General features: G+C 36.8%; 2 protein-coding genes across 2 annotated transcripts; both read left to right on the forward strand.

The window, feature by feature from the left end:
* The first annotated feature begins 10995 nt into the window (after positions 1–10995).
* LOC133819643 (protein NRT1/ PTR FAMILY 5.2-like) lies at positions 10996–18166 on the forward strand. The gene is made up of 4 exons (XM_062252942.1): positions 10996–11240; positions 12726–12943; positions 15141–15706; positions 17146–18166. The coding sequence occupies exons 1-4, from the start codon at positions 11117–11119 to the stop codon at positions 18011–18013; spliced, it is 1776 nt and encodes a 591-aa protein (XP_062108926.1). The 5' UTR covers positions 10996–11116; the 3' UTR covers positions 18014–18166.
* A 12347-nt stretch (positions 18167–30513) lies between these two features.
* On the forward strand, positions 30514–51900 carry LOC133815630 (protein NRT1/ PTR FAMILY 5.2-like). The gene is made up of 6 exons (XM_062248447.1): positions 30514–30637; positions 30920–31137; positions 33075–33640; positions 38167–38980; positions 39388–39440; positions 51558–51900. The coding sequence occupies exons 1-6, from the start codon at positions 30514–30516 to the stop codon at positions 51898–51900; spliced, it is 2118 nt and encodes a 705-aa protein (XP_062104431.1).
* The last annotated feature ends 12834 nt before the right edge of the window (positions 51901–64734 follow it).

Consider the following 64734-nt stretch of genomic DNA (forward strand, 5'->3'; position numbering starts at 1 on the left):
TTATTTTTTTTTTATGTATTTTTAGAGGAAAAATTTGGGGGTTTCTCCTCCAAATTTTACTATTTATATTTATAATTTTTAGTGTGTATTTGCTATTCTAGTTATGAGTTTCTAATCTTTTTAAGATTATTAAGGTGATGATGAAACATTATGTAACTAGATAGTATTTATTTTGTATGTTAATTTCCCATTTTGTGCAATAAAGTTTATGGAATTTTCTTCTTCAAATATCTTCTTTCATCTTAAATATCATGTATTTTGGATTGTTAGCACATATTTAAACTTTGTTCTTCATTAGTGCAAATACATAATATTCTTTGTGTAAGATGTGTCATTAAATTGTACACATCCATGCTTAGAACAAAAATATTATGTTTTGCCTTATAAATAATGTTCATTGATTTATTTGTTATTTCATTAGATTGATTTACACTAAATGCTTTGAAATTATAACTTTGAAAAGTGAAGAAAAATCCTATCTTTTTATAAATAATTTGTGCTTAAAATTATAAATTTATTTAGAAAATGATAGTTTGATTTATTTTAACTATCACTAAAACTTGGGAATCAATGTACTTATAAATATTATTGAACTTATATTTTGTGGATTCTAATCCTTAATAATCTTATTTTACTATCTTCATTTCTATTATTAATCTATGTTATATATATTGTCTTTAATATATTTATTATTGTCTTTTATTTTATTTTTATTATACAAAAATCTCATCAATCTTTGGAACTAGGTTAGAATTTATTATTTTTGATTTAAAATAGTTTCATTTTCGATTTTAGACAACTCCCTTGGGTTCGACATCCTTGCTTACACGATCACTATTCTATATGGACGATTCGTGCGCTTGCGATATATAAATTTTTAAACATACCTGTTTTGGGTCCATCAATAAGGTGTTGCCCAAAGTGAGGATAGAGATTTAGATCCTCGCTTTGGGGATTTTGAAGAAAATGTTGGACCCATCGAGGACCTAGAAGAGGTTCAACTTGACGAGAAAGACCCGACCAGAGTCGTGAAGGTTGGGAAAAACTTAGAACCAATCACGAAGCAGGCACTGGTGGAGTTTTTGCGGAAAAACCAGGAAGTCTTTGCCTGGTCGCACAAAGACATGGCTGGGATATATCCTGCAGTGATCAACCATGTCCTGAACATAAACAAGAGTTTTCCACCCGTGCAACAGAAGAGAAGGCTGCTCGATTAGGATCGATCCAGAGCTTTAAAAGAAGAAGTTGAAAGATTAAAGGAGAATGGGTTCATCAGGGTGGTGTTTTATCCATCGTGGATCTCTAATCCAGTACTGGTTCCCAAGCCTAACGGCAAATGGTGAACCTGTGTGGATTTTACAGACCTCAATAAAGCCTGCCCAAAGGATTGCTTCCCACTCCCAAGGATTGACCAGTTGGTCGATGCTACTGCAGGACACGAGATCCTCTCCTTCATGGATGTGTATTCAGGCTACAATAAGATCTGCATGCATCCCCCTGATGAAGATCACACCAGCTTTTGGACCGATACGGGATTATACTGTTATAAGGTAATGCCCTTCGGACTGAAAAACACAGGTGCAACTTACTAGTGATTGGTTAACCACATGTTTAAAGAATTGATCGGCGTAAACATGGAAGTGTACGTGGACGACATGCTGGTAAAGTCGAAAAATGCAGAAGGACATGTGAAGGATTTACGAGAGTGCTTCGATGTATTGAACAAATACCAAATGAAATTAAATCCTCTCAAATGTTCCTTCGGAGTCGGATCAGGGAAGTTCTTGGGGTTTATTGTCAATTCAAGAGGAATCGAGGTCAACCCCGACAAGATAAAAGCCCTGATCGACATGAAATCGCCAGAGAAGATCAAGGATGTACAAAGTTTAACTGGGAGAATTGCCGCCCTAAGTAGATTCATTTCCAAATCAACGGACAAATGCGTCCCTTTCTTCAATCTACTCAGGGGCAACAAGAAGTTCGAATGGACAGGAGACTGCGAGCAAGCTTTTCAGGCCTTAAAAGCCCATATGGCACAACCTCCTATCTTATCAAAGCCTATCGAAGGAGAAACTTTGTTCATTTACCTGGCGATCACTGAAGTTGCTGTTAGTGCGGTACTAGTACGAGAGGAAGAAGGCGTACAAAAAGCGGTTTACTATGTAAGCAAGAGGCTAATCAGAGCAGAACTGAGGTATCCTCCCATCGAGAGGTTAGCGTATTGTTTAATCTTAGCCTCAAGGAAGCTACGTCCTTACTTTCAAGCCCATCCCATCACAATCTTAACTGACCAGCCCCTTCGGCAAGTCCTCCAAAAACCAGAGGCGGCTGGGCGTTTATTAAAATGGGTAGTTGAACTGGGACAGTTCGATATTACATATTCGCCGCGAGCAGCAGTAAAGGGACAAGTCTTGGCTGATCTTATTGCAGAGTTCACCGAACTCCCAGACAACGAGCAGTGCGAAAAGCCTAATGCGCCTGAGCCCCAAGATGAAGCTCCTTCGTGGAAGTTATTCACAGATGGGTCGTCCAACGAATCTCACGCGGGAGCAGAAGTGATCTTGATAACGCCAGAAGGGCATCGATTTCACTACGCCATTAGGTTCGACTTCACAGCGTCAAATAATGAAGCTGAATACGAAGCACTCCTCGCTGGATTAAGAATGGCAAAAGACATGAGTATAAAGGTGCTCGATATTTACAGTGATTCACAGCTGGTAGTGAATCAAGTTCTAGAGGAATATCAAGCACGAGGCCTAAAAATGGTGGCCTACTTGAACAAAACAAAAGATCTGTTGGCCCAGTTCGAGAAGTATTCCCTCCAGCAAATACCTCGAGATCAGAATTCGAACGCAGATGCCTTAGCCAAACTCGCGAGCGCGAAAGATGCTGACACTTTGAATATTGTGCCAGTGGAAAGATTGAGCGAGCCAAGCATACGAGCAAGTGAAACCAGTATGGAAATCTTAATATAAGATACATGGATGGCGCCTTACTTGGAGTATCTGACCAATGGTGTACTACCAGCAGATAGAAACAAGGCCAGAACTCTTCAAAGGCAGGCTGCAAGGTATATACTGGTCGATGGCGTTCTATACCGAAAGGCGGAGTGAAGTACGCAGTTGTAGCAGTCGACTACTTCACCAAATGGGATGAAGCTGAACCACTCGCTACCATAACGACCAAGAAAGTTCTTGACTTTGTCATCAAGAACATTGTTTGCTGATATGGTTTGCCTCGAAAGATTGTCTCAGACAACGGAACCCAATTTGACAGTGACTTATTCACAGACTTTTGCGAAAGGCACGGGATTATTAAAAGCTTTTCTTTAGTCGCGCATCCACAAGCAAACAGGCAGGTCAAAGCAGTCAATAAAATGCTTAAGGACACCCTGAAGAAAAGGCTTGAAGACGCTAAAGGAGCATGGCCAGAACAGCTGCCTGAAGTCCTCTGGTCTTATAGAACTTCTCATCGGACAGCGACATGTCATACCCCATTTTCCTTAGCATACGAATATGAAGCTATGTTACCTATCGAGTTAGATCCCCCCTCACATCGACGTATTACATACGACCAGGGCCAGAATAGCCAACTAATGATGGAGTCCCTAGACTCAATTGATGAAATGCGAGAACGAGCCCAACTCCGAGTTGCTGCGTACCAGCAAAAGGTCGCTCGGTATTTTAACTCAAAAGTAAAAAAAAAGGAAATTCAACGTCGGTGACCTAGTGCTACGACGAGTTTTCTTGAATACCCGCGACCCCACTGCTGGAGTGCTCGGACCAAACTGGGAAGGACCTTACCAGATTGAAGAAGTCCTTTATCCAGACACCTACAACTTGCACGCTTAAATGGAGATCTCGTTCCACGCTATTGGAATGGAGAACACCTGCGCAAGTATTATCAGTGAGCAGTCCTTCTTAAAGGACTGGCTTGTATTAATTTTTACTTTTTACAAGTTTTGAAAAAGGGTTAGCCACGTTGCATGGCTAATCGCTTATAAGTGTAAGATCTTTTTAAGATCACTCGTAAAGACATGTTTAGTCCATTTTTAATACGAGATTATAAGGGACTGTGCCCAGCCAGTCATTCTTTCCAACCTTTGTAAATTTATTTTTACAAGTATTTGTTCATTACGTGTGTTGTTTTGCTGTATTATAAGTGTTATGTTTACTACCGAGCAGCAATGTTCGCACAGGTCGTGGTCAAGGCAAGTGACCAAGGACCTAAAGCTCCTCGATCACTTAGGGGGCACATAAGGTACATCGATAGCAAAGCATACCAAAGGGTATGTAAACACATGAACAAAATAAGTGAAAGCATGTTACGGTACTTAGAGTATTTTTCAAAATTTATGTTTTGTTAAATCAAACCAAAGTACTATGCTAAGTTCGGTCATGCGAACATATATTATAATAAAAGAAACATTATAATATCAACGAGACAATCTTTTATACCGCAAGCAGTATTGCTCGGATGTAATTGTTCAATTAAAAGTAAAAATCTTTTTACATCGCGAGCAGTATTGCTCGGATGTAATTGTTCTGTTATAAGTAAAAAAGCTGCCCTTGCAGCAATAAAAATAAATTGTCTTTACAAATAGACCCGTGGGCCATCAAAACAAAATAAAAGAAATTTTTTTACTGAGCAGGAGGGTTTTGAGGATTAGGGGGAGTGCCCTGGTCGGCAGGAGGACCAGCTTCAGCATCAGCAGCAGGAGCCTTAGCCTTAGCCTTCTCCTCTGCCTCCAACCGGGTGGCGCACTGCGCCATCAGAGTTCTCTTCAACCGCTCGGAAAGATAGTTGAAGTTGGCCTCCCTGTTGTGCTTCCAGAAGTCGTAAAAGCAGAGGAGGGTGGCCTCCTTATACTTCTTCAAGTTCATGGCCCCTTCCTCCTCAACCTCCTGCACTCGCCCCTCGAGTTCCCGCACTCGCTCCTCGAGCTTCTTCACCTCATCCGTGCTGGCGGTCAAATCGAGTTTAAGCTGCTTGCACTATTGGGTAACAAGTACAGAACTTTCCCTCCATTTCTGCCGGTCCTCGTTGGCTTTCTTCAAGGCCCCTTGGCTATCCTGAAGCTCATTGGTGAGAGTGGCTTGGTCCTCGCACAGCTGCTCGTTCAGCTTGGACAGCTCCTTGTTCTCCTCGAGCAGCTTGTTGTTCTCATCCTCAAGAGCTTGCTTAGCCTGGGCAAGCCTGGAGTCGAAGTTCTGTCCTCGAGAAACCAACGCCCCAGCACGGCGCCAGCTAGCAGTTAAAGACAACAGCCCCTGAAGACAAAGAATGAGATAAAGTAAGGAAAAGAAGTCAGACATAAATGATGAAGTAGCAGAAGATGACTTACGCTGACTATCTCATTCAACCCTTTGTTGATGATTTGGTCGACCTCCATTGAGGCAGTTTCATGGATGGCGCCCTGGATGCGTCTGTGCTTCGAGAGCTTGTAAATCCTCTCCCTGGCCGACCCGACCACGAGGCTGGACAGGGAGCCTTCGGGCAAGTTGTCCAGTGCCTCCTTGTCAGCGGCCCTAGAGGAGGGCTGTGGATTAGCAGTTGAGGGGGTCGACTGCTCAGTGGGGGGTGGAGGTGTTGTGTTCTCCTTGGAAGGTGCAGCGGCAGGAGCATCTTCTGCTCGAGCCTTCTTCGAGGGGGTCTTGCTGCTTTCCCCTCGAGCCCTCTTGCCATCCTTCTTCGGGACAGAAGAGGCTGCGGCAGCCTGGTAATGAGCGAAGACGTCCTCGGAGTCCATACTTGCACCAAAGGAAACAACTCGAGCAGTAAGATTAAATGGTCATTGGGGGGAACAGAGATAAAAGTAAAAGGATTACAAGTAAAGTACCCAGGCTACAACTACTGGTCGTAGCATTATTTACTGAACTACCTAGTTCCTGGAAGAAATCTGAGTTTAAAGAGGGAGCATTCCTAAAGTTGCCGTCCCCATCAAATAGATGAGAGGGAATTGGCAAATTATTTAAAAGCGAGATTATTGCACCGTTTATATCCGACGAATCGTCAGAAAGTTCGGTAGGCTCGACAGCCTTTTGTTTTCCCGTGCCCTTGGGGACTGAAGGTTTCTCTGCTCGGGGGGGGGACGGCAGGTTCCCTGATCGTAACCCTAGTTGGCCGCCTCTGAGGAGGCGGCGCCTGAGGTTGCTGCTCGGGTTCCTGCTCAGGCTCCGCGTCGGCTTGGACACCGCCCGCCGATGGTTCATTCGTCGCAGATTGGGAGCCCCAAAGGCCGACTAGCCTAAGGTTAGCCCGTTGACTAATTTTTTTACACCTTTATCAACATTCGGCATGCTGGCTAAGAGTGTTGCTCTTGACTCCATCCCTGGAGTAGGGACTGGAAGTAACCAGGGGCCTGGAACACAATGGATGTCAAGATATAATGACAGAAAAGCACTAAGTAAAGAAACTGCTCGCGTAAGAATTCTTTAACTCCTCGGGTGAAAGCCAGGTTGTCCGCAGCAAGGTTAGGAGTGAGGAAGTATTCATGATGATACTTCCCCACATTAGAGATATGTGTGGTGCCGGATAAAAAAGTACGTCCGAATTCCTGATGGTAGAAGTGAAAAAACCCCGTACCATCTTGGTTGGGGTTGGACTTAAGGTCAAAAATAAAATTGACCTCGTGGGGGGAAGGTACTGGCCATTTTTTGAGCTTATAAAGGATATAGAGTACGACCAGCATCCTATATCCGTTCGGGGTGATTTGAAAGGGGGCTACTCCGAAGTAATTAGCCACCCCCTGAAAAAACGAGTGAAAAGGCAGGGTGGCACCTGCTTCAATGTGGAACCTCGACCAGGCGCTGTAAGCCCCGCCTGGCAAGTTGGCGCGCTGGTCGATAGATGGTTTGACTAAGGTCACACCCGTCAGATTGTATCTGTTTAAATAGTTGGCAATCATCCGTAGTGTCACCGTACTTTGAGGGGCGATGTGCCACGCAACAGCTGGCTGGTCAACATGGCGAGGGCGGGCACGCCTTTGGACATTGGTCTCTGGAGCGAATTCGCCTCGACCACTGGTCGAGGGGGCATCAGCAGAAGGCTGGCCTGAGGAGTTAGGGTCTTTCCTTTTTCGAGCCTTTGTTTTTGTTCAGGCCATTCTCTGATTGGGGATTGGAGGACGGTTTGAGCTAGGGTGAGAGAAGGGGATTTTTGGTATCAAAGTAGATGGGTTCTCTTCTCCTTCAAGTAGTTGGGCCAAGAGGTCGTCTTCAATAGGTCTTTCTCCCCCCCAAGGGTCTTGCATATGAACTGCAAACAGACAATGGAGGAGATAAGACACAGTCCGCGGAGTAGTGTGGAAGAATGGGATAACGTTGCTCGTGTCTAAATAACCAGCAGCATCCTACTCCTATGCTAAGTTCGGCATTAACAGTTTGAAAAACGGATCAGAAAGGAAGTAAACTGTTTTATGAAAAAGTACTGTTTCGACTCCTAAAGGGCGGGAAAAAACCCAGTTTTTTCACCTAGCTTAAAGATTGAATTTTTACGTCGATCTTACGCCCTAAGCCTATGATCCTTACTATCAAACTAAGTCCTAACCTATACAAAGCATAAAGACGCCCTCTTACCAAGCAGTGGAAGGTTTATAAAAAAAAATCCTCATAAAACCCTATTCAAGAACACGGAAATTACAGAACCTACAAACGACATGCATGGTAGAATGAAAAGTTTAAAAAGACAAGGTGATTACCTGGGCGAAGATGGAGGTTTGGAAGAGAATGAAAAGGTTCGAGTCGGGAAGATCCTCGGCTAGACGACTGACTGGTTTCGAAGCTCTGAAGGCAGGGTTCTTGAAGTTCTTAACAAAGACGGTAAGAAAAACTTTTTTGAGAAGGAAAATGAAGGTATATATGGGGACCGAGGTATAGCCAAAAAGTAGCAATCATTATTTTTAATTCTTGAAACGTGGGGAAGTGTATAAGCCGTCAATTTGTTTCTTGAAAACTGAAAAGGCTTGATTAGACATTGTTGATGCGGTTCTTCGCCAACAGGTAATTAAGAAAAGAAGAGAAAGAGATTAGTGCTTAGGTTGAACCGAGATAGATAAATGATCTTAGAAATGAAATGGTGACTCAAAATACGTTTTTTAAGTGGTTCAAACGTTAAAATTCTTCTACTCCACTAGTCAGTATTATTGCTATATACTGGGTATTTGATTACAGGGTGTTTCTTACAATATAGAATCCAACCTCTATTAACTCCCAAGGTCTCCATATTTATAGGAGAGGGCACCTGGGAGTTGGTAAAAAGGTCATCCCGTGACCTTCTTACCTATCATGTCAACTCTGTGACGTTCATGATTAATTCCTAAACCTGACACATTAGTGTGGTCAAATCAATAGGTAAGGGGATAATGGGCCGCACGGCCCAGCCCAATCGTGGGTGTCTGAACACGCACATTCCTGCTGCGTATCCCAGAAGTCAGGGGTATATCAGACACGTGATGTCTGATATATGCACGTTTATCTTGCGTGATTGAATTTATAAAAGGTCACAGCCTCCAACTCCAGCTCGTACCACGAGCTGGATGCTTCCCTCGACCTGTGGTCCTCAGAGCCTAGGCCCAGTCCTTAAGGAATCTTGGCGAACCCTTAGGTTACCTCGAGCTAAGGAGGTAGGATCTTATGACGGCAGCTCCGGTCTTGGGGATGTTCACGTGGTAGTCCTGATTAGGCCGTATCCCATCTCGCTAATCAGCCCGTGGGAAAATCAGGGCGTACAGACATAATCATGTCATGGTTTTCAAAAACGCACGGGGATTCTGACAGACATCGTGGGGATATGAACGGTTGTTTCCTTAAAGTTTCTTTATTGCTGGTCGTACTAAAAAAACTTGGGGGGGCAAATGTTATCCAAAAAACAAGCATGGTTGACATGGCAAACATTTAGTACACGTGGCTACCATCTGGCAGAATTCGTGCTCGACCATTGACCAGGAATACATCTACTGTCACGACGTTCGGTCTCTTCATACGACCAGCCTGGTCGTATGCATGCTATATGCGGAAAAGATCCCATGCAGTTATGATAGTATCCGAAATTATCTCCCATGATTTTCTGAGTATCTGATTATTTAGGAAATCATATCTGTAACAAATTAATGTAAATCCTCCTTGAGCCTATAAATAGAGAAGGAGGGCTCACGGGAAAGGGATCTTCTTCTTCTTTTTTGCTTCTTGATCATTTGATATATTGTCTTGTTCTTCAGAGGTGGGTGAAACTCATTGAACCCTAGTTCTTTGATCACTCATTTGAATCCTATATCAATAACAATTTAAGTGGACGTAGGTTATTACCAGATTTTGGGGCCGAACCACTATAAATTCTTGTGTCCTTTATTATTTCGTCATCACATTATTTCCAACGTGTTTGTCCACATCAAGCAAATTTGACTCCGTGTCAGTTGGCTAAAATCAGGGTCAACACAAGGAGTGCACTGGTGGTGGTCGTTTGGATCGAGTTGGCTCGAGGCGGTCAGAAAACACTCGGAAGTGTTTGGAAAACATAGCACCACCGCGGCTTCGAACGACTCTAGGCAGCAGAGGGCGGTGCGTGAGGGGCTGGGCTCGCGGGGGTCGAAGGTCGGCGACCTTCTGCGTCCAATGAGGCGGCGCGTAGGCGGTGGTCAGGGCCCCGTACTGACGCAGGTGAGAGAGAGTTCTAGAGGGAGAGGCGACTAATTTTTTTCTTCTTCCTTTGTGTGTGCTGATGATAAATGATGCCCTAATATAGCCCAATTCGAAAATGATAGAAATTTTTGTCATTTTTTACTTAAAAGTTTTTAGGACACGCTTTGGGAGCTTTTAATACTCTTTTAGGACACCCAAAGCGATCCCTTAAAAGTTACTACTCATATTAAATTTAAATTTTCTATTCAGGTTTTTTAGGACTCATATATGTTTTTAGGACACTCACTGGGAGTCCTAAAATATGTTTTTAAGGACTCTCAATGAGTGTCCTAAAAAGTTCAGGAATTTTTGTTAAAAAAAAATTCAAACTTTTAGGACACACATAAATTTTTAGGGCTCGTACTATGTGTCCTAAATTTTTTTTTTTAAAGACTCTCAATGAGTGTCCTAAAAAATTTCAGGAGCTGTTTTTATGACTTGTATATAGGTGAGTGCCCTAAAATAATGTAAAAAAAAAGCTGCTTTTGTAATAGTAATTATAATTAACAAGATTAGTATTATAAAATCACAAGAGACACGGTTATATTTCCTAGTTCCTTAATAAAGTGATAGTTAATCATGTCCCACCTCCTCTTGTTCTCTTGATTCTTGAAATGCCAATCATGCTTTAAGATGTGTTAACTATGTTTATTAGGAAACAAACAAGATATATTCAACCTTTATTTTGGTCTTTTCTGGTGCCATTGATTATTATTATTATTATTATTATTATTATCAAATGAGGATAATATCTTTTAAAATCAAGAGACATATAATTTCCGATAATTATTGGGTTGGATTTATAAAATTAACTCCTTATTATATATATTATTTATTCATTAATTAATGAATGAAGATAATGATAAATTGCTCTTCCGCACACTTTCCATTTTCTTCTCTGTCTGAAGAAGAGGCGCTGACAAGTTCCTGCTCCACACAATCCCATCTAAATTTCTTAATTTATTTATTAAGAAATTATAGAAGAAAAAATATATAAAGTTAGGGACTTTAAAGTAATTTCAGCTGCTCTATCTGATTAATAACCTTATCACCCTGATATTTCAATAAATGAAATAATTTTTTATATTCTGCATACATGTCATTTGGTCGCATTACCTGCTAGCTAACAAACAATATTGTGTTGAATTTTTTTGGTGTGTTACAATACATAATTAGTTGAAATATGCAATTAATCAGTTATTAGTTGGTAAATAATAATTATTAGTTGAGTGGTAGTGTATATATTCTTTTTTTTTTTTAAATATGCCAAACTTAATGCGAGGTTTTTGTCTATAAAAGGTACCCTTGGGGGGCTCCTCTTAATTACGAAATTCATCTCTATAGTGAAGCTTAGCCTATTCTCAAACTTAAAAATAAAAGAGAGAGAAAAAAAGAAAAAGAAAAGACCTCTCATCTGAATAGTAATACATATATATATAATGTCTATGGCTGATCAAGAAGATGGTATTGATGATTATACAGAAGATGGAACTGTGGATCTTAAGGGAAACCCTATTCTTAGATCCAAACGAGGTGGATGGAGAGCTTGTTCCTTTGTTGTTGGTAATCTCTCTTCCTCTCTAACGACGTCGTTTTGATTTATACATACATACATGGTCGATTAATTAATTAATTAGTTGTTGTTGAAATGAGAGGATGAACTTGGTGTCTGTTGATTTGTGTTCTGAGTTATCTGAAACAAAATTAAAAAAGATGAGGAATAATATCTATTAAGTAATTAACATGTGAAAGTAATAGCAAATTTTGTAAATAGCGATAATAATGATTGATTAGTTTGTAAGAGCAATCTTTCCTTAAATAATTAGTTTTGTTAGTTTTGGTTCAGAGAGTTGATTTCGTTCCCAGCTTCCCCTTGCTCGGTCGGTTCTGTTCTTCAACATGTGAACACAAATAATTGGCTAATCCCTTCTCTCTCTCTCTCTCTCTCTCTCTCTCTCTCTCTCTCTCTTTCCAATATTTTTCATATTTGGATATTACATTTTTGCCACATATTTTAAATCAACTTCTTTGTGGAGACTTATAGCAAAATTAACCCAATTTTGGTATCTATATCTATATCAAGTTGTTATACTGATCACGACAAATATATATACGAGTATATTTGAAAATGTATTGGTTCATTGTGATTTTGTTTTTTGTTTTTTGAAAGGGAGTTTATTATGAATTTACCAAATGTATAAATAACATAATTAATTTGTATTACTTTTTGTTGTTCTAGTACAAGTGATCACGAGAAATTTTTAGCTACGCGTATAAAGCTACCCTATTTATAAACATCATTAATATTAATATAGCCATTTGTAGGTGTATATATATATATATTGATTTATATGATATAGACAACTCAGTAGTATATAATGAGTAATACAATAGCTCGAGTACGATTTTGACTCTTGTAGATGTAAATTTCATTATTTTTTGTAGACTTTGAATTGGTTTGGTCTCTTAACTGGTAAATGCATTTATTCAATAGTCAGCTTTTTCATTAATTGTACATCAACCATTTTTGTATATTTATTATCAGTTTTAATTGGTAGATTTTTATTAAAAGATTATTAAATTTAATAATTCATTCAAAATATTTAATAAATTATGACAATTCAGTGTTGAAATTAACAACAATATAATCTATTTTTTTTTCGTTTTAGAAATATAACTACCACAGACTTAGCTATTGACAACGAAAACATATTAATTAATAATATGTCATGGTAGCCATGTTTACTCTATATATTCTCTTAGATACCTTTAAGATAACCAACATCAATCCAGCTAAATGTATGATTTAAAATGTCCTAACTATAATTATTAAATTATTGAAAAAAAAACTATTCATTAAATTATGAGAAGTGAGATTCTATTTTAAATTCAAACACTACCCTCATGTGATATTGGACATTAAAAATATCTTTTCCTTACTAAGATAATTTCTATATACAATTTGACCAAAATTTAATAAAGCATGTGCTATATAAATATATATATGTGTGTTTATGTTTGTAATATGGATAATTTTATTGAATGAAGTATACGAGGTGTTTGAAAGAATGGCGTATTATGGGATTCAATCCAATTTGGTTATCTATTTGACGAAGAAGCTCCATCAAGGTACGGTGGCCTCTTCTAATAACGTGACCAACTGGGTGGGAACCATTTGGCTGACTCCTATTTTGGGTGCTTACATTGCCGATGCTCACCTCGGTCGATACCGGACTTTTCTTGTTGCATCCTCCATCTATCTTACGGTACGTACGATTTTTATTATGGCACGACTACAATAGTGTACGTTTTTGTTTTGAGAATTGCTAAGGAGTATTATTGGTGCCCAACACCACAAGTAGGTATCATATCGCTATTGGTGTAATCCAATATCATGTCCTACTTATTTGAATCTAATAAGTATTATGAGTTATCGCTAACCAATTATAAGGTACCATCTCATGTGGTGTTGGGCACCTTAAGGTGCCAAATAACAACACTCTTTTGTTTTTATGCACTATCATAGTAAATTGTACAATTGTATATATGTGGATCTCGATTTTTTTACATGATGATATTCAAGAAAATCGGAATAATTTAAGGTACCAAAATAAGGTCTTAAACAATATTTGTGCACAGAGCGATATTGAAAGTTTGGAAGCCTATTTCAGTATTCTAAATTATTTAAATTTTTCTGAAAATTTACAGGAGGTCCACAATGACTACAATAAATACTTTCATATAAAAAAAATATGAGATTATAATTAATATTCGTATGTAAAAATATACAATTTTCTATGATTTGTATCCGAGTACAAATCTATATTATGAAACTTACATACAAAAATATCTTGAGCTTAAGACAAATTATTATCTCACTTTTAAAAAAATACAAGTTTAATTGTTATATAAGAAATCAGTGACAAATAGCATGCTTCAAGTTTAATTATTTAAATATATATATTTCTTGTTTGTTTCTTCTTGCTAAGAAAAAACAAAACCCTAGAAACGTTTACAGGCAGCTAGCTCATTATTTTATCGGGTAGCTTCGATAAGTACGACTAATTAGCTTTATACTAATTAGATCTAGAATCTAGATATCGAGTAAAAAAAAGGTCATAATAATTAATTTGGTTTGGTAAAGAGAGATGGATATAGGAAGATGTGCTTGGCCTAGTTTATGAAAACTTTGACTTTGAAATGAAGACATCTTGGTCCATACATGTCACATGCTTTGACATTAATATGTATATATATATTATAACCATGAAATTGATATATGATTAATATAGAAAAATATGAAAAGGATGAGGAAGATTTATTGGACCTTTCCTTCACACAAGTTGAGCTAATTTTGTCTTGTGGTGAAGTGTGGTCCTACAGTGTAATAAGATTACAGAGAAGCATTTCTTGTACTTGTCTTGAGTCAAAACTGTTCTCTAGCTTAGCTTTTATAAGATAAGATATTAGTCGACACGTGAGTCACCTAGTGAGCTTTTAGAGGAGTATCGAAAGTTATTGAATATTAATATATATGTACGGCCAAACAAACAAAATAATATATTAATAAAAGACAAGAAGAAGTATTATAATTAACAAGTGGTAATGTATTTACGTATATTATTTGTCTATATCTGTTTTTAATACTTTTGGTGGTCTTCCATAGTAAAAACCAACACTCTCTGCCCTTAAGATTATTGCATATATATATATATATATAAAACTAATCTAGATTTATTTTTTTAAAAAAAGAAAAAGTTGAAATAAAAGAATAATGCAGACATTTTTAGTCTATTTTCGTTCAATTATATAATTTTTTTGAAAATTAAATTTCTCTCCAACCCCTAGATAGTCAAATACAAAATAGCAAAATATATAGATACAAATTTACATTATAACACAAAACAAAATAATGATGTTGATTGATGACAAAGTTATGACAATTTTTTTTTCGATCTTAAATTATGTTGTGATTGAAAATAAGATATTTTGTAGTGTGATAATCTCTTAAATAGTAACTTAGTGTGGGATTTTTAGATAATATAAAACATGTTGGTATTAGAAAAAAGTGTAACCTAGAGTTACCAACAATAGTTTAGTTGGTAACCATATTTTTATAAACATCAACGCTTTTATTATTTGTCAAAATATTATATGAAATAAAGTATTGAAAATAACCAACTCTCATTTGTAAATCTGTAGTTCATAGATTATATCTTTCTTTCTTAAGTCCATAATGAATGCTAATTTTCGAAATATAAACAATTTGCTTTATATGCTCTAATTACTATTTTAAGCATTTTTTTGGGGCATGCATGCAAACATGTACTTTTAACTACATAAAATATACAATCAATTTAAAATTTTGTTATGTAAAATTTGTCAGTGGTTTATGGTAAAGTAATTAATAAGTTGGATTGAATTAATAAAATTTATTTACTAATTTTTTTAATTAATTAACAGGGAATGGTCGTGCTGACTCTATCAGTTTCAATTCCTTCACTAAAACCTCCTCCTTGCCTAGATCCTAACTTGAACAACTGCAAGAAGGCCTCTACCTTACAATTAGCAGTGTTTTATGGCGCACTCTACACTCTAGCCCTCGGAACCGGTGGCACCAAACCGAACATCTCGACGATTGGGGCCGACCAATTCGATGATTTCTATCCAAAGGAGAAGAAGCAAAAGCTTTCCTTCTTCAATTGGTGGATGTTTAGCATCTTCTTTGGAACATTTTTTGCTAACACAGTTCTTGTTTGGTTACAAGATAATATTGGTTGCACACTTGGATATGCTCTCCCAACTCTTGGGCTTGCTATTTCTATTGGCATATTTTTGGCGGGGACACCATTCTATAGACACAAAATGCCAACAGGAAGCCCTTTTGTGAAAATGGCCCAAGTCATTTTAGCTGCCATGAGGAAATGGAAGGTACCTCTTCCTCATGATTCCAATGACCTTTATGAGCTTGATTCGGAAGTATACGAGAAGAAAGGGAATTATAGAATTGATCCCACACCGTCTTTAAGGTTAGCATATGTACTATAATTTATTATATGATTTATATATTTTTGTACCACGTATTTTGTCTTATTATTTGTTTAGACTTTGCAATTTTGAAAAATTATTTTTTGAACCCTATATTTTGTAATGGTTACCCTAAACGTGATTTTGGTCAAAATTTTCTCAACTGAAATCACAAATAATTTACTAAACTAAGAGCACTAACATTAGATGAACTAAACTGTGTTATTCTTTATAATATAGAGAAAAAAGAGTTAAAGTAGCCTTCCATTGGATAATGTAAAGTTATCTTTTTTTACCTAAATGAATAGTATTTCTTTATATATAGTGAAATACTATTCATCAAGCTATAAATATTTTATTATTTTTTTTATAAACTTTTGTATATATATGAGTGTGATACTATTATGTTTAATTATTTTATTTCTTAAAATAAATAAAATATTTTTAAAAATATAATATATAAATAATATAAAGAAGCAGATGTATAGTATAATGTAAAAGTTTTGAGGTAAATTATAAAAATGTATGTTTTTGTGATATATTTTATACTACACTTTCTTTATAATATTTAGCTAAAACTCATAAAAACATCTTCCATCAGCTCCTTTATACATATATTTATAATAGCTATGCACAAACTCCAATTAATCCATATCTACATTTACATAACATTTACATATCCTTTATATAATATTTTAATATTTTTTTTATAACTTTTCTCTCTCTATTTAGTATATATTTATTATTTTTTTTCCTTTTTCAATTATTTTATTTGACTTTAAGTAATAAAATATGTTTAAAGATATAATATTGAAATGATGTAAATAAATATATAGAGAAGTTGATATATGGTATAATATAAAACTTAGAGGTAAAATAGAAAAAATGTGTGTTTTGATGAGGTATTTTAAAGGATGGAGTAGAACAGCCAATGTGAATGCTCTAACAATTCAGAACAAAAATAAAATTATTTTGCCTAAAATCTGTATTGTTATATTCAATTTTTTTTATCATAATTCAATTTATGAGCCGATTTGAATTATTTTATAAAATATAGGATCTAAAAATAAATTTTTTAAAACACAGCTACAACAGTTAATCGAATAAAAATACAAATTCCACCCTTTATTATATATATATACATGATATAACTAACTGAGTATCCTAAATTTGAACAAGTATATGATATTTATATATTGCATGGAAAAGTAAGTGATTTTAATATTAGTAAGACTAAATAAAAAATAATTTAATAGATAAAATGAAAAATACTTTCACAGAAATTGAGAAATTTTAGATAAATTGTAAGGATGTATAAGAATTACTAAGATATATAAAATTATTAACTGATATTGAAATTAAAACATGCATGCATATTTACATATATAAATATAAATATATATAATTTAATGAATATGGGATATGAACATATGATATGCAGGTGCCTTAGCAAAGCTTCAGTGAAAACAGGCTCAACAAGCCCATGGCAACTATGCTCAGTGACTAATGTGGAAGAAACCAAACAAATGGTACGAATGCTACCGATATTGATAGCAACTTTCGTTCCAAGCATTATGCTTGCTCAAATCAACACCCTCTTTGTCAAGCAAGGAACCACTCTACAAAGAGATATAGGCAGCTTCAAAATCCCACCTGCAAGTCTCATTGGTTTCGTAACCCTATCCATGCTCATCAGTGTAGTCCTCTACGATTGGTACTTTGTCAAGATCATCCGGAAATGGACCAAAAACCCTAGAGGAATCACACTCCTCCAGAGAATGGGAATAGGAATGGTCTTTCACATCATACTTATGTCTATAGCCTCTCTTACCGAGAGACACAGACTCAGTGTTGCAAGAGAACATGGACTTATCAAGAATGGAGGACAAGTTCCTCTCTCCATCTTCATTTTGCTTCCCCAATTCGTCCTCATGGGCACCGCCGACGCTTTCTTGGAGGTGGCGAAAATCGAGTTTTTCTATGATCAAGCGCCGGAGAATATGAAGAGCCTTGGAACTTCTTATGCCATGACTACTTTAGGTGTTGGAAGCTTTCTCAGTAGTTTTCTTCTTTCTACGGTTTCTGATATTACCAAGAGGAATGGCCACCATGGATGGATTCTCAACAACCTAAATGATTCCCATCTCGACTATTACTATGCTTTCTTTGCATTGTTGAGCTTTCTTAACTTCATTTGTTTCTTGTTTATCTCTAAGTATTATGTGTATAAGGCTGAAGTTTCGGATTCCATTCATGTACTAACACAAGAATTGAAAGGGACGAGGCCTAGTGATCATAATGATTCATAGTTGATCAATACTTAGGAAACTTTGATAGTTTTGTTAGTTTAATTGGGTGATCATAATATATATATATATATATATATATATATACAGGAGAGGTTCAATCCAGTATGTTAATAATTTATACCCCTGGTTTTACATGATCCTCATTTGGTACAACTGTTAGATATGAATCATGCTCAACCATCGCCAACTTGTTTGTAGTCCATTCATCATCTAATATTGAATATGTGATTATCAAAATAATAGTAACAATGGTAAAAATTCACTGACATGGTTGAAACAACAAATCACAGCAGCTATTAATGGCCATGAACTCATGCATTTTCTTGACAGCTCCAAAGCACTCCAAAAAAATTCACAAGTGTATCAGATGGGACTAATGATGTTGTAAATCCAGAATTCTTACTATGGCAAAGGCAAGATCAGTTACTTCTTTCGTGGTTACTTTCTTCAATGTCTGAAACTCTTCTTACAAAGATGGTTGGCTGTTCCACTTCGGCTCAAGTTTGGAGAACTCTTGAACAGCATATTACAACTCAAACCTGGGCCAAAATATCTCAAGAAGGGATTTCTTATGTACTATCTTCTCAAGATCACATTGATGCCATCTTTAATGGCCTTCCTAATGAGTTATGACTCCTTTATTATTTCTGTCAACACCAGAATTGAACCCTACAGTGTTGAGCAACTTGAAGCCTTACTCCTAGCTCAAGAATCTACTGCTGCTGCAAATCTTGTCACACAAAAGCCTTTCAATCGGCACAAAGGTAGAGAGAAACCAATCCCAATAATAATCAGCACAACTCCTTCAACAATTTCAGCAGAGGTGGAAACAAAAACTCAAGTGGAAATTCAAGTTCTTTCCCTCAAAATAGCTTAAGGCCACCATTTTCTGGTCGAGGCATGGTCAACTTTTCCACCAACAATGGCAGACGTCCAGGCAGATATCAACAAGGCAATCAGACTCAATGTCAAGTGTGCTCTCTCTCGACTTGGTCATATTGCTGCCAACTATGGGGACAGGTATGACCAAAATGTTCATCCCAACAACAGTTCTCCATCCACCTCAAAGTCAAACAATATTACAGCAATGGTAGCTTCTCGATCAATGTTCTGGTCTTGATTTTTCATGGTACCCAGATTCAGGTGCTACAAACCATGTCACAAGTGATGCCTCCAATCTTGCTAAGAAACAAGCCTACAATGGCCCTGAACAACTACATATTGCTGATGGTTCAAGTCTAAAAATAACTAATATTTGACAAACTAATTTTCTTTCTCTGTTTCATCCAAGAATTCTATCTTTAACACAACTATTACATGTCCCTACTATTTCTAAAATTCTGATGAGTGTGTCTTGGTTTGCTGCTGATAACAATGTTTATTTTTCCCTTTATCTTAACATTTGTTTTGTTCGAGATTAGACCACTCACAAGATCTTAATGGAAGGAACACTCAAGGATGTTGTATATGTGTTTCAACAACCTTCTCTTAGTCATTACAACTCTCAAGATCACAATTCTTCTCGAGCAAAATCTCAAGGAAATATAGCTCCACTGGTTCTGTTTTAGATTCTAGTTAATATTTCCAAGATTTACAAATTTTGGTATGATAGACTGGGACATCCAGCTGTTAAACTTGTTGTTGGAAATGTGATTCAGCCAGTTAAGTGAGCTAGTACACGTGTGCACTCACCAAGATAATTATTTTAGTTACAGCCTTTTTGATTGTATATATATTGTAAGGCTTAGTTTATTATTGTGATAACAACATTGTAAAGTTTGAAAAGAGTTCTTGGTGAGCAGAGTTTAGTGAGAGAGTTTGGTGAGAATTCTGTTTTGTTTGAGAGAAGAATTCTGGGTTTTGTAACTTTGGTGATTGTGAGCTTGTCTCTTGTGTAATCTTTCTCTTTGTAATACTCTAATTGAATAAAGATTACCAGCCTTCTCATGGTTGTTCAGACCCTTGGAGTAGGTTCATGAGAATGAACCGAACCAAGTAAACTCTTGTTGTTATCTTGTTTTTATTATCTTGCTTAATAATGATTCTTTTGTTTAGTTCTTGTTTGTTTTGTTGTTTCACAACAATTGGTACCAGAGCCCAAGTTTGAAGATTGAATCAAGAACTTCTCGGTGGTCATCTCGGGTAATCAAGAATCAGAGCAAGAATGGCTTCAGTGAAATTTGAAGTAGATAAATTCACTGGAGAAAATGATTTCAGTTAATGGAGGATCAAAATGAAAGCCTTACTGGTGCATCAAGGTATCTCAGAGGCTATTGATGAAGATAAAATGAAGGAACTCAAAGATGAGAAGGTGAAGAGAGATGCAGAAACTAAAGCACACAGTGCCATATTGTTGAGTCTTGGTGATGAGGTCTTGAGGGAAGTGTCAAATGAAGAAACTGCAATCGGTCTATGGAAAATGTTAGCAACAATTTATCTAAAGAAATCTCTGGCTAATAAGCTTTATCTCAAAAAGAAGTTGTACACAATTCGAATGGATGATGAAAAGGAACTAAGAAAACATCTTGATGATTTCAACAAAAATATCTTGGAGCTGAACAACATAGGAGTAAGTATTGATGAAGAAGATCAAGGTATTATTCTTCTCAGTTCATTACCTAAATCTTATGAGCATTTTGTTGACACTATATTGTATGGAAAAAATTCTTTAACCATGTCTGAAGTGAAGGCAGCTTTAAATTCAAAAGAAATTCAGAATAAGTTTGAAGGAAAATGAGATTTTAATGGAGAGGGCCTTATGGTCAGAGGAAGAAGTGACAAAAGGATTTTCAAGAACCACAGAAACTCAAATGGTCACAGAAGTTAGAGCAGCCATCGAACAAAATCAAAGTTCAAGTCTGGGAAAATTTGTAATTACTGCAAGAAAGAGGGACATTACAAAAGTGACTGTTACTTCCTAAAAAACAAGCAAAATCGTGAGAAGAAAAATGAAAAGGGGGAAGTGTTATCTCTGACAGTGAAGGATATGATTAAGTCGATGTACTAGTGGTGTCTAAAACTGATTCTAGCCAAAATTGGATATTGGACTCTAGTTGTTCTTTTCATATGATTCCAAACAAGGATTTGTTTTGCTATTTTAAAGAGATATCAGGAGGGACTGTACTTCTAGGTGACAAGAAAGCTTGTAAAGTTCAGGGAGTTGGCTCTATAATCATAAAGATACATGATGGCATTCAAAGGACCATTCAAAATGTCAGATATGTTCCAGATCTTAGAAGGAATTTGTTATCTATTGGAACACTTGCAACAAGTGGTTGTGTTGTAAAAATTGATGGAGCTTCAATGAAAGTTATGAAAGGAACTCTTGTTGTAATTAAAGGAGAATACAGAAATGGACTCTATTTCTTGAATGGAAAAACGATCACTGGTATAGCTGCAAATGTAACAAGCAAAGATACTGATATGACAAAATTATGGCATTATAGGCTGGGACATGTCAGTGAGAGGGGAATCTCAAAATTGAAAAAGTAAGGTCTACTCAGTGGCAATGTTTGTAACAAGTTAGATTTTTGTGAAGAGTGTATATATGGGAAGACTTGTAGAGTAAAGTTTGACACTGGAAAACACATTTCAGAAGGGCCATTGGACTATTTACACTCGGATCTTTGGGGGCCATCAAAAGTACAAACTCTAGGTGGAGCTAACTAATTTTATGAGTATAATAGACGATTTCTCTAGGAAAGTGTGGGTGATACTCTTAAAATCTAAAGATCAAGCATTGGACAACTTCAAGAATTGGAAAAGACTGACAGAAAATCAGATTGGCAGAAAAATGAAGAAGCTTCGAACAGATAATGGATTGGAATATTGCTCAGGTGACTTCAATGAATTCTGTAAAAGGGAAGGCATAGCTAGACATCATACAGCAAGGAAAACTCCTCAACAAAAAGGTTTGGCAGAGAGAATGAACAGAACTCTTCTTGAGAGAGTAAGATGCATGTTAAAAGAAGTTGGATTAGAAAATAATTTATGGGGAGAGGCAGTCAAAACAGCAGGGTACTTAATAAACAGATGTCCATATGTTGTTCTCAAGTTTGAAACACCACAAGAAATATGGGCAAAAAGAAAACCTGCATATAATCATTTGAGGGTGTTCGGATGCACACCTTTTGCTCACATTAGACAAGATAAATTACAACCAAGGGCTGTAAAATGCATGTTTATTGGCTATCTAGATGGGGTAAAAGGTTACAAACTGTGGTGTCTTGAACTTGGATTTAAAAGATGCATAATAAGTAGGGATGTTGTGTTCAGAGAAGAAGGAATGCCAATGAAAAAGGATAAGGTTTCTGACCAAAAACAAGACAATGGTACTGCCAGAATTGAGGTGGAAAACATCAGTAAAATTCGATCTGAAGAATCTGCTACAAGGTCAGAGGAAGGTGGGAGTTCTACTAGTACTCATTTTGATCTAAGCAATTACCAGTTGGCTAGGGATAGAGAGAGAAGAGATGTTAGACCACCAGACAAGTTTGGCTATGTAGATTTCATAGCATATGCTCTTGTTGCAGCTGAAGAGATTGATAACTCAAAACCCACAAGTGTTAATGATGCTATAAACAATAAAGATGGCACAAAATGGAGACTAGAAATGGAGGATGAAATGAAATCTCTTATGAAGAACAACACCTAGGATATTTTAGACAAAATTAATGGACAGAAGCTTGTAGATTGCAAATGGATTTTCAAGAAAAAGGATGGCATACCAAGAATAGAAAAGGAAAGGTTTAAAGCAAGATTGGTTGCAAAGGGTTTTACTCAAAAAGAAGGTTTGAATTTCAATGAAATTTTTTCTCATGTGGTAAAACAAACATCAATTCGAGTTATAATAATAGCTAAGGCAGCTGTTGACCGCGTTTTTGGCCAACGACGTGAGAACGTCAAAAACGATGAAACCTTCAAGAGAAATAAAACGACACAGACGATTTTGAAAAGAAAGTAAATAACACACGTAATTTTTATAGTGGTTCAGCCCTAATATGTTGGTAATAGCCTAATCCACTTAGAGTTGTGATTATAGATCTGTACTCAAGATCAGATGAACCTGAGTCAATTGAGTTTCTTCAGTACAGATTAAAAGAATACAAGAACTCTCTCAACTACAAGCACTTTCTCTCTCTAGAAAATAAGAGTTCGAATCAAAAGCCCCCAAATTCCCAAAGTCTCAAAAAAGAAGAATCCCTTTTATGATGCCTTAAGCCTTGTATTTATAGGCTTAGGATCGTACAGATGATATCCCCCCATAATCGGGATATTTTATTATTCTCATTATATTTAAATTACAACAATATTCAGAATGTAACAGTACACCAAATTTGTGGGATAAATGAGAGATTCCCGCGCAAGCTGTTGAAGCCGTTTCTGGGAATCTTGACGTAGTCCTCCTTTATCTGGTCGACCCATATCTCATTCAAGCTGGTCGAATACTCCTTTACTGGGCAGTCACGCACTTGGTTGGGCAGTCATGCACTTGGCTGGGCAGACAGGTCATGACTGGTCGGACATGGTCATGACTGGGCAGACAAGATCACTCCTGGGTAGATAAGACCACTCCTGGGCAGACAAGATCACTCCTGGGCAGACAGGTCATGATTGGTCGGACATGGTCATGACTGGTCGGACAAGGTTACGACTGGGCAGACAAGGTCACTCCTGGGCAAACAAACACGTGACTGGTCGGACAAGATCATGCCTGGTCGGTCATGACACTTCTCAAGCCAGTCAAAATTCTTCATCAATCTACCAGGTCACTTTATCACAACTCTGAGGAGCCAATATATTTATTGACTATTAATGTGTTGTTTACGGACCATGTACTGCCACTTGTCACCTCTATTGCCACGTCATCCATCTCCAATTTTTGGGGATAACATTTGCCCCCCCAAGTTTATTATACGATTCTCTCATATGATAAACTTTTCTTCTAACCAAATGTTCTCGAGGTCATTCAAAAGCTCCCATCCGGTTGATTACTTTCACGTAAACTCCCACGACAGAACTTGTCTTGTGATTTCTTCAAATTCTATTTCTTGATATAATGAAAACCTAGCCACCCTTTTGATTCTCTCTCAATTCTCCTTTTGTCTATTTTGCAAAATTATCATGGTATCAGAGACATGGCCATATGAACCCCTCGGACCACGCTGCCTCTCCTCGGCTCGGACGCACACGGGCTCCTCAGACCAGGCGCATCTCCTCGGATTGACATAGCCGCTTGGATGCATCTCCTCCAGCCGCTCGGATGCATCTCCAGCTGGTCGGACAACCCACACACCGCTCGGACTCCAGCTTTCTTCCACTTGGACGCCAAGGCATCACCTTCCAAATGCACGCCTGGCTGCTCGGACATAGGCGAGATGCTCCTCGGACCAACATGCACCCAACCGACCATCTCAAGGTGTCCGCTCGGACACCACATGAGCCACTCGGACACCACCTTTTTTAAACACTTTAAGCACCTTTAGGCACTTAGGCATTTGCTTGGGCACATGGCATAGCCATTTAAGCCTATGCCTAAAACTTTCCCTACCAAAAACCATCAACAACTGTAACGCCCTACTACCTTAGAGCCGTTACCAAGTGAGTTTTAAGACAAAATAGTGCAATGAACTCGCTAACCGAGGTTTTTAAAACAAAAGTGCGACTAATAAAAAGTTAAGGCTGTAATCTTTGAAAATGCGTCGTTTCATTAAAACTTCTAGTATTAAACATTTGGGATCCCAAAATAAGGTTTGAAAACTATTTACATCTTGAAATAAGCTTACAGTTGATTAGTTATAAAAATTATAGATTATTACAGCCATTTCTCGAATAAACCCCCAACCAAAGCAGTCAGGCAGGCCAAACATGTACACGTCGCTTCACGCTCTCTGTACTCATGGTTGGTTGACTCAATCTATGCCCTTACCTGCAACACAGAGCACCCGTGAGCCGAAGCCCAGTAAGAAAACTCATGCAGTACATAACATATGCAAAATATACAGTTAATCATATCAGATAGTCCACAGATAAACAAGTCAACCATTAGACTAAGCAAACACGGCCATGCCGCCCCAAAAGCCTTACCAAAGCCTGGGGTCTCGGTCCTCACCGTAGGGATATCACACGTATCCACTGGGTCCTACCCTGACCACAAGCATCCCATGTGCTAAGTGTTACTACCGGCCCCACTGCCGTTCTCGGCTCCGCGCCGTATCATTCCACTATAATCACATATAGTATAACTCAAACTCCATTCAAACAAATATCAATTCATTTAAGTCTACACCCTAACATGTAATGCAAAATATAGGGCCGTGCCCTGCAATCATCTCATCATGCAATATAGGGCCGTGCCCCGCAATCACACTATGGGCCCATGCCTTATCCTACGGGTGTTATAGTTTTCTTACCTTTCAATTCAATAGCTTAGATCACCTGACTCCTTGAGCACAATCCCACTCGAGCCTTAGCGCACATCTAGGCACAAACATAGGCCAAAGTCAACACCGAACCCCAAGTCCGAATACCTAGCCTCGGGACCAATCCCGAGCCCCCGGGAAGTCCTAAATCCCCAAAACAAAGTGGCGGAATCGAGCCCCGAACCCTAGGTCATAATCCCTCATCAAAAACCCAAAAATCCACTTCTGTGAACAGTGCAGCGCTCTAAAGAGGGCGCTGTAGCGCTACAAGCAGAAACACTCCCCCCAGAACAGGGGCTAGCGCTACAGCGCCCACTGACTAGCGCTGTAGCGCTAGTTGCAGCCCAGCAGAACCCAAAAATCGCCTCTTGCGATTTCCTTCAACCATTTCAACCCTAAACTTGTCCAAACCTTTTCCAAACCCAAAATCAAGCTTATAAACACTCTCCATTCATCCAAAGCATCCCCAAATCTCAAAACCCAAGCACAAACATCCCAAATCTCAAAATTCACCATGAACAACCCTAAACCCAGAAATTCAGTCAACAACAAAGTTAAAGGCTTAGAATTCTTACCATTGATGCAAATTTCGACCTTGATTCAACCCTAGACCTCCTTAGCTTGTTCATCCTCAAAGCTTGCCCAGAAATTCCCTAAAATTCCCATCAACTCAGCTCAAAACATAGCTCAAACCATCAAAACCCTTAAAACTGAAATCTCTAAAAACTTACCTCAAAAGTTGATGTGTTCTTGCTAATCCTTGCCAAATCTTCAAGTGTAACCTTAAGATCCTTGATGCTCAGCCTATCCTAGCTCCCCACTGAGCTTTGCTCCAAGAAAAACGGAGAGGAATGGTGCAAGAATGCACAAACCGATCCTTGAGAAAAACCCCTCTGTTTTCTCTCTTTTCTTTCTTTTCTTTCTTTCTCTCCATAGCCAACACACTTTCTCTATAAATACCACTAAGTGTAAAGCCTTATTTAATCTATCTCCAAAAAGCCAAATGACCAAAATGCCCACCTTATTAATTCTAAATCCTTTTGTCCAAATATGGCCATTTTAGTCATTTTACCCAATTCCCGCTAATCCTCAAGTGTCTCTAATATTTTCCCGTTGCTTCCCAACACTTGATAAATCACCAGAACAATATTCCTCGATATCAAAATAAACGCCAATAAACTCAACAGATCCTATTTATACTCGAGGCTCGCCCCGACCCGGGTACAAATTCCCGCCATCACTTACCGCTAGCCTGCTCACTGGGATCGCCTCGAGTCACAAATCACAGATACATCCACATCACAATGTGGTCTCAACAATCATCACATATCAATGCAGTTATGCCCAACATGGCCAAAATTACAGTTATGCCCTTCTAACACGATCTGGGCCCACATGCATACTAATATACATAGTCATGCATCTCAGATAATCAAATAGTCATATAACATGCTTTAAATCATAACCATGCATTTAACTCATAAAATCACACATAAATCCCAACATGCCCTCCTGGCACACTAATCAAGGCCCTTAAGCCTTATTAGCTATTTTGGGTCGTTACAAAAACACTTTGTTCGAACCTCACATAATTATTTTGAGAGATTGATTTCTCTCAATCAATCTTGGTGAAAACTTGACTTCTCCTCTCAAAGACAATTTTTCACTATGTAGTATTTACTTTGCATGCATTTGTTTGATTCACTCCAGGGACTCATCGATGTTAGTCATGCTCAACAATAGAGTTTCCTACTCGACCAGTGATACATGCTCAGCTGACCAGGGAAGTTGTATCCCTCCCGACCAGGAAAACGTTGCACCTGATCAACTAGACTTTGTACTTTGCCAGTAGTTTACTCTTTTTTGTTGTGAAGACAATTATTGCTTAGCAGCTTTGATATTTTTCTTGTACAACCGAGCTGTTGGCATTTATACTTTACTTTTCTTTGTATGATGATATTATTTTATAATAGATGAGTTTAAGTTTAATTAAATTTTATTTAAGTAATAAAACGTATGATTTTATTATTTTTAAATAATTATTATTGTAAAATATCTAAAAAAATATCATATTTTAATTTGTTTAATTATTTATTATTTTTAAATAATTATGATTGTATAATATCTCAAAAATATCTTATTTCAATTTGTTTAATTATTTATTATTTTTAAATAATTATTATTGTAAAATATCTCAAAAATATCTTATTTTAATTTTTTTAATTATTTAAGTTTAAATCATGTTTACAAACTAACGTTAAATATAAGAATATTCTGTTAAATATAAGAATATTCCGTTAAAGTTAACATTAAAAAAATAAAAAACCGTTAAAGCAAAAAATTTCCGTTATCTACACACTTATTATATAGAGAAGAGATATATAAGTATTTTCTTTTTGTCAAAGTTAAACCTTTTTTACTGTGAATATATTCTCGAGTTCTGTTATATTTGAAAAGAAAAATAAAACCAAATAAACGTATAAGAATAGTATATATAACTTTGTCAAGTAGCATTTTAAACGATTTGTTGTAAATACAAACTCAATGTACTACAAGGAAATAATTATGCTAAGTGTGACATACCATTTTAAATGAGTTAGGTCCGAGATACTGGACTAATTAACTAATTGTATATTATATACATGTGTCGTGCATAAATCAGTTCTTCCGACTCATTAATAATATTCTTTTATCACCATGACAACATGCATGTGTTTAAACTGCTATTTTCTTTTTTCTTGTTTCTATTTTTTAAAATTTATCATAACTTGATAGTTCAATAAATGAAATTATTAATTATATAGAATATTACTATAATGTTATTTGATCGCAATGCCTGCTAGCAAACAAACTTTTTTTTTTTTTTTAAATGTAAAATGGACACATTTTGGGGCGTTATATATATTAGTTGATCGAGTGTGACAAAAATACACTAAAAGTTAGAAAAAATCTGAAAAATACGGTGCATTATAAAAATACGGAATTTTTTGATAAAAATATGGAATGACAAAAGCGTAAATACGGAGTTGCAAAATCATAAAAAAAGCTGTAAAATATAATTTTTTGTGATCAACGTTTACAAACTAGTAAAAATCTGTTACAAATTTGTAAATATCTGTTATATGTTTGTAAATAATATTTACAAAATCAGTTATAGAATTGTAGATTTTTTTTTTTTTTGTAGATAAAACTTACAAACAAATTCGTAACTAATTTTTTTATTTTTGTAACAATAGTTTACAAATCTAATTTTACAACTAAGAAATATATTTGTGTAATTAACATTTACGAAAATATTTTATAGTTAAGAATTATAAACAAAATATACATAAAAATATTATCATTTCCATATTGTTACAATATTGTACCAAAAAATTACATGAACCATCATATTTATGCTATACAACTTAAAAATATAAATTTAAGATATTTATTATTTATAAAACACTTTATTGAATATTGTGGTGCAATACAATATTTTTTTTAAACAAGTTTTACATTTTTGTAACAACAATTTACAAAACTAATTTCACAACTAAAACGTATATTTTTGTAACTCACATTTACATAAATATTTATAAATTTATTTAACATGATTATTACAAAAATTTACAAAAATAATTTTTTAAAAACTTGTTTTGAGACGAGAATATTGATCTCAACAATACATTAAAAACTTGCACCTAAAGTTCTATGTACATGTACATGTATGAATAAGATCTATATCTACCTAGATATATATATATATATATCTATTCTATATAAAAAGTGTGTAGATAACCGAAATTTTTGATTTTAACAGTTTTTTAATTTTTTCCAGTTAACTTTAACGGAATATTCTTATATTTAACAGAATATTCTTATATTTAACAGTAGATTGTAAACATGACTTAAACTTAAATAAATAAATAATTAAACAAATTAAAATAAGATATTTTTGAGATATTTTACAATGATAATTATTTAAAAATAATAGAGTCATATATTTTATAACTCAAATAAAATTTAATCAAACTTAATATTATATTAAACATATAATATATAATCATTTGTTGTGAGTGCCACATTCAAAAAATAGAACAAACATAAACTTAAACAAAAATTAATTAATTAATTAATTAAAATAAGATATTTTATGATAATTTAAATAATTAAATCATATTTATTTAAAAATAATAAAGACATGCATATTATTTTTTTATCTTATAAATTTGTGTGATAGTTTGTTTTTATCAAGTGATTGGAGCTTTTTTTCTTCATCAAATTCACCAAAGGACATTAAGAGATATATTAGAATCTAAAAATAGTTGATGCATATATAGTGCTGTCTACACTATGACTTTTTCTATTCTTATTTTATTTCTATTATCAATTTCTTTTTAAATATTATTCTATTTTATATATATGTCATGCAATCATGAAAATATATATATATATATGTGAACGTTATGTTTAGATGTCATATATGTAAAAATTATTAATATAAATATTTATATATAATATAAAACTATAATTCATTCAATTATAAAAATATATATTTTTAAAAAGATAGTGAACCAATTTTTATTAAAATTATATACAATGTTTACAATTTTAAAACTAAGCAAACGTGCATTGTACGTTGCTTTTACCTAGTATTTATATAAACGATGCATGTATACGTTAGAATATATCTATATGAATTTTGAACTGACAGAGATAAAAGGTGAATGGAAATGCGTGGGACTGTGGTAGAATTGAAGAAGGTTGTGTCAAAGATATCAACCACAATGACAAAAAAAGTTGGATAACCGTAATAATGTAATTATTTCGAATTACCGTAAAAATCAATTTTTTTTTTAAATCACCGTGATATACGTAATTTTCCCTATTTCTTTTTTAAATATGCCAAACTATTTGCCAGGTTGCTATCTATAAAAAGGTTTCTTTTTTAAATAGTCTACGTTTAATTACGAAGTCTCTTTATATATATATAAAGATATAGATATAGATACAGTAAAGCCTATTCTCAAAGTTATAAATTAAAGAGAGAAAGAGAGAAAAAAGAAAAAAATCTCATCTGAATAGTATAAATACATAATGTCTATGGCTGATCAAGAAGAATGTATAGATGATTATACAGAAGATGGTAGTGTGGATCTTAAAGGAAACCCTGTTCTTAGATCCAAACGAGGTGGATGGAGAGCTTGTTCCTTTGTTGTTGGTAATCTTTATTTCTTGATTTATATTTAAGGCTAATTATTATTAATTAGTTGTTGAAATGAGAATTAAAACTTGATTTTTTGATTTGCTCTGATTTGATCGAGCTAATGATATCTATAGAGAGTAGTTTTGGTCCTTCCAGATGAGCTGTTTTAATTAGTAGCTAGTAAAAGAGAGTTTATAATTATTGTTTTTAAGTCATATGATGATGTGCTAATTAATTCTTATGCATACATAATTTTATTATTCTTGATTTTGTTTTGTTTTGTTTAAATTAATGAAGTATACGAGGTGTTTGAAAGAATGGCGTATTTTGGGATACAGTCAAATCTGATTATGTATTTAACGAAGAAGCTCCATCAAGACACAGTGACGGCTTCAAACAACGTTACCAACTGGGTTGGAGCAGTTTGTCTGACTCCTATTTTGGGTGCTTACATTGCCGATGCTCACCTCGGTCGCTACTGGACTTTCATTGATGCGTCTAGCATATATTTTGCGGTAACCATATTTTATATAATTATATTTTATATATTTCGCTTCCATTGATTCTTCTATAAGACTTCATTTTTTAACTTTTATTGGTGAGACTTTCATTATTTCTTGACCTGTGAATAGTTTTCGGGCGATTTTTTTTATGACCGTGTATATTGTAGCTATTTAGAGCATCCTGCAAATTTTCAGAAAATTCTGAATAGTTTACAGTACCGAAAACTATATTTAAACATGTTGTTGCACTGACTATTTATTTTATGCGCGTGGAAATCAACATGTTTGAACCAAGTTTTTGGTACTGTAAACTATTCAGAATTTTCTGAAAATTTGCAGGATGCTCTAAACAAATACAATATACACGATCATAAAAAAAATTATGCTGAAAACTGATCACGGGTCGAGAACACTGGAGAGCCCTACCGGTAAGACTTAAATTAAAAAGGCATGTATAAGAATTATCATATATATATATATATATGTTTTTTTTCAAATAATATTCATAATCTACAAATTTATTATCTAAAATTTTACTGCGTGAATTAGCTCCGCCCATGTATATATATGCGGTTCATCTCTATAAAAAATATCTCCATTTTCATTAAACCGAGTTTAAATTAGTGAAAATGATCAATTTTTTTTTTAAAGTAATTTTGTACTTTGGTTTACTTTTAATCATTTTTTGCAAAATGATTTCTGTCTAAAATTCAACCATCTGCCCAACTTTTCTAAAATTTTCGATTAGCACTCTAAATTATGAGAGATCATTTTGCAAAGAATTATTAAAACTAGATTGAAATGTAAAATGACTTTAAAAAATAGACAATTTTGCTAATAGACCCTTATTATACAAGTAAGGAGAAATTTTATGTAGCATGCATAGATAGTTGGCTATGCTTCTTCTTAAGATAAGCAAAACGTTTACAACTCATTATTTATTGGGTACCTTATAGATATTTATAAGTACAACTAATTAGCAAAATATATACTAATTTACAAAAAAATAAATCAATTAAAAAACTGAAGAGTATCATAATTTACAAGTAGTGGAAAAAAATAGCAATTATTAATGTATATACAAATTTTCATTATATCACAAAACAAAATAATGATGACAGCATTATCGTTTTAACTAAAAATGATGTGGTGACTAAAAATAAGATATTTTGTAATAGTGTGATAATCTTTTAAATACTAATTTATATATTGTAGTATTTTTGGAAAATATAAAACATGTCGGCACTAGTAAAAAAAAAGTGTCACGCCACTATGGTCATTGATGGTCACTTAAAAGCAAGTTTATTACTTTTTGTAACTCTGTTGGTTACTATTGGTAACCTAGAGTAGTAATTTGTAAACATATTATTAAAAATAGAAAAATTAGTGAAAATGACCTATTTTTTGAAGTGATTTTGCATTTTGACCTACTTTTAATAGTATTTTACAAAATAACTTCTGTCTAAAATTTGACTAACTATCTAAATTTTTTGATCAACTGTCTAAATTTTTTAATATTTGTCAACATACTATATAGAAATTGTCACAAGAAAAAAGATATAAAATATATATTGAAAATCACGAACTCTCTTTTGTATATTCTGTAGTCCATGAATTATATCTTTCTTTCTGAAGTCCATATTGAATGTTAATTTCGAAATATAAAAAAAATTCTTTATATGCATTCGAATTCAAAATCCTTAATTTCTCAAAGAGAGATGCAAAAAGTTGGCAATTTAAAAATATATATGTATATTTATATACTCTTATTACTAGTTTTTGCATTTTTTTTGTTTGGCGTTATGCAAACATCTACTTTATTTTAGTTTCATAAATTATTCAATCAATTTAAAAAGTTTGTTAATTCAAAAGTTGTCACAGTAGTTTGTGGTTAATTAAGTTGGATTGAATTAATAAAATTTGTTCACTAAAAAAAATTAAATTGATAGGGAATGGTCATGTTGACTTCATCAGTTTCACTTCCTTCGCTAAAACCACCTTCTTGCATTGATCCCAACCTGAACAACTGCAAGAAGGTCTCTACCTTACAACTAGCGGTGTTTTATGGCTCGCTCTATACCCTAGCCCTTGGAACTGGCGGCACGGAACCAAACATTTCGGCGATTGGCACCGACCAATTCGACGATTTCCAACTAAAGGAGAAGAAGCAAAAGATTTCCTTCTTCAATTGGTGGATGTTTAGCATTTTCTTTGGTATACTTTTTGCGAACACAGTTGTTGTTTGGTTACAAGATAATGTTGGTTGGACACTTGGATTTGCTCTCCCAACTCTTGGGCTCGCTATTTCTATTGTCATTTTCTTGGCTGGGTCACCATTCTATAGACACAAAATGCCAACAGGGAGCCCTTTTGTAGGAATGGCCCAAGTTATTTTTGCTGCCATGAGCAATTGGAAGGTACCTCTTCCTCATGATCCTAATGACCTTTATGAGCTTGATTCGGAAGTGTATGAGAAGAAGGGATGTTATAGAATTGATCCCACAGCAACCTTAAGGTTAGAATCTCTCTTTTATATAACAAGTAACAAGTGTGTTAGTGGGAAAATTCTTGGTTTTAACGATTTTTTATTTTTCCTGTTAATTTTAATGAAATATTTTTATATTTAACAGAATAAAATAAATTATAATATGATATATTTTTAGATATTTTACAATAATAATTATTTAAAAATAATAAAATTATATATTTAATAACTTAAATAAAATTTAATTAAATTTAAAATTAATATTATATTAAACATTTAATATATAATCTTTTGTTGTCACTGCCAAATCCAAAAACTAGAACAAACATAAACGTGAACAAAAATAAATTAATCAAAATAGAATATTTTTAAGATATTTTATGATAATTTAAATAATTAAATCATATTTATTTAAAAATAATAAAGGCATACATATTACTTTTTTATCTTATAAATTTGTGTGATAGTTTATTTTTTATCAAGTGATTGTAGCTTTTTTTTTTTTAACAAATTTACTAAATGACATTGTGAGATACATTAAAAGCTAAAAATAGTTTATGTATACTGCTGTCTACACTATGACTTTAATTTCTATTATTAATTTCTTTTTAAATATTATTATATTTTATATATATGTCATGTAGTTATATAAATATATATATATATATCAACGTTGTATTTAGATTTCATATATATTGAGATTATATATATAAATATTTTTATATACTATATAATTATAATTCATTCTATTATATTTATATATATATTTATAAAAAAAAATAGTCAACTAGTTATTATTAAATTATAGTAAATGTTTACAACATTAAAATTAAAAAAATGTGGTGTGTCTGTGTATATATATATATATAATTTATTACAGTTACATATATAATTTATTTGTTACATTGTCCAATGACACTACTTTAAAAGAGAGCTTTCTACGCACGTTGACTTCCTAATGACAATTTTTTTTTGGCTCTTGTATCATGTTAAGATTGATAAAATTTACCTAAAAATCAATTGGCAATTGGCTGTTATAAGTGTGTTAATATTTTTATATTACTCCTATTTATATTTCTCAAAAGTAATATTTTTATATTTACTCCTATTTATATTTCTCAAAAGAATTTATATTTACTATTTATATTTATTATTGATAATTAAATTAACTGTTGGCACTACAAAAGACTAGGGCTATATCGAGAACGAAAGTCGTCGGCAGAAGTCCAGATGTTCTCGGTATAGCCTCTACCGAGAACATAGAGAACATGTTCTCGGTAAAAAGTTCTCGGTACAACCTCATCGGTAGACTTCAACTTCTACTGAGGACATTAAATATGTCCTTGGTATAGCCTATACAGAGGACAAATGTCATCAGTATACAGTGGACAATGTCGTCGGTGGAGTCTGTCCAATTTTGGTCATTTGCTAGGGCTATATCGATGACATTGTCATCGGTATAGACTGAACTGAGATTTTTTTAGTGGTGCATTATTTATTTATTGATTTAATTTGAATTAAAACTAAAACAATATATTAAAATTAAAATACTTATATTAAACATTTAAATAAAAATATAGTGGTACGTTTGATCAATCAAAATAAAGAGTTGTCCTAAATATGATACTATAATAGTCTATAAAAATAAAACTCATACATAAGTCCTCCTACTGACTCGGTCCTCCAACATCGGAATCATCAGGTGGTGGTGGGGCACATTGAGATCCCGGGGTGATACATTGAGTCCGGATGTGCTTCTCTAATTGTCGAAGACACTCTCTCATCTCAACAATCTCTTCATCTCTAGTTTGTAGATGATCAATAGTAAATGGAGCTTGGGCCCTTATGTTAAGGATACGACCATATCATTTTAGGTGGCCAAGTCATTTTGCGAAGATAGTTTGTAATAAGGACAAGTCGTCATGTTCAGGCGTACTTGAAACTGGTGTGAAACTCTCAGTACCAGTTGATTGTGTTTGTTGTGTATCATCCTATGATACAATATATAATGTTTAAATAATTAAAAATTTGAAAAATGTTTAAAAAACTTAACATACCCAGGTTTTCTCGGTTGTTTCTGTCACCCACCTTGGCCTACTTTATGGTGTGTATCCATCTAGGTATTAGGAATTGGCTCAAGTTTCCCAGTTTCTAAATTACACTGCCACGTACATATATTTTTTAAAAAAAAATAATTAAACGTAAATAAGAAAAACAAACTTAAAAAAAATCAATTAACTCACTATTTTGTAGCGCAACACTGGGATGGACCGAGAACCTCCATACCTGAGCTCTTTTAGTTTCTTCCTATTTTTATTTATTAATAATTACTCTTATCATATGTGAGTTAAATACAAAATTTAGTAAATTTAAAAAATATTTAGATTAGAATAATAATTATTTTATTAGTTTAGACTTACCTTTTTTCTTCTAAATTAAAGTATTTTATTATTTTAAATTAATTATATAATTATTAATGATTAGTTTTATAATTAATTTTTAACATTAAAATGTTCACTAATATTTATGAATTTTAGTTTCATCATAATTAACAAAATTATAAATGTATATTTTATTGAAAAATCATTTTATTAAATTTTTTAGTAGAAATCGTAAATCCATATAAAAAATTGGCAGCACAACGACTATATTTCAATCTTTCCCAAAAATAAAAAACCTGCAAACAACATGCAAAAAACACCCAGAACAAACAATAGAACATTGCAAACACATTTTTATAATTAAAAGTCAAATTACATACAAAAATATCTTAAAGCTAGCGTATTAAATCTAATTGCAAAAATAAACTATTAAATTATAATTTTTCATACTAATTTAGCTAAAAATATAAAACTAACTAAAATTAATTAACTTAAAAGTAATCTAAAATACAATTTATAGGTTCTATAATCTACATAATTTAATTTTTTTTATATAGTTTTTACTAAACCAACAAACAATTCATTTTAATAAAAAAATAGTAATTAACCATTTAATAATTTTCTAATCCCTAATCTCATTTTCGCTAATAAAACATTTTAAAAATCTAATTATAAAAACATTCACTCCCTAATATTTATTTATTTTATATTAAATAACTTAAAAAAAAATAATGACACCCTAATGTAATAACAGATTTTAATCAAAACTAACGTTTATTTATTTATATAAAAAAAGAACGAAATCCTAATATCTATACAGAAAAGAAAGTTTACTGGACTATATATATATATATATATAAACTAATAAAATTGGACAAATCTGAAAAATTAGAAACAACTTACCCTTGAACCTTGAAATAGCTTGTAAACTTGAAATCGTCCACTTAACCAGATAAAATCACACCAAAAAAAAAAAAATCCCCAAAATGAAAATGGGTTAGAAAATTATACACAAATATATATAAGTTAGAGAAATAGAAATTACCTTCACAAATAGAGAAGAAAAGTGAGAGACTTAGCACCTGGAAGTAGGATTTTAGTGTGAGAGAGAGAGAGAGAGAGAGAGAGAGAGAGAGAGAGAGAGAGAGAGAGAGAGAGAGAGAGAGAGATCTGTCGAGAATGAGGGAAATGGGAAGAAGAAGGGGTCGGTTCATTAGGTATATGTTAAGACCCTTTGTTGATCAGGTGACACCCAGATTTGAACTGGGGAAAAAGGATTTGCAGTCCCCCTCCTCACCACTCTGCCATGCTGCCAAAATGATACAAAATAGATGACAAATTTTTTTTTTTGTACTTGTATTTTGAATCTCGTTTTCTTTTATCCCTTTCTTAAAAGAAATCACTCCTTTTTTGTTTGGATTGGATTAACCCCTTCGATTGATTGTATATTATCTTAAAATATCTAATATCTAAACACTTCTTTTCAGCTTATATTGAAAAACCACATCTGGGTTTTCTGCCATAAAAGCAAAAAGTTTTCGGTATATAAACTTAATATTTTCCCAGCCTGCGAATGATTCTTGCCTATGCGAAAATACATATACTGATGACATGTTCTAGGTATTGTGTCATGAGTTCTACATGCTTTTTTTTTGTAGTGTGGTGATGTGCCATTTAATTATGCAAGTAATATGAGGTGTTTCATTATACATATATAGACATAATTAAGGCTATGTTTGGTAACAACAATTTATTTATTGGATTGTTGCTATTTGACACTTTAAGGTATCTAACACCACATGAAAGTATCACTTTGTGGTTGGTTAGTAACACTCAATAATAAAAGTAAAATATGTAAGACCTGATATTAGATTACACCAATAACAATATGTTACTTTCTTGTGGTGTTGGGCAACAGTGATCTCATATAGCAATTATCTATTTATTTAGATTCAAGTGAAAGGTATGATGAAAAATTAAAAAGCAAGTGAAGAGGTCGTTTCATAAGTCAAAAGTATGAGTTTGGGGCCAATATTTTCAATTATAAGAGAAAGTTTGAAATATACATATGGTGATTCACTTGTTAAGTTTTATTTTAAGACATTACTTTAATGTTATTATGCATATAAACACATATATATAATTCATGAATATGGGATATGGGAATGCATGCAGGTTCCTTAGCAAAGCTTCAATAAAAATAAACTCAACAAGCCCATGGAAACTATGTTCAGTGACTAAAGTGGAAGAAACAAAACAAATGATACGGATGCTACCAATATTGGTATCAACTTTCGTTCCAAGTATCATACTTGCTCAAGTCAACACCCTGTTCATCAAGCAAGGAACCACTCTACAAAGAGGCATAGGCAACTTCGAAATCCCACCAGCAAGTCTCAGTGCATTCGTAATTCTAACTTTGCTCATCAGTGTAGTCCTCTACGATTGGTTCTTTGTAAAATTCATCCAAAAATGGACCAAAAACCCTAGAGGAATCACATTCCTCCAGAGAATGGGAATCAGAATGATCTTTCACATCATAGTTATGTTTGTAGCTTTTCTTACTGAGACACACAGGCTTAGTGTTGCAAGAGAACATGGACTTATCAAGAAGGGAGGACAAGTTCCGCTCTCCATATTCATTTTGCTTCCCCAATTTATTTTTATGGGCATCGCCGGTGCCTTCTTGGAGGTAGCAAAGATCGATTTCTTCTATGATCAAGCACCAGAGAATATGAAGAGTCTTGGAAGTTCTTATAACATGACTACTATAGCAGTTGGAAGCTTTCTTAGTAGTTTTCTTCTTTCCACAGTTTCTGATATTACCAAGAGGCGGAATGGTCATGGATGGATTCTCAACAACCTAAATGATTCACATCTAGATTATTACTATGCTTTTTTGGCCTTGTTGAGCTTTGTTAACTTCATTATCTTCTTATTTATTTCTAAGTATTATGTGTATAGGGCTGAAGTGTCGGATTCCATTTATGTACTTACAGAAGAACTAAAAAGGGCTAATGGAGGTACACCACCAAATCAACATTAAACGGTCTACAATCAATTAACTAAACTCAGCTATTGTGTTGTATACTAGTGTACTAATTTTTGTCAAAACCACAAAAATATTACTGACTAAAAAAGTCAACCTATGTATACATGTATTGTGGAGTAATTTTCACAACTTTTCATTTGTTTATAACAAACTTAACAACTATTATGTAGTTGTCTTGGTTGTTTCATTTGTGTGAGGAATTCATTTTAGAAAGTTAAGAGAGAGATTTTTATATGTGAGGAGAGAGTTTCTTCTGAGTGTTTGAGAGTTCTTGGAGTATTGTGTGAGAGTTAAGGTATATGGTTCAAGAGAAGTCTTGGTTGGGTTTTGTACTTAAGAAATAGTTGCTCAAAGAAGAGTTGGGATCTGTGTGGTTAGGCTTGTACTATGATCTTTTGTACTCAACACCATAAAAAATGATGCTTTTTCGATGCAAAATCGATGGTATTTCGATGCTTTTGCGATGCAATCATGAAAACTTGATTTTTGGCCAAAACTATGCTTTTTCGATGCAAAATCGATGATGTTTCGATGCTCTTGCGATGCAATTATGAAACTTGATTTTAGGCCAAAATGATGTTTTTTTTTATACAAAATCGATGCAAAATTAGTGGTGTTTTGATGCTTTTGCTATGCAATCATGAAAATTTGATTTTTGGCCAAAATGATGCTTTTTCAATGCAAAATCGATGGTATTTTGATATTTTTGTAATGCAATTATGAAAACTTGTTTTTTTTTTGCCAAAACGATATTTTTTCGTTGCAAAATCGATGCTTTTTCGATGCAAAATCAATGGTGTTTCGATGCGTTTGTGATGCAATCATCAAAACTTGCTTTTTGGCCAAAACGATACTTTTTCGATGCAATTTTGATGCTTTGCACTGAAATTTGACAAAAACTTATGATGTTCATATTTTTTCACTCAAATATCTGTTTCAGATAATTTTTTTTTAATTTTGGTATATTTTCAAGATCTACAATATTAGAACTAGAGAGAGAAAGAGAGAGAGAGAGAGAGAGAGAGAGAGAGAGAGAGAGAGAGAGAGAGAGAGTTCAGACTAAGAGAGAGAGGGAGTGTTTGAATGTCAGGAGTATTTTTGTTCAAAATATGGTAATAACACATTAGTATGAGGAATCTTTATGTTGGCATATAAAAAAATTTCACTATGTTATTATGCATAGAACATGAAATTTCCCTTTCTCAATTTCCATCCAAAGGAGAAGTAAGAAAAGATTTCCTTATTCAATTATTGGTGGATGTAGCATCTTCTTTGGTATACTTTTTGCAAACACAGCCCTTATTTGGTTATAAGATAATGTTGGTTGGACACTTGGATATGCTCTCCCAACTCTTGGGCTCGCTAATTCTATTGCCATTTTCTTGGCCGAGAGACCATTCTATAGACACAAAATGCCAACACAGGGAGCCCTTTTTTAGAAATGGCCCAAGTTATTTTTGCTGCCATGAGGAATTGCAAGGTACCCTCTTCCTCATGATCCTAATGGCCTTTTTGAGCTTGATTCGGAAGTGTACGAGAAGAAGGGAATTTGTAGAATTGATTTCACAACAATCTTAAGGTTAGTTTATTTTAAGTTTCTTTTAGCTTCTTGGATTAAACAAACACTTTTGAGAGCGTACGAGTAAAAAATAATTTAAAAAGTCTTTTTTTGAGAAGTTAGAAGTCCTAGTTTTTTTCAAAAGATACTTTTGATGAGCTATTTTCTATATTAGAAAAAATTTATTATTCCTAATTTACTCACAAAAGATCATTTTTAATTAATATGTAAATACTTTAAAAAGAACTTTTCATGAAATAAAGATCTTTATATAATAATTATCCAAACAAAAGCATAAGCAAAAACATAAGTTTTGCCAAAGGGGGACTACTTAATAAAAGAGCATTCTACGTTGACTTTCTCATGACAAATATTTTAGCTCCTATATCTCTTGTTAAATTTGTAAGGACCAATATTTTGGGTTTGACAAATTAGGTCCAGTCGCGTCAGGAATGGTCTTTTGTTATGTCTGGAGTTTATTCGTTTTTAGTTAGTGTCCACGTCAGCATGTGTGTAAAGCAAGGTTGTTAGTGAGTAACAACTGTTAGTTGGTTCTGGGTTATACCTAATTGCAGCCAAGGATATATATTGGCCTGGTTAATTAGTTATAACTAACTCTCTTTGATCGATAGATTGGATTGTGTGTTTTTGGATTTTCCTTTCTTTTTCTTCTATTGATTTTTGCATATTTTGGCAAGAAACTCCATTGAAGATGGTTGAAGGTTTCTGTGCAAGCTCTGGAATCAAGCCGTGATTGCTGAAGGAGTTCAGCTGGGTCTTGATGCTATAGATCCGAAGGTTTTCGGATTTGAGATATTGTTGAAGGGAGTTCAACATTGAAGCAAGGGGATCTTGCATCAATAACCAAGGGATTTGGTTGTTTAGGGTAAAAAGCTTCACTGTATTTTGAGATAGATTGTATAGTTTTACATATTGATTCTTGAATTGGTTAATGTAAAATTACTTCTGAATATAGTGAGAGTTATTACCCTGGTTCAGGGAACCCAAGCACTAGTCGGCTGGAATGAGTTTTCAGTGCAGACGAAGCTTGTAATTTCGTGTGTCAACTCTTATGATTGTGTTGTTAATGTTCAAGCATAAATCAAGATAAAACCTAGATGAATGAATATTGTAAAACTGGAAAGATAGGCTAAAACTTAGGTTTTTCAATTGATATCAGAGCCAGGTTGTTTGTTCTAATTGTTTTTGTAATGCCCCGGATTCCATAATGTGGTTTAGCGGCTGGATTTGTAGGCCGGGAGGTAATTACATCATTTAATGTGTTTATGCATGTTTATGAGAATTATATTATAATATAATGTTAATTGTATGCATGTCGATGTTATATGTTGAGACCACATTATGATGTGGGTTTGTTCGAGCTGTTCGACATGAGACGATCGTAGAATATTGATTAGCGGTTTAGTCACAACAGGTTTAAGTGTCGGGACTTGGATTGAGTCTCGGGGTGATTTTGAGGGTTAGAGCGTTACCGGGAGACAAAGGGTAACGGGATGTGAATTATAGGTATTTGAGAACATTGAGAATAGTAGGAATTGGAGAGCGTTAATTATGATTAACAAATTAGGAGGAAAGTACCAAAAATGCCCTCGGGAGCCTTTAGAAAGTATTGATTGACCTAGGGGTAAAATGGACATTTCACCTCTAGGATAGAGATAACACTTGGTGACTGAAGAAAGTGATGGAAAACAGAGTATACTTTAGAGTTCTCCCGTACCTTCTTCTCCTCACTGTTCTTTGTGGTTTTTGAACTAATTTTGAGGATTCAAGCTTGGGAAGCAAGCCTTGGGAGTTTGGGAGTGTGTTCCACCATTGAAGACCATCATAAGCCAAGCTTTGGGTAAGTTTCTAACCATGGTTTTCTCTGGTTTGCTCTGTTTTGGTTTTGTTTTGCAGCTGAGTTTACTAGGGTGAATTCATGGTTTTTGTTGGGAGTTTTGGCTAGGGTTCCCATGCTTGTGATGTTTGGGGTGTGTTAGGATGGTTTTTGGGTTTATTTGGCATCAAGTATAGGCTTTGGAAGCTTGGGAATCGAGTTAGAATCAAAGAAGTTGAAGAAGGTCGGTTCAGGGGTGTTTGGGCCTGGAGGTAGCGCTACAGCGCCCACCCTAGGGTGCTATAGCGCTCCTCAGGAGGCTTTCTGGCGCTTGGGAGGTTCTGAGTAGAGCGCTGTGGCGCTAGGGGTTGAGCGCTGTAGCGCTACCCTGTTCCTTCCAAACCCCGTTTTGAGTGTTTTTAAGGGTTTTTGACTTGGGGTTTTAATCCTTAAGGCCCGGGATCGAATCTACTCGCCGTGTGGGCATGTTTCGAGGTCCCGAGGGTGGTGCCTAGGTTAAGACCCTATTATTGTGGATTCTCATTAATGGAGGTTATAATTGGTTGTGATTAGGTAACCGCTAAGGAACTAAAAGACTGATCGTTCTCAGGGGTTGTCTTCATCATACTTCTCGCTCGAACTTGAGGTAAGAAAACAGTGTATGGATACAGTTGCACCCTGTACAGGTATATGACATGCATGGTTTGATATTGAGGCATGTTGGTTGATATATGTGAACGTGGATTGCATATTAAATGCTAATGAATGTTGATTACCTGTTTAAGACACTGACTAGCCAGGGACTGACTCTAAAGTCGACGATCACGCATTGAATGGCTCTATGGCATTAATGCGGGACCGACCCTAAGGTCGAAGAACTTAAAAGCGCTTGCCTGGTCTACGACCAGGTGACTATAGCCAAGGTATATGACCCCGGTGACCGTTTGCCACGTGGCTAAGGGACGTTGTCCATAGTTTCGACTCTAGAGTCATGAGGAGGGTTATGTTGGTGACCAATCACCATGCACCTGTCCTGAACAAGCTTATGAAGGAAATCACCTATCAATTAATCCCTGGTGACCCTATCGTCACAAGGAAAGAGGGAGCGATGCTCATTATTGTGACTTTTGGCTATTGTCACCTATTTGTTGGACTGATAGTCCTGAATGGTTATTATGATCGTTGTTGATATTACATCATGTTTTATTATGTTTTCTTGCTGGGCCTTGGCTCATGGGTGCTATGTGGTGCAGGTAAAGGAAAGGAAAAGCTTGGCCAGCCTTGAGTGGAGAGCTTGGGCGATGTGATGTACATACAGGGCCGCTTGACCGCTACGGTCAAGGAGTTCTCAGAGGGACTAGGGGTTTACCCTATTTTTTTTGCCACTTAGGCCGGCGGAGTTTGTAAATTTGGAACTGTAGCGACTCTTTTGTACTACGAACTACTTGTAAACATTTTGAAAGGCTCATGAGCAGTTTATTTACTTAATGAAAAGTACCCTTTCCTTTTTACTGGTTTTACACCTTAACCTGATAACAACACTTAGATCACATTTTTAACCAAAGGACTCGGGTAGCGGGTCAAATTTCTGGTTCACCGTTCACCGTAACTGTTCTGGGGTAACCAAGGCGTTACAACTTGGTATCAGAGCAATGCCAAGATTAGGGTTCCTGTAGACTGGCTGGGTATGTACACACATCACCGAAGTCAAGCTCGACTCATGGTTTGGTAACTATCTAAGTGGTTACATGTATAATTGCTTAAATGTGATATATATGCTTTACCTGTGTATATGAGATATTATGTTGAGCTTGTGCCCTGAGATATTATATCTTCAGCAAATGTGTATTGATTAGTACTGAGATTGCTGGCGCCTGCTTATTAGTATGGTTGTTTATAAGTTATTATGTGATACATGCTGAGTGCTGAGTGCCATAAACATGTATTTGCTTGTGACTACTGAGTGACTGTGGAATGTGATAGTTGTCTGTTGTTCTTGGACCGTGAGGCGGCAAGAGGTTTAGTTATTACTACCTGACTGGCCGTATTGATTATTGTTTCAGTAAGGTATCAGTGACAGAATGAACTCAGGACAGACAGACATGTCAGCTGGCCAGAGTGATCCAGGCCAGAATAATAACAGTCAGGGTCAAGAGAATGACCAATCTCAGATTCCACAGCCAGCACCTGCAAACTGGCAACAATTGTTTGATGATTTGCAGGCTATAGTGTTAAAACAGGGAGAGGAGCTTCGTCTCCTAAGACAGCAGCAAGTGCCTGTAGTTGCCAATGTTGCAGAGGCACCTTCTGTGTCGGTGCCTGTTACTAGGCCACTGCCTGGGGTTGAAAACAGATTGGAACCTCTTTATGAGCGGTTCAGGAAACAGCAACCTCCTGTGTTTGAAGGCAGTGCCGATCCTACCAAAGCTGAACAATGGATGAGAATGATTACCACTGTTCTGGATTTTATGAAGGTAGTTGGCACTGAGAGGGTGGCCTGTGCTGCCTATATGTTTCGGGAAGATGCCCGGATTTGGTGGGAAGTGGTTGGCCAGACCAAGGATGTTAATCTCTTGAGCTGGGAGGAATTTCAAACCTTGTTCAATGAAAAGTACTATAATGACGCCATTAGAGCGGCGAAGGCTGATGAATTTATGAGGCTACTTCAGGGAAACTTATCGGTAACCGAGTATGCCTTAAGGTTTGACCGTTTGGCAAAGTTTGCCAAGGAGTTGGTGCCCACTGATGGGACCAGGAGAAAGCGTTTCTTACAGGGGCTACAACCCAGGTTAGCCTGAGATGTGTGCATCACCACAGTGGCATGAGTGACTACTTATGCACAGGTGGTGGAGAAGGCGCTTACAGCTGAAACTGCAGAGATTAAGATCTGGCGTGACAATGCAGTCAGAAGGGATTTCAGGAGGCCAGGTCCTCCATTTGTGGGTTCTGGTAGGGGTGTTGGCCCCAGTGATCAGAAGAGGAAGGTTCCTGATACCTTCCCAGTTCCAGGTCCTGACAGGAGACCTCGTGGCAGTACAACAGGTCGTCCTGGGGGCAGTGAAGCCTGGAGATCTTATCCCGAGTGTCCTAGATGCAAGAGGCATCACTTGGGAGAGTGTAAGGCAAGGGCCTGCTTCTCTTGTGGAGCAGTGGGTCATCTGAAGAAGGATTGCCCTAAGGCAAGAAAGGAAGAGCCCAGGAAGGCAGACAGCTCGGCCCCAGCGCAAGTGTTTGCTTTGACTCACGCAGAAGCTGAGGCTTCGCCCTTAGTTGTTACAGGTCAACTTCTTAGTGCAGGAACTGCTTATAATGTCTTGATTGATTCTGGTGCTACACATTCCTTTGTTGCTAGTAGTGTTATTGATAGATTGTGTAGACCTTGTGATTTCTATGCTGTGGGGTTTGGTACTTTGTTACCCACTGGGGAGTTGGTTGTATCCCGGAGATGGGTCAGATCTTTGCCAGTGATGGTGGAGGGTAGAGAGTTGTCAGTGGATTTGATAGAGTTGGTTATGACTAACTTCGATATGATACTAGGTATGGATTGGTTAGCCAAGTATGGGGCAACCATTGACTGCAGAAGGAAGATGGTCACCTTCGAGCCTGAAGGTGAGGATCCTTTTGTATTTGTTGGTGCTGTGCATGGACCCCGTATTCCTATGATTTCTGCATTGAGGGCTAGGGATTTACTGCAAGGGGGTTGCATTGGATTCTTAGCCAGTGTGGTTGACACCACTCAGGTCGTGCCAGTGGGACCAGAGGATACCAGACTTGTGTGTGAGTTTCTGGATGTGTTTCCAGAGGATTTGTCAGGGTTACCTCCATGCAGAGAGATTGAGTTTGTTATAGAACTGGCCCCAGGGACGGAGCCAGTGTCTAGAGCACCATACAGAATGGCCCCAGCTGAGTTGAAATAATTAAAGGTACAGTTGCAAGAGCTGTTGGACTTGGGTTTTATCAGACCTAGCTTTTCACCTTGGGGTGCGCCAGTTCTGTTTGTAAAGAAGAAAGATGGTTCTTTAAGGATGTGTATAGATTACCGAGAACTGAATAAGCTAACAATTAAGAACCGGTATCCTTTGCCAAGAATAGACGATCTGTTTGATCAATTGCAGGGTAAGACGGTATTCTCTAAGATCGACCTTCGTTCTGGTTATCATCAGTTGAGGGTTAAGGAGACATACCGAAGACTGCTTTTCATACTAGGTATGGGCATTATGAGTTTTTGGTTATGTCATTTGGGTTAACTAATGCCCCTGCCGTTTTCATGGATATGATGAACAGAGTGTTCAAGGATTATTTGGACTAGTTTGTGATCGTCTTTATCGATGATATTCTGGTATACTCTCAGACTGAGTTGGAGCATGAGCATCATCTGAGGTTGGTTCTACAGAGATTGAGGGAACACAGGTTGTTTGCAAAGTTCAAGAAATGTGAATTCTGGTTGTCTCAGGTGTCCTTTCTTGGGCATATTGTCAGTAAGGAGGGGATTAAAGTAGATCTAGCAAAGATTGAAGCGGTCAGAGATTGGCCAAGGCCAAAGAATGCTTCTGAGGTTAGAAGTTTCCTTGGATTGGTAGGGTATTACAGGCGTTTTGTGGAAGGGTTCTCAAAGATTACTACTTCGTTGACTGAGCTGACACACAAGGGTCAGAAGTTTGTGTGGTCAGACAAGTGTGAGAACAACTTCCAGGAGTTGAAGTAGAGGTTGATTACAGCTCCAGTTCTGAGTCTTCCGACAGACCAAGAGAAGTTTGTGATATACTACGATGCTTCTCATTAGGGTTTGGGCTGTGTTTTGATGCAATCAGAGAGAGTTATAGCTTATGCTTCTCGTCAGCTGAAGGAGTACGAGAAGAGGTATCTTACTCATGACTTAGAGTTGGCAGCGGTGGTTTTTGCTTTAAAGATATGGAGGCACTATCTCTATGGAGAAAAGTGTGAGATTTATACTGACCATAAGAGCCTGAAGTATTTCTTTACCCAAAAAGACTTGAACATGAGGCAAAGGCGTTGGCTGGAATTAGTAAAAGATTACGATTGTGAGATTCTGTATCACCCAGGGAAAGCCAACGTGGTAGCTGATGCCTTAAGCCGGAAGGGTCCGAGACAGATTCATGGTATTAGGTTGATAGCCAGAGAGTTAGCTGATGATATGACCAGAGCTGGTATAGAGTTATTGGTGGGCCAGTTGGCCAATATTACGCTACAGTCTACGCTGCTAGAGAGGATTAAAGAGGGTCAGTTGAGTGATCCACAGCTGATCAGGATTGGAGAGGATGTCTTGGCTGGAGCATCCAAGGACTATACAGTGTCTGATTTAGGGTTATTGAGATATAAGGGACGGATATGTGTTCCATTAGACACTGCATTGAGGCAAGAGATTCTGGATGAATCTCATACTACACCTTACTCTTTGCATCCAGGTACCACGAAGATGTATCAGGATGTGAGATCGTTGTACTGGTGGCCAGGGATGAAGAGGGATGTAGTAGAGTATGTGGCTAAGTGCTTGACTTGTCAGCAGGTCAAGGCTGAGCATCAGAGGCCGGCAGGGTTATTGCAGCCTCTGGATATCCCGGAATGGAAGTGGGAAGACATCACAATGGATTTTGTAGTGGGCTTGCCCAGGACTGTTGGTCAGCATGATTTTATTTGGGTGATAGTGGATCGCTATACCAAGTCAGCTCACTTTCTACCAGTGAGGACTACTTATACTGTTGACCAGTATGCATATCTCTATGTGAGAGAGATCGTGTGCCTCCATGGAGCTCCTAGGTCGATTGTGTCTGATCGGGACCCTACATTCATTTCCAAGTTCTGGAAGAGTTTACAGCAGGCCATGGGTACACAACTGAAGTTCAGTACAGCTTATCATCCTCAGACAGATGGGCAATCTGAGAGGACGATCCAGATATTAGAAGACATGCTGCGGGCATGTGTACTGGACTTTGGTGGATCATGGAGTAAGTATCTGCCTTTGATAGAGTTCTCCTATAATAACAGTTATCAGTCTACCATTGGAGTTGCACCTTATGAGATGCTATATGGTAGGAAGTGTAGATCTCCCATTCATTGGGATGAAACAGGTGAGAGGGGATACTTAGGTCCTGAGGCAGTTCAGAGGACCAATGAGGCTATTGATAAGATTAGAGCTCGGATGCTTACTTCTCAAAGTAGACAGAAGAGCTATGTGGATCCCAAACGTAGGAACGTGGAGTTCCAGGTAGGAGACTATGTCTTCCTCAAATTCTCGCCATGGAAAAGGGTGAGAAGGTTTGGGAAGAAAGGCAAGCTGAGTCCCAGGTTTGTAGGTCCATTTGAGATCATGGAGAGGATTGGTCAAGTGGCTTACAGGCTAGCTTTGCCTCCGGCGTTGTCGGCCGTGCATAACGTATTTTATGTTTCCGCTCTTCGGAGGTATGTATCTGATGAGAGTCATGTTTTGAGTTATGAGGATCTGGAGCTTGAGCCAGATCTCTCCTTTGAGGAGCAGCCTGTTCAGATACTTGATCAGAAAGATAAAGTCCTCAGGAACAAGACAATACCTTTGGTTAAGGTGTTGTGGAGGAGCAGCAAGGTCGAGGAGGCGACCTGGGAGCTGGAGTCTGATATGCGGAGTCAGTTTCCTGAGCTGTTCAGGTAAATTTCGAGGACGAAATTTCTGTAAGGAGGGGATAGTTGTAATGCCCCAGATTCCCTAATGTGGTTTAGCGGCTAGATTTGTAGGCCAGGAGGGTCATAACTGCTTAATTACATCATTTAATGTGTTTATGCATGTTTATGAGAATTATATTATAATATAATGTTAATTGTATGCATGTCGATGTTATATGTTGAGACCACATTATGATGTGGGTTTGTTCGAGCTGTTCGACATGAGACGATCGTAGAATATTGATTAGCGATTTAGTCACAACAGGTTTAAGTGTCGGGACTTGGATTGAGTCTCGGGGTGATTTTGAGGGTTAGAGCGTTACCGGGAGACAAAGGGTAACGGGATGTGAATTATAGGTATTTGAGAACATTGAGAATAGCAGGAATTGGAGAGCGTTAATTATGATTAACAAATTAGGAGGACAGTACCAAAAATGCCCTTGGGAGCCTTTAGAAAGTATTGATTGACCTAGGGGTAAAATGGACATTTCACCCCTAGGATAGATATAACACTTGGTGACTGAAGAAAGTGATGGAAAACAGAGTATACTTTAGAGTTCTCCCGTACCTTCTTCTCCTCACTGTTCTTTGTGGGTTTTGAACTAATTTTGAGGATTCAAGCTTGGGAAGCAAGCCTTGGGAGTTTGGGAGTGTGTTCCACCATTGAAGACCATCATAAGCCAAGCTTTGGGTAAGTTTCTAACCATGGTTTTCTCTGGTTTGCTCTGTTTTGGTTTTGTTTTGCAGCTGAGTTTACTAGGGTGAATTCATGGTTTTTGTTGGGAGTTTTGGCTAGGGTTCCCATGCTTGTGATGTTTGGGGTGTGTTAGGATGGTTTTTGGGTTTATTTGGCATCAAGAATAGGCTTTGGAAGCTTGGGAATCGAGTTAGAATCGAAGAAGTTGAAGAAGGTCGGTTCAGGGGTGTTTGGGCTTGGAGGTAGCGCTACAGCGCCCACCCTAGGGCGCTATAGCGCTCCTCAGGAGGCTTTCTGGCGCTTGGGAGGTTCTGAGTAGAGCGCTGTGGCGCTAGGGGTTGAGCGCTGTAGCGCTACCCTGTTCCTTCCAAACCCCGTTTTGAGTGTTTTTAAGGGTTTTTGACTTGGGGTTTTAATCCTTAAGGCCCGGGATCGAATCTACTCGCCGTGTGGGCATGTTTCGAGGTCCCGAGGGTGGTGCCTAGGTTAAGACCCTATTATTGTGGATTCTCATTAATGGAGGTTATAATTGGTTGTGATTAGGTAACCGCTAAGGAACTAAAAGACCGATCGTTCTCAGGGGTTGTCTTCATCATACTTCTCGCTCGAACTTGAGGTAAGAAAACAATGTATGGATACAGTTGCACCCTGTACAGGTATATGACATGCATGGTTTGATATTGAGGCATGTTGGTTGATATATGTGAACGTGGATTGCATATTAAATGCTAATGAATGTTGATTACCTGTTTAAGACACTGACTAGCCAGGGACTGACTCTAAAGTCGACGATCACGCATTGAATGGCTCTATGGCATTAATGCGGGACCGACCCTAAGGTCGAAGAACTTAAAAGCGCTTGCCTGGTCTACGACCAGGTGACTATAGCCAAGGTATATGACCCCGGTGACCGTTTGCCACGTGGCTAAGGGACGTTGTCCATAGTTTCGACTCTAGAGTCATGAGGAGGGTTATGTTGGTTACCAATCACCATGCACTTGTCCTAAACAAGCTTATGAAGGAAATCACCTATCAATTAATCCCTGGTGACCCTATCGTCACAAGGAAAGAGGGAGCGATGCTCATTATTGTGACTTTTGGCTATTGTCACCTATTTGTTGGACTGATAGTCCTGAATGGTTATTATGATCGTTGTTGATATTACATCATGTTTTATTATGTTTTCTTGCTGGGCCTTGGCTCATGGGTGCTATGTGGTGCAGGTAAAGGAAAGGAAAAGCTTGGCCAGCCTTGAGTGGAGAGCTTGGGCGATGTGATGTACATACAGGGCCGCTTGACCGCCACGGTCAAGGAGTTCTCAGAGGGACTAGGGGTTTACCCTATTTTTTTTGCCACTTAGGCCGGCGGAGTTTGTAAATTTGGAACTGTAGCGACTCTTTTGTACTACGAACTACTTGTAAACATTTTGAAAGGCTCATGAGCAGTTTATTTACTTAATGAAAAGTACCCTTTCCTTTTTACTGGTTTTACACCTTAACCTGATAACAACACTTAGATCACGTTTTTAACCAAAGGACTCGGGTAGCGGGTCAAATTTCCGGTTCACCGTAACTGTTCTGGGGTAACCAGGGCGTTATAGTTTTTCTTTCGATCCTCATATCTTTTGTATACTGAAATTGTTAATTGATTTGTCTTCGTGTAATTCACGATTCTTGTTTTCTGGGTTCTCCAGTTGACACTGACCCTCTCTGAGTTCCGACTCTGGGAGTATATTTTCTTTTGTTTTGTTTAATTGTTTGTATAGAATGGAGATGTTAAGAGAAGGAGGTTCCACATCTCGACCCCCAATGCTTGAAGGGGCAAATTATCCTTACTGGAAGACAAAAATGTGTGCATTCTTGAGAGCTGTTGATGAGCGGGTGTGGATGGCTGTTGAAGATGGATGGAAGTGTCCAACCTTTGTTGAAGATGAGGTTGTTAAGCTTAAACAAATGAGTCTATGGACTACAGAGGAGATGGAAAGGGCCAACTTTAATTCAAAGGCTATGCATGCTCTCTTTAATGCAGTTTCTACAAATCAACTGAAAGTTATAGCCAACTGTGAAATTGCCAAAGAAGCTTGGGAGAAACTGAGAATAAAAAAATGAAGGAACTGATGCTGTAAAGAAGTCCAGACTGAGATCTTTGGCAAAAGCCTTTGAAAATCTGTCTATGGAGGAGGAAGAAACTGTAGCGGAGTTCCACGCCAAATTGTGCGATATCTCGAATGATTTTTATGCACTTGGAAAGACTTACTCAAATGCAAAACTGGTTCGCAAGGTTCTTGGAGTTCTGCCTCGAAAGTTCATGTCAAAAGTTACCTCTATAGAAGAAATGAGAAATGTAGAGGAACTTGATCTTGATGAGTTAATTGGGTCATTGCAGAACTATGAAATGAGTCTCACACGGTGGAAGAAAGGAAAGAAGCAGAAAGATTCCGAGAAAGAAAAAACTGATAATAGTCTTGCATTTGTGCATAAGGAGGAAAATAAGTTGATCTCAGATGCATCTGAGGGATTCACTAATGAGACTTTTGCTTTGCTGACCAAGAATTATGCAAAATTCTTGAAAAGAAATTACAAGAAAAACTTTCCAGAAGGAAAAGAGAATGGTCCCAGAAGAAACTTTGGTGGAAATAATAAGCAAACCTAGTAGTTTGGTGACAAGAAAAACAGGGGAATACAGTGCCGAGAATGTGACGATTTCAAACATATTCAAGTTGAGTGTGCCAACACTCTTAAGAAGAAGAAAGCCTTAGCAGCTACCTGGAGTGATAGTGATGAAGAAAAGAGCTCCAGCTCAAGTGACAGGTCTGATGAAGAGAAACAGGTGGTGGCATTTGTGGCAAAGAATCATCAATCAATGTGTTAAGAGGAAGATGGAAACTCAAGCTCAACTGATGAGGACAGTGATGGGAGACAACATGCATATGAGGAGATGTTCGCTCAATGGGAGTATATGGCTAAACAAATCAAAGGTCTCACTTGTGCCAAACAACAACTTGAATCTGAGAAGGATGGGTTGGAGGACAGTTTTAAAAAGCTCACAAAACAGCTTGATGAGAAGGACAGTGAGATTTACAAACTGACTGCAGATTTAATAAGGGCTAGAGAATCTCTTGAGTTTATCCCTCCAGGAACTGCTGCAATTAACCACACCTTGCAATTACAAAAACCATATGGAGATCGAACATCCATTGGGTACAAAATGCTTTACAAGAAAGGGGGAAATTTGGGAATTAATGATCCTTCTTCGTCCAAGAACAATGAAGATAAGACTCATGATGACTCAATCCACAATACTTTCAGCCCTGGTTTCCCAGATTCCACTAAATAGACCAGTGTCTCATCTGGACCTATCAAATTGAGATTCGAAGGAAGGAAGACTGTCCTGGATGGTCAGGTTCAAAAGGAGAGATTTGTTCCCATTTTTCACTTTTGTAACAGAAGAGGACATATTAGACCCAGATGCTACAAGTTGCAGGCGTATTTGAAAGCTATGATCAATCGTCCAAATAGCTTTCAACAACTAAATCGATTTAATGGAAAGTTTTCATCTAGTGAGCAGAAACCAAAAACTGATCTTAGCACGAATGTTGGATTAGTTGCTCACACCTCTCTTTCAGCTTTTCATGAAGATTAATGGTACTTCGACAGTGGATGTTCCCGACATATGACCGGCAACAGAAATGTGTTGGTAAACTATAAATAAGGAAATGAGGGAGCTGTGACCTTCGGTGATGGGAACAAGGGTCAGATCTTTGGAAAATGTGATCTGGTGCTAAATGGAGTAGCTCCATTAACTGAAGTGTTGTACGTTAAAGGTCTCAAGGCAAATCTTATTAGCATCAGCCAACTCTTTGACAATGACTACACTATAAGTTTCACTAAAACTCATTGTCTTGTTGCAACTAATGGGTGCTCAGTCTTGACAGGTAATAGAACCAGCGACAACTGCTATGCGCTAAACAATCAAGTTTTGTGCAACAGATCCTTTCTTGATAAGCCAGACCTGTGGCACTATAGACTGGGGCACTTGAACTTTAGAGACCTGAAGAGAATTGTGAAACTACAAGCTGTTTGAGGGATACCTGAGATGAAAGTCACTAGAGATAGGTTGTGTGGGCCTTGCCAACTGGGAAAACAGACAAAAGCCTCACATCCTCCTGTAAACATGCTACTCACCTACCGTGTGCTGGAGTTGATTCATGTGGATTTAATGGGACCCATGCAGAATGAAAGTCTAAGTGGTAAACAATTTGTCATGGTTCTTGTTGACGATTACTCTAGGTACACTTGGGTAGATTTCCTCAAAGAAAAGTTAGACACCTTTGGACTCTCTTCAGCCTTAGTTCTCAGACTCCAAAATGAAAAGGAATCTAAGATTGGGAAAGTCTATCGACTTCGAAGTGACCAAGGAGCTCCAGTGAAGAACCAGTGACAGATGATGAAGCTCCAGTATTAACTACACCTGTTCCAATCACAGCTAGACAAAACCAAATGGTTCCTGACACTCCGTCTGGATCACTTCATACTGAACCAACCACGTCAGAGGACCAAGAAGCAGGTCCTAGCGGCTTCAATTGTGATGAGGAAGTCACGAGTGCTCTGCCAAAGGAGTCTCAACATGCAAAGCTTTATAAAAATGGCCCCCTTCCTGGATTCAAAAGGCTCATCCCCTTGATATTGTTATTGGAAATCCAAATGTTACCATGGTCACCATTAGAAAATTACAAAACCCGATTGCTTTTGTCTGTTACTTATCTCAGATTGAGCCAAAAAGTGCCCAGGATGCTCTTTTATATGAGTTCTTGCTTGCTGCTATGCAAGATGAGATGTTCCAATTCAAACGAAATGATGTGTGGATCTTAGTACCCTTACCTGAATGAACTAATGTTGTTGGAACTAAATGGATTCTCAAGAATAAATCGGATGAGTTTGGAACTGTCATAAGGAATAAGGCAAGGTTAGTCGCACAAGGTTACAATCAGGTGGAAGGAGTTGACTTTGAAGAAACCTTTGCCCCAGTTGCAAGGTTGGAATCTATTCGGTTACTTCTTGCAGTCGCATGCCATCTGAGAATAAAATTGCATCAAATGGATGTAAAAAGTGTGTTTTTGAATGGGATTCTCCAAGAGGAAGTTTATGTGAAACAACCTCAAGGTTTTGAGGACCCTCAGTTTCCTGACCATGTTTTCCAATTGAAAAAGGCTCTATATGGGTTAAAGCAAGCTCCCCGCGCACGGTATGACAGACTTACTGCCTATCTTGTGTCAAATGGATTCACCCGTGGTAGTGCAGATAATACTCTCTTTATTAGGTACCTAACTGCTGGAATATTTGTTGCACAGATATATGTCGATGACATAATTTTTGGGTCAACTTGTGAGAGTGAGGTTACGAGGTTTGTGGAACTTATGCAAAGTGAGTTTGAGATGAGTCTAATAGGCGATCTATCTTATTTTCTAGGACTTCAGATTAAGCAATCAGATCAGGGAATGTTTATTTCTCAGTCTAAGTATACCAAGTCCATGTTAAAAAAATTTGGTTTCACTCAAGTCAAACATGCACGCACTCCTATAGGCACCACCTCTAAACTGAATAAAGATGAATCTGGTGACCCGGTAGATCCAACCCTGTACTGTAGCATGATAGGAAGCCTGTTGTATCTCACAGCTAGTCGTCCTGACATTTCCTTTAGTGTTGGTCTATGTGCCCATTATCAAGCCAATCCTAAACAGTCTCATCTTACTGCTGTCAAAAGTATTTTTAAATATCTTGCAGGGACTATCGAATTTGGTTTATGGTATTCATGTGATACAAATATGTCCCTGGTGGGATATAGTGATTCTGATTGGGCAGGCTCTCTAGATGATAGGAAAAGTACTTCTGGGGATTGTTTCTATATAGGGAACAACTTGGTCTCTTGGTTTACCAAGAAACAACATTCTATTTCACTCTCCACTGCTGAGGTAGAGTACATTGCGGCTGGCAGCTGTTGTACTCAGCTCATCTGGCTCAATAAGATGCTCACTGATTATGGCCATCCCCAAAAGTCATTGACCCTCTTTTGTGATAGCACAAGCGCCATTAACATTTCAAAAAACCCAGTTCAACATTCAAGGACCAAACACATTGACATATGTTATCATTTCATTAGAAACATGGTTGAGTCTAAATTACTAACAATTTCTCATGTTTCCACTAATGCACATTTAGCAGATTTGTTTACAAAAGCTCTTGATGCTCAAACTTATGCACATCTACGAACTAGCATTGGTCTCTGCACCATCTGAGAGGTTTGGTGTTTCGTCTAGTCACATTGTTTTTTCATGCTTTACCAATTTTTTTTGTGTGAATTACTTCTTTCTTGGTCACTGCTTCTTAATCACACTATTTTTTCCAAGATTTAGAATTAAGCCCTTATTTTCTCCAGCTCAAAAGGCTACCATTATTGGATGCAATGAGAGGAGCTTCCTTTGTACCATCATATGCCTTGAGGAGTTTTCTCCTCCTCTTGGTATTTGATGAGCAAAATTAAAAGAAAGGAGACGACTACATCTTTGATGATGAGTGAAAGCCAGTGCTGGGTATTTGGAAAACTCAGAGTGATTGTTGTCAAAAGAGGATATATCAAATAAAAATACATCAAAAAATGTTTTTTAGTTTTGAGTGAGTGGACCAGTTAATGATTCTTGATGACTCTTAGTCCACATGAGGTCTTTTTGCACACACAAATGAAAATAATGGCTCAAATCTCTTGTTAAGAAAAATTTGTGTGTTTACTTAGGTAGTGATTTTAAGAGTGTATCTATCACAAACTTTCTCATTTTTTTGGGTTCGCATGATGTGTATATTTTGACCATATATTTTTTTTTGTATCCATGTTGAGCTTATCAGAGCTGTTGTTCATAAATCTCTACTGCCATTCAAGTGTGACTATTTCTTTTATATTGGCTCTTTAGACTTTATTCTTGATTCATTTTTTTTCAAATGTCATGTTTGGTCTTTCATATATTCATTTGGGTTATTTTTTTTAATGGGCTTTGTCATTTTTTTTTTCATGCACGGTCAATGTCTCGTAGGGGAATTCATAAGGTCTTTCTATAAGTATAACATCACTTGAGCTTGTGTGAGTTTTGTTTACAATGTTCCAATCGCAGAAACCCTAAACTACTTCGGCATTATGAAGCAAAGAGCCAATCGCCGTCGATCGAGTGTCCGACCTTCTCCTGTCGCTGATGCGACTGTCTCTCCTCCTCCAAAGGTGGCTGTCACTTCTTCTGTAGATGCATCTGAGCCATCTGCAGTCGCCACATTGCCTAGTCGGGTTGTGTCTCCTGCTCTTGATCGTAGTTTGGCTATGGCCATTGTTCCGATTCCGCATACCGTCGCGGAGTCGTCTCCATCTCCTCCGTTGTCGTCCCTTCCTGAGGTGGTGACTGCGTCTGCTCCTCTCGTCAGTCCCTCGGTCAATGTACTCCATGCCCGTCTGCCTTGTTCAGTTGGTAAGTCTTCTCCACCCATCTCTGTATCTTCTCCTAAACGTGTTACTCGTTCCTCTGTCGTGTCTACGTCTTCACCTGGTGCGTCCTCTCCATTGCCGAACCCAAACCCACCATCTCCGTCTCCTCCCAAGTCGCCTTCTATATGTAAGCAGTCCTTACCCAAAACTCCCAAGACACGGTCTGCCTCAAAACCCAAACCCAAACCCACACCCATACCCCATGTTCCTGTGCAGTCCAAAGGAAAAGGTAAAATGCATGTTTCATCACCTCCTAGCAATCCTCGGCTCCCAAACGTAAGCCCAAAGTCACTCAGTTTGAATCCTCTTCCAAAAAATCCAAGCGTGCCTTTAGCCCTACGGATTCTGTGTCTTTCATTGATCCATACTCTATCCAATACTTTGTTGATGCTACCAAGGCCTCGCATTATCAAAGATGGTTTGCTGTGAGAGATTTATGGCCTGAATATTCTGTTATTTTGGAGGATTTTCCTGATTTAGTTGAACTTTTACAGTCTAGACATTGGGTTAATACTGTGTCCAAATTGGTGTCTCCTCATCCCATTCTCATTAGGGAGTTTTATGCTAATTTAGATAGGTTTGTTTTAGATGCGCAAAATGAGGATTGTCTTACTGCTTTTGTAAGGGGTAGTCGTATAAAATTTGCACCATCCACTATTGCTCGTGCTCTCAAGATTCCAAAATAAGAAGTTAATGAAACCACATGGTCCTTACGTGTTGACTCCTGAAGATAGGCGAGAATTTCTTCAATTTATTAAAGGTGTTAAACTTCCAGATGGTTTTTGTTCAAACTTGAAGAAGAAAGTGACTGATAATGACTCAAATATCACCGAGTTGAAGTCACATGACTGTCATGTGATAGTGCAACGATTACTTCCAGTGGGTATCCGCAAGTTTCTAACAGAATCTATATCAGGCACCAAAATGGAACTATGCAATTTCTTCAAACAATTATGTTCACAGACCTTGAATGTAAATGATATCGAGATAGCTCAAAGGGAGGTCATTCACATCTTATGCAAAATGGAGTTGATTTTTCCCCTAGCTTTTTTTGACATAATGATACATTTTGTAGCGTCCCAAATTTGCTAATTAGGCTTAGGGTCTCGATTAGTGTGCCTGGAGGGCAATAAGTGATTTAATATTATAATATGTGAATTTGTATGAATATGTGATTAGAGATGCATGTGTTAGATGAATTAAATATGCATGTGGGCCCCGTATGGTTGTTAGGGGCATGTTTTAATTTTAGCCCGTTGAGGGCATAAATGTGATAATTGTAATAATTGTGATATATCTGTGTTGCACGATCTGAGACAGTCCTAGGGAGCTGTTAGCTGGAAAGTCACAACGGGGTTGAAAATCTGACTCGGGGAGAGTCGAGGGGTATTTCGGGTATTAGACGTTTTGTGGGGTTATCGGGTTATGGAAATAAATATTTGGAGATATATTTAAGGTTAGAATGTTTAGGAGGGAATATTGGGGAAATTTACCATTTTGCCCTCGAGGACGTTTTTGGCACCTCGAGCTTTGATGTAACCTTAGAAGCCTAAGTTGAATAAAACAAGGTTAAGGAAACATTCAGAACTTAGAAACTGACCCTCCCCCTCTATCTCTATCTTATCTTCTTCCTTGAAAGCTTGGAGGTTCTTTTTGTGAAAACTAATTGGAAACTAAGAATCAAGTTAGAATTTTGGAGGCTAGAAGCTTGGAGCTTAGGAGATTAACTTAGAGACTCAATTAAGCAAGGGTAAGCTTTTAATAATCTGAATTATGTTTGAATTTCTGCTGGTGTGTTAAGAGTTTTGCATGTTGGAAAGATGAAAAAAATCATCTTTGAGTTTGATGAGGTTTTGAGCTAGAATTCTTGTTAGGTTTTGTTACTGGGTACATGGTATAACTTTTTTGATGGTTAGCTTCAGTTGTTGGGTTGATTTTGGGGTTAATTGGATGGGTTTTTGTGGCAAAATGGGGGATTTTTCTAGGATCGAGGGGTTGGGCCGCGACATTGTTCTTCCTGAGCCGCGACCCTTTAGAACATCTGGGCGTCTGAAAGTGGAGGCACGCCGCGGTGCCCTACAGGCAGGGCCGCAGTGCATGTGGGTAAAAATGAGGCAGGGCCTCTGGTTGAGCTGGGTGCCGCGGCATGAGTTCTTGGGGCCGCGACGCTTAGTGCATTTTGGGCTTTAAAAGAGGTTTTAGGCTTAGGAATCCAATAGTTAAGGCTCGAGATGGATTTTATCACCCGGATTGATAGAATCCAATGTCCCGGAGACTAGAATTATGACCCAAAGTTATTTAATGGATTAGAACTTGATGGATGGATATTTTTTGGTGTGTTGTGACTAGGGTTTCAACGAGGCTCGGACTAGGGGGCTGTGCTCGGGACATCGGTTCTTGGAAGCTCGGGACACAAGTAAGAAAACTACTGTACCCGTAGAGCTTGTGTTGCAGGGCACGACCCTATATGATTGTGTTGCAGGGCGTAGCCCCTTTGATTGGGTTTATACGTGTTTAAGTATTTGTTTAATTATGCTATGTGTGCATATATGTGAATGAGCGGCGAGGGCCGAGAACGGTGAAGGCTGGGAACGGCGAAGGCCAAGAATGGCAAGGGGCCGAGGGCAGCGTTTAGCACGCGGAGTGCGAGTTGCCATGGCGAGACCCTAAAGGATACCTGGGATATCCTCACAGTGTGGACCACGAACCCAGGGTCTAGTAAAGTGCCTGGGACGGCATGGCCGTACGTGTACAGCCTGATGGGCGCTTGATTATATGTTAAGTGTTTAATATGCATATGTTATCTGCTTGTGTGGGCAAGGGGAAAGTCGACCAACCATGAGTATGGAGAGCGTGAAGCAGCGCGTACATGTTTGGCCTGCCTGGCTGCCTCAATCAGGGGTATTTTGAGAGATGGTTGTACTAAACCTAGATTTTGTTGTTTAGCCGACTTTAGTTATACTTGTGAGTTGTAAATATTTCTAAACAGTATTTTGGGATCCCAAATGTTTAACGCTTTATGATTTTCAGTAAATGGAATTATTTTCAAAGTTTATGACTTTCTTTATGGTTTATCTACACTTTTGTCTTAAAACCTCGATTAGCGAGTTAAATGCACATTTTAAACTCACTTGGTAACGACTCTAAGGAAGTAGGACATTACACATTTGGTCTTGCATTTGCCAGAAAAGGCTTCATTGGGTGGGCTGATGTACCCAAAATGGGTATGTTTTAAAAATTTATAACTCGCAAGCGCACGAATCGTATATGAAATATAGTGTTCGTGTAAGCACGAGATCGAACCCAAAAGAGTTGCCTAAAATAAAAAAATAAAAACTATTTTAAACCAAAATTAATAAATTCTAACCTAGCTCCAAGGATTGATGAGTTTTAATGTTATGAGTATAAAATAAAAGATTGAAAATAAATCTATTGAAGAGAATAAAAATAAACCAATAATGATTTGAAAATAAGTGTTAAAATGAAAGATTATTAAGATACTAGAATCCACAAAATATAAATTCAATAATATTTATAAGTACATTGATTCCCAAGTTTTAATGATAGTTAAAATAAATCAAACTATCATTTTCCAAATAGATTTATAATTTTAAGAACAAATTATAAATCTATTTGGAACAAATTACTTCAAAAAAGATATGATTTTTCTTCTCTTTTCAAAAAGTATAATTTCAAAGGATTTAATGTGAATCAACCTAATGAAACAACAAAAAATCAAATAAAATTATTTATAAGGCAAAACATAATATTTTTGTTCTAAGCACTGGATGTGTACAATTTAATGACACATCTTACACAAAGAATATTATGCTTTTGCACTAATGAAGAACAAAGTTTAAATATGTTATAATAATAAAAAAATACAAGATATTTAAGATGAAAGAAAATATTTGAAGAAGAAAATCCATAAACTTTATTGCACAAAATGGGAAATCAACATACAACATAAATATTATCTAGTTACAAATTGTTTCATCATCACTTTAATAATCTTATAAAGATTAGAAACTCATAACTAGAATAGCAAATACAAACTAAAAATTACAAACATAAATAAGAAAATTTGGAAGAGGAAACCCCAAAATTTTTCTCTAAAAACTCATAGAAAAAATGACCAAAAAGAAGAAAAAGATGAAGAGAATGGAGTGGTCTTGAAAATGTAGAAATTGTAGTGTAACCTCCTCCAAATTAAGCACTCTCAAATGGTCTTGAAAATTCTCTATTTATAGCCAAAATGAAAGTATTAAAATAATCAATTTAAATTGATTAAATTAATTAAATTAATAATAATATGACAAATAGGGGTAAATTATAAGGTGTAATGATGATTTTTGGATAAAATGTGTATAAAAGTTTGGGTAAAAAAATGGTATTTTTGGACAAAGGGACAAGGGGACAATTTATGCCTTTGATGGGCTCAAGGGAGAAAATGACAGCTTTGGGCAGGTGGCTGTTTTGCAATGAGGTGAAGCTGGGCTCGGTATGTTGGGCATGGCTAGTGGGCTTTTTCTTTGGCAGGTGCGGCTGGGCTTGGAGTAGCAGGGAAACTGGCGGAAGCAGCTGGGAGGGGAAGGCTTCGGTGGCATCAGCTGAAGGAAATGGCTGGGCTTCGTGTGGCATCAGGCTGACTTTGGTGCTGGTAGGTGTGAGGCTTGGAGTTGCTGATGGACTGGGCCAGGTTGCATGGAGGGGCTGGCTGATGGATGGCAGGCGCTGGCTTGGGTGGAGAAACCTGGCAGGAGGAAACTTGGGTCGAATGGAGTAGGCTGCTGGCAGGCCCACGGTTGGAGTGATGCACTTGGAAAATGCTACATTTTCCTTTCTTTTTTAGCTTTTTATCATTTTTTCCAAACACAAAAATACCACAAATTCCCTAACAAAATAAACATAAAATAAATCATAATAAAATATTTTCACTATAAATTAAATCAAGTTAATTCATTGAAAATATTAATTATAACTTAATTTATATTTAGCATTTAAGTTCAATAATACAACATTTTTACCTCAAACTAAATAATAATAATTCAACTAATTAACTACAACTTTTTACAACAAAATAATTATAAAAGCACACAAAAATATAGAAAATCAAAATAAACCCAACAAATTCGAAATTACTTTAAAACTTAATAAATTAATTTTTTTTTTGGTGAATAAGAATCAATATATTGCTCAAAATCAACATGTACAAATCCATCTTTCTTTTGTAGCTACTACTAATCCCCTTAACCGTATATTTTACAAGGAAGAGGAAGGCGTTACAATTTTGAGAACCAATCTCTATCTGTACAATTTGTCTTTTTTGGCATGAACATATACATTCTCATTTTAATATCTCTTTTAATCATCTCCACTGTATGATTTACATGCCATAGTTTTTGAGACCATAAAACATCATTTCTCACTCTCCAAATATGGCACATTAATGCAGCAACTACAGCTATGAGAAAATTCCTTCTGGTTTTGCTCAAGTGCTTCATCTTGGTAATCCACTAAAATAACTGTGCATATTGATCTGCTTGGGCCTGCCAACTTAGCCACTTCTTCACTGCCTGCAAACAACACTTGCTATATGTGCACATAAAGAATAAATGTTGAATATCTTCATTGATAGCTCCACATAATAAGCAAGATTGATCCATAAGACCATTGAATTTGGCGATTTGTTCTCTGGTGCGGAGTCTTCCTAACATAACAAGCCAGCAGATGAACCTATGTTTAGGGATGTTGAGTCTATTCCAAACTACACTCCTCCAATGAACTTTGGGTGGAGACCCAAAAAGAGTATCATAGCCTGCTGTAATCTTATATTTCGTTGCAATAAATGATGCCATATCATTTTGGCTGTGAAAAGTTCTTTAATAGCAACAAGTTTCCTCCAGTACCAGCTACAATCTGGTGGAGTCCTATATGTCCACCAATCTTTTTTAGTCAGATAAACACTATGGACCCATTTAACCCACAGATTATCCTCCTTGGCTGCAATGGCCCAAACATACTTCCCCATAGCAGCAATGTTCCAATCAATGACATTCCTGAATCCCAAACCTCCAGCTGCTTTAGGAAAATAAATATTATTCCAAGCCACTAAACCAGGCCCTGAATATACTCCCAATCCTTTCCAAAGAAATGCCCTGCAAATGCCTACAATATCTCTCAACAGTTTCTTCGGCAATATCATTATTTGAGCCCAATAAGCATGGATGGATAAGAGAACAGAATTAATCAAAGTAACTCTACCCATATATGATATATTCCCAGTACTCCACTGTATGATTTTCCTCATCATTTTCTCTAATATTATTCCAAATTCAGCAGCAGAATTTTTTTTTGAAACATATCGGGATACCAAGATAGCGAAAAGGAAGCTTACTTCTGGTGAAGCCTGATACATCCAACACCCTTCGAGTCTCATTCTCACTCATACCACAGCAGTAAATTTTAGACTTAGTCACATTAGGCAAAAGACATGAACTCCCAGAGAAGAGTTTAAGCCCTTTAAGCATCCATAATATTGAAATATAATCACCATGACTAAATAATAAAATGTTGTAACGCCCCAACTCCTGGGACCGTTACGGTGTGCCTTGTAAACAATGCTAAACTTGCTAATCGAGTCATTTGGCCAAAACGTGATCTAAGTATGATTAGCGATTTAGGGTTTAAACATTTTGGTTATGATGTAACGTTTCACTAGAACGCTTAATATATACATTGGGATCCCAAAAATATAAATTCAGAGTTTATTACAGAAAATATTTACAACAGGCCGTTCTAAGCGGCAAAACAGGGTTCAACCCTAGTTCCACTTTAAACCTCGGCCGTGACGGACGAGCAGCTGCATATGTACACGTCATCACCTAAGCCCTCCAACTCAAGGATGGTCTAGCTTCCTCTTGCCTTTACCTGCACCACATAGCACCCGTGAGCCGAAGCCCAGCAAGAAAACATAACACTATACATAAGCATTATCAAATGATTATCATTATAATCACACGGAACCTACAACCTCCAAACCAATGAGTGAACATCATATGATTCAAGAGGGAGAGTGGCTGTTAGGTAAACCACTAGCCTCCAAGTTCTTATCTCATTCATTGACCCTCACGGTCGGTCTGGCATTAATGCTCTTTGAGTCATTCAATGCCGATGGTCGATTAAATCTAATCTCCGTTGGCTTGCGTGATCCACACTATGGCCAATCTGACTAATGAGTCAGTGCTATGTGACCAGTGTCCAGTATCGCTGCCGAACCTGACTCATAAGTCACAGCTTCACAGCTGATACCAACACCTTTGCCAATTCTGATTGATGAGTCAGTGCAACGTGACCAGTGCCCAGTACCACTGCCGAACCTGACTCATAAGTCATAGCTTCACAGCTGATACCAACAC

Source organism: Humulus lupulus, chromosome 2 (genome assembly GCF_963169125.1).
Source record: "Humulus lupulus chromosome 2, drHumLupu1.1, whole genome shotgun sequence".
Classification (NCBI taxonomy): Eukaryota; Viridiplantae; Streptophyta; class Magnoliopsida; order Rosales; family Cannabaceae; genus Humulus; species Humulus lupulus.

Bases quoted from the DNA above. Each gene is read 5' to 3' on its own strand.
- LOC133819643 (XM_062252942.1), top strand. From the start codon at position 11,117: ATGTCTATGGCTGATCAAGAAGATGGTATTGATGATTATACAGAAGAT. The intron at 12,944-15,140 runs GTACGTACGATT...ATTAATTAACAG, and splicing joins CATCCTCCATCTATCTTACG to GGAATGGTCGTGCTGACTCT. The intron at 15,707-17,145 runs GTTAGCATATGT...TATGATATGCAG, and splicing joins GATCCCACACCGTCTTTAAG to GTGCCTTAGCAAAGCTTCAG.
- LOC133815630 (XM_062248447.1), top strand. From the start codon at position 30,514: ATGTCTATGGCTGATCAAGAAGAATGTATAGATGATTATACAGAAGAT. The intron at 31,138-33,074 runs GTAACCATATTT...TTAAATTGATAG, and splicing joins CGTCTAGCATATATTTTGCG to GGAATGGTCATGTTGACTTC. The intron at 39,441-51,557 runs GTACTCAACACC...TTGTTTGTATAG, and splicing joins GGCTTGTACTATGATCTTTT to AATGGAGATGTTAAGAGAAG.